Here is a 72,089-nt window from a genome sequence, read left to right as displayed (position 1 = left end):
GCTGCTTATAATATACAGTCTGTTTCATGGACATCAAATAGAGTTTTCATTTTTTCTGATTGAAGTTAGAAAGGGCTTGCTCATCAGAATTCTGTACTAGTTCTCTTTTTTCATCTCTTCATTTATCACCTGCCATTGGAAATTACATGAAGGTTGAATCTAGGTCCATGCAGCAATCTGGCAGCTAGGATGCCTGATTTTGATACATTTTTCCATACAGATTCAAATAAAAATGAATTTTAAAGTAGAGGAAAACTTAAATAAATATGGATTCAGCTTAATTGGAGGAAAACTTATGGCGTCCTTACTACAACAAAGCTGTCTGTAAGTGTAAATAAATGGCAGTCCACTATTGCATGTCTGCTATAAACTTGAAGAAAATGGTAGTCTAGCAGACTGTAGCACATACACTTTCGTGCGTGTACGTGTACATTTTGAATGAAAATATTTAGTCATGGCACTTCTCTTTGCAGTTCATCAATTATTTCTCTAATGCTAATGTCCCTTCTGCTGCTGTGAATTGCTGTGCATGTGTATATTAAATATATTTTGAGGATGCTGTCGTTGCCTTGTGGCTAAGCTGGTAGCAGGTGTGCTGTTGAAGCCAAGTGGGTTGCATTCTCCAGGAATGCCAACCTGACCCTTACTACTGGCTCCATTTTTCCCCCTCTTCAGGCTCCGCATTCTCATGCTTCCTAGAATTACAGGGAGGGAGGTTCCTTCAGTCCCACTGATGCATTTCTAGTGTCAGATTAAATTAGGATCTCTCTCTTCTACACAAACTAGGAAATGGTCACACACCTCAGTTACCAAAACATTGGTGGGAACTTTATGGGCATCTAACACTAGTAGTAATATTTTTAAAACAGCAATGCAGAGATGAGAGACAAGTGCCTTCACTTTCTTTTTATACTTTCTTGCAGTTCTTCACCATAAAATGAGTCAAGAATGCAACCCATGTTTTTCATGCCATGGGAATTTTTGTTGATTTGTGGTTGACAGGGAGATAGGAAAAAAATGTTAACTGTCATTATTGCAGTAATGGAGAAGAACTAAATCCATTAATTCAAACACCACCTCCCCCACACAAATTCCTCTGCCTGCAAAAAGCAGTGGTTGTTTCTGAACCATTATTAAAAAAATTGTATCTCAGTTCTCCATGAGTGTTAAGTCCTGTCTTAAAGTATTATAGAAGAACTATTAATCAGTCAGTAGTTGAACAAATAATTATTTTAGTAGTCTTTGAATGATAAATTAATATTTAAAGTTTAATGAAAAATATATTTAAATAATTTGCTAAAAATTTGTATTTTCAACCTGTTTTCTTCAAAAAGTTAACTGGCGTAGCTCAAACCTTAAATATAAATGAAAGTCCAGTATCAGCTCCATGTAGCAAAGTGAAATCTCAATTTTTATATGTATATAAGTGTTAAATTCAAGTTCAGCAAAAAAACCATTTGTATCTTAACTCACAGAAAATTACTAGCATCCTATTAAAATCAGGTCAAGAGAAAAATGGAATGGAATTATTAGAGAAACCTTTTTTCTTAATCTCTGCAATGTAATTTGGAGACCTGGTAATAAGTATTTGAAGATTAAATGTTGATACAACTTTTTTACTTTATTATAGTTGCCTTACGGCACATTAATCTCTTGTGGTGCCTTGCAGTGAGCTAATACGAGTGAGATCTGAATGTGGAACAATCTAGATAGAAAACACTACTTCAGCAGGGAAAAAAATAATGACTTAGCTTTTGGAAGGCATTACAGCGAAGGATTGAAGCTGATGCATGTTGGTCTGTGCTGCTTATCTGATGTATATTTTCTACTTTGTCTGCAAATTCATAACCTTAAAGAAAGGCTCATGTAAAGTTGTGAAAAGCTGTTTCCACTGTATGTAGTTACTTCCAAGAATCAATTTATTTTATGGTGAAGGGCTATTTTAAAACATATTTTCTCAACTCTCTCAGCAGATAGTTCAGGATAATTGAGTCACTTGGAAATTTAGACTTTCCTTTCTTTTATGCTCAGTGTCCTGATCTTACCTTCAGCTAAGAAAGATTATCTAGGCTTGGAATACTGGCAATCTGCTCCTGTAGAGCAGAAGATAATTATATTTCCTAGATTTCTCTGCTCTTATTTAAACAATAACAGATGCAGATAAGTGGAGGTCATCCACTGCTGGTATGAGCAGTGTAGAACTTATCCATTTTCCGTAGCTAATCTGGACACTTAAACAGAGTTAGCTTTTTCTTTTTCCGTTGTTTTTTTTTTTTTTTCCCCTTTAATACTGCACCACTGTTACAAGGAAACACCTTTCCCAACTGCTAAATTTCTCCACCACAAAATGGATGGTTAATGGACAAGATGATTCTGCCAGGTTTTGAATTGGAGGTGATTCAGGTATTAGAAAACTGAGTAATATTATCCTACTCCATTCCCCCTTGACAAAATTAGTAAGTACAGTAAGTATAAAAACAGTGTAATACTCTATAATATTAAAATTGATAGCACAGATGTTTAAAATATTTTGGAAAAAATATGCCTAGGCATTACTTGTATTAACACCCTATTTGCTTCACATGTAGTCTCGTCAGTCCACATGCATTAGGCAGATAATCGTGAAGTGCAGAGGTCTCTAAACCACCAGAGAAAGTGGGGTGTAAAATATTTTGAGGCAATTGTAATGCAAATTTCCAGTTGCAGACTGTAATGTGCATTCAGGCTATGGTCATATTTAATACATCACAGGCATAAAATTTGTGTTTTGCTAAGTCTTACATGCAAAGAGGTTCTCATCTAGTTTTACTTTATAAATAATGAATGAAGGTGAGATAATGATGTCCTACCATGATTAGGTGTGCTGGTAAGGGTGACTCATCAATCCTAACTCACCTCTGTGGAAAATAGCTTCTTGGATAACTTCACAGTCAAAGGGAAACATTACACTATGTACAGTGTTTCAGCACACTTCCAATTTAATGTTACTTTCAATTCAAATTAGGAAAGGAGAACTTTTTGGCAAATGAACAGTTTTTCCTTATTAATGCTGAGTGGAAAAGAGGAAAAACAGCTATTGACAAGTGAAGATACATATCCCACCATATGGATTCTAACACTTTAATTATATTGTTCTCTTTCTTTTTATGGCAACTTTTAGTGATAATAATTTTTCAACTAATTAAAGACCAGCTGCTACTTAGCAAGCTAGGCAACCAATTAGGAATCCAAAACCTGGTAAACAACCTTTACTGCCAGACAGCTAGTTGAATCACCTCCTGTCATGGGCATGGAAGTCTTTTTGTAGTTTTTATAAATGCACATTTTGGTCATATTGTCTGACGCTGCTGAATGCTCTCTTCCTTGAGACTAGAAAAATAATCTCACATCATGTTTACTTTTTTTTTTCAGGACAGCCTGCAATACCATGTGGTTTTCTGTTATTTTAATTTATTTTTTTATAAGTTTGCTAAAAATTAAAAGCATTTTTTTTTTTTTTTTAGAAAAAGGTTTACTGAGCAGAAAACCAGATACATTTCCTGGATGCAGACAGCAGTTTGCCTGCAGCAGCTTCCAGCTACTTAATGATACTTAGAGAAATTACCTTATTTCAGATTGAAGTCTAGTTTTTCTATGTAGTGTACTGTCCATATGAATGCTACCATATTTTTCCTGCCTAGTGCTGTGGAGTTCAGAAAATAAGCCATGTATTGCCTCATAAATAAATAATAAATAATAAAATAAGCCATATATATATTGCCTTGACTTTGTTTATAAAATATTATCACTCTAAAACTCTTAAGGAACAACAGTCATGGAAGGGAAGTCATTGAAAATTGTCCTGACTCTCTCTTTCCTGTTAACTCTGATATGTATGCTTATTTCTGAATTTAGTGGCAGAGACAATGGGAAAAAGGAAGGAATTCTACAGCTGACAGAACATAGATGTAAGTTCAGGTGCACAGTTTTGGAAAAATATAAGAAGACTCACATGGAAATTGAATGATTCATATGTATTTCAGCAAACCATCTTTGGTGTTATAGTAAGAATAATAAACTTCTATTTTATGTACATCCTTGCTCAAAAAACCCAAAAATATTAGCATATATCAACATAAAATAAAAAAGGTAGTAGCTATAAAATGTAGTTGTGAGCTTTTCCGTGGACCTAGTGCTTATTTAGCTAGTAGTGAGGAAAAAAAGCATCATTAACAGGCCTACCAGAAATTTTAAAAGCATGAGAGAAAAAATTGAGAAGTCTTGGGTTATTAGGTTAAAAAGGAAGTGAAAGAATAAAAATATTATTTTTATAAAATAAAAAAACTTTTGTAAACTTGATACGTGAAGATTTATATTTCATAGTTTTAGTGATGAGAAATAAGTCATGTTCTCACAGCAGACCAACAGCTTCAGGTGAGAGAAAGTTTCCTATACAAATTACAGCCAGTTCCTATGGCAGCTGTTGCTTTATTGCCTTTGCTCTGGCTTTGGAGGTCTGTCAGGCACAGAAGGTAAACTTCACAGAATGAAAAGTAGATCTTTCAACAGAAATACAGTATAGTAAACTTTGAAATTATAAAAGTAAAAAAGAAGTTCTCAAAACAGCACAATAACTCTGTCAAAAGGAATGGTCTCAGATGAAGATATTAGAAGAAATAAATGCCTTCATGAACTATGAAAACCTAATTTTTTTTTTCAAAAGAGAGAATTGAGTTACTTTGGAGAAAAATATAGATACTCTTTTGTGTTTTTACTGGAAGATATAGTTTCTAGTGTCATGATTAAGAAATGTCACAGATTTTCAGTCACAAGTGTGAGATCAGGTAAGTTTCCCAGACTTAGAATTTCAGCTAAATGCCTTTCTTGCCATCATCTTACGCACTCTACATTCTGATTTTTCTCAAAAAGGATCAAGATCATCTGCTGTAATATTTTCTCCCTGTTCCTGCCACTTGTAAATGTTTAATTTTACATGGCTCTGCCCACTTCTTCTGCTAGTCTTGATCAAAGTGACAGAACTGCAAGCAGAATAACTCAATTTGTCCTTCCCAGAATCAACCTGGAACCAAGGACTCTTGCTACATGCAAGAATTAGACTGTCAGCACCCTGCAACAACCAGTTCCCTACTCCTTGCACTAGTTGAGCTGGTATTTTAGCCTATAGCTCTGCTGAAAGCTCAAGGTTTTGTTATGCTGCTGAGCCTTTTTTAAGCCTTGTCCCTTAGAAACAGACTGAAATAAAATAAAAACACACACAAACAAAAGTGGTAGAAAGCATATTGGGATTGTAGTTTTACCTTTGTGGATGAAATTGTTTTCATGGATCTGGGACAGCAGACACAGTGATATTAACAATGAAGTATACCTCAAGCAATGCATGAGCTTCCTGAAGTTGCACTGAAAATTAGCTGGTAATTTCTCTTACTAAATTGAACAAATTTCTCTTATTTAGGGTTAGATTAAAACTGAAATCAAGGTATATCCATCTGAGGTGGGTTAAAGCCTCTCAAGGATGTTTTGAACAGCTTTCTTTTCTGAACTGCTTTTGCAAATTATTTTAACCCAAATAGAAGTATTCAGAGCTTTTGTGAGACATTCATAGTATTAACGTTACTTAGTATTGTGAATGCTAAGCAGCTGTTCTGAAAAGTTAAAGAACTTGACCATTTCCCAGTATTTTTTTGTGAAGAATTGATGAGCTTAGTGTACTTTATGGATTGTCTTCTTGTTATATTTAATTTTGTCCCTTTTCCTTCTCTTAAGCCCAGTGAAAATAAATTTAAAACTGTATCCAAGCAGTATGCTTTTACTTTGTGTGGGTTGTAAAAAGAACTTCTAAGCATTAGATGTTTCAATGTAGTGTAAACTTATTTGATTAGAATTAAGATTTCGTTATCTTCTCCTATCTATTCAAATTGACCATATGTTATAATCTGATTAGTGAGAGCTGTCTCTGTTCAAATTAACGTGCAAATGAAACCATATGCCAAAGTCAATAATATGGATTTTATTTAAAGTTCTTTTGAGTCATCACCTTTATACAATCCAAATTTTAAGTATCCACAGGGTAGTTGCAGATGTTCCTATAATTTGAAGCATGTGTATAAGCAGTTACTTCCTTTTCCATAGTTCACCATAGTGGGGAATTTTGTCCAGATACATTAACCAGAATGTTTTAACCAGACCTTACCTCGGCTAGGCCTGGAATTAGCACCTTCCTCTTGTGCTTATTTCAAGTACTCACTGTGGTGGCTTAATTATGGCAAGTTCCTTCTATGGCTTTGACAGTGTTTTGAGACAGACAACTGCACTCTGTTAGTCCTTTCACCTTATAAAATGGGAACTGTATAGTTACTTGCTTTTTACATTGAGTGTTTATGACTCTATCTATGGGTAGCCTTTATATTTAGAAGTGGACACTGTGTCCAGCCTCCTAAAATTACCCCTGAAAAAAACCCTACAAGACAAACAAAACCCCAAACCCAAAACAGAGTATCCTGACACTCACACTAGAGGTCCCCCACTGGCCTCACTAAGTGGTAAAGAAAAGACTAGTGTTGCTTAAACTATAGTAGCACCACATTGGGAACAGAGAAGAGAAAGAAAATGAAATGGGTTAACAGTGGATCACATGCTGAGCTGACTGTGGGAGGTGTATTGTGTGCCATGTTTGGCTAAGACAGATTTTAAATCCCTTTTCTGAGAGAGAGGAAAAAAAAATCCAGACCAAATTTCTAAATGATCAAGAAATTTCAGCAATGACCTAGAGATCCTAAAACCACCAGCATAACTATGCATTGTGACCTGCCTTTAGATACAGGCAATCTCCAGTGTTTCATACGAAGTTTTTTCTTGAAGGAGAGCAAGAAGAGGAGGGGAATCCTCCTGCAATGCAGTCAGCTAGCTTCTGGCATTACACAGAAAAGAGATTAATCCTCATGCCGCAAAAAACAAATGAGACAGCACAACTTTCCTCGGGTGATTTCAGCCTTCCTCCATTTTTTCAAATATGCATGTACAGGGATTTACGTCTGTGTGCAGATTAGTGTGGAAACAGAGGTTTGCGGTCACACTGCAAGTGCAGCTTGCACAGCTTTGGTTTTGTTTTCATGGGTCTGACAGAAATCATTATACAAATTATGGGAACTGTATTTCATTTGTGGAATAGAAGAAAATGATACATAACAGTATTTATCCAAAGATTTGCATTAATTTCCTGTTCAATATATTTTTTTTTTCTGTAGGTAGCAAGTAAGATTGACCTTTTTTTTTCTTTACCTTTGTAAAAAAATTATTATTTAAATTTTTTTTTTATGACTATAAGAAGATAGACTTCCCAGGAAAGAAGAGGCTACAGTTTCATTTGGGGCCCCAAATGCTAATTATTCATCAACATTGTTAATATTTGCTTTGTTCTTTTAGACAGATCTTGATGAATGCACAAGCACCTTTATTTCTTACTTTTCCAGAAGAGAGCAGAGATTATCAGTCTGCAGCAGATAAGGAAGACAGCCTATGCAAGATTCTGGAACACTGGAAATGTGTTACCAGTGCTTGATTTTTTCTTGAAGGTAGCAGGATGTGAGGTTGACTTTTAACCCTCAGAGGGAATGTTTAAAAATATCAATTATTTTAATGGCCACTTTTTGGACTTACTGAATGCTTCACTTGGAAATGGCTCGTTAGGCACTCCTTATTGAAGGATGTCTTAACCTGAGCTGCAGTTTGTTTATAACAGCTCTGGCTCACAAACTCCCTTTCTTTCCACCAGAATTCTGAAGAGTGCTTGCAAAATGTACAATATTGTTTCTTTGCTCAAGCACAACTAATTTTATTACTACTTTCAGGATTTAAATATCTTCACATATTTTGGGCATCTTAGTTTGGATGATGTAATTTTCATTCTTACTGTATTTCAATAGGAACAAAGGATCAAGTCAGGATTCAGCTTTGTATGGCACATCTCCCAGAATTAGAATAGCCTGCAGGTGATTTAAGGTAAAAGAATGGAATAAAAGAATAATTTATCTATGGAAATTCAAGTATAGTTCTTGGATATAATTTTTATACTGTCACATTATTTTTGTGACTTATGTTATTTTTCCACAGGATGAAAATATATTTAATTTCTTTATGATAACAGTGACAATCTATTAATCTTTATTTTTCTAATAATTAAATGGAAAGTATTCTTTTTATTTTTGAAGAAGTTTTCCCTTTCACTTTTCTTAAAAATGCAATAGAAATGACAAAAAAAACTTTTCAAGACTGTTAAATCATTAGGAAAATGAAAGAAGCATGGTCTACCAAGAAAATTGGTCTCTTGTTAAAAAGTACACCTATTCCAGAAAAATTAAAGGGCATGAAGTTCTAACTTAAGGTTTGGTGGAATCTCAGCATTTGCACTTTATTAGGAATATCTTACCAAGTATTTTTCCATTCTGAGGTCGTACACTCTCTGTGTTTTGATAGAAGGGTAGAATAATGGTATAACAGGAACTATGGGTTCCTGGAATTTAAAAAGGTATAGCAATACATTAGTCATTCTCCTTCTATATATGAGTAGTGCTAGAAGTTCATAACTGGTGTAAAGCAATCAAACCACACAAGGAAATTACTGAACAAAAAAAGAATTATTCTGCTTTGACATGTATTAGGAGAAATTATCTCTTAATAATTGTTGCTCTTTTAGCGTACGCAAGTGACAAGTGTTTAGTACATTTGTTCAGCTGACAAAAGAGCTTTACATTTTAGTACTTCAGACTTGTCTCTACAAGACAGATGAATTAGAAATAATAATTCCTTCTGAAGCTACCATTATAGAATAAGGTAAAAAAAAAATTTCTTTCTTTGAAGTGCGTATCATATATCTGGCAGGTAAACCCAAAGAAACTTCCTTCTGTTATTAACTGAATCCACAGGAGACAGCAGGGTTTGTAAGACCATGTATGACCTTACTATGTTGCTGGAGCACAGGAACTCTGACATGCTGTTGGGTGCAGTACCTTCACTTTTTTCTTTTTTGTCCTGATATGCTATGGCACATTTAGCAGCGCAAGGGTTGATGTAGCAATCAGTGTAAGATTCTTCCAGATTTCAGGTCTTTAGAATTATATAGGAGGCTTTAATTTGTGTTTTTTACAAAGTACAGTAAAGTGTCATAATGATTCACTTATTTTCTTAATCATTGCTTTTCGTGTAACACACATGGACTACTTTATAGTCTGGATTTTATGTAGTACCATACGCAAAACTAATTGGTATACAAGCTCAGTCATAGCCTGAATGTCTGCTGGATCATTTCCTAAGAATTCAGATATCACTAAAAAGATAAACATTACAACCAAAAAGTGAATTACAGAACACAGGATCTGAAGACAAAGGAGGAAAAATGTATTTCAGAAGTATAAAGTCATCTCTGAAACAAAGTTATAGCAAACTGTATAGCTGTCTGTGGAAATAAACCTGGCAGTTTTCAACTGTACTGAAAACTTTGAAATATCTCCTTGAGCTCTCCAACGATGCTCAGATAAGACAGAACAACTAAACAAGAATCAGAAATTTTCATCTGCTGGCCTTACTCACTGTCAAATTACATCTGTAGAAACCCACATACTTATCAGAGATTTAAGACAGTCTAAAAATGGCATACTACCTAAACAAAAAGAAAATCAGAGATTCAAAAAGTGATGCTTTTCATTGTTGTTTAAAAACTCAACCAAACAAAAAAACAAAGCTCACTAAGCTCAATTAGCCTCAGCAATAGAAATACAACAAATCATTATTTTCAGTTCTCTGACATCTGCTTACTTTTATCAAATAGCAGCATTTTTATCAAATACCAGCATTTTTATCTCTTACTGCAATGCAGTTGGTCTTTCAGCAATATGCAATAATTGCACATCTGTCTGTCCAAATTGTCATGCTTGGTAGACTATGCAAGCATCATAACCTTGGTTGTGTGCACGTTGTGGTGCTGCCTGCACAAGCACTGCATGCAGGAAACGCCTCCAGAGGGTTCCTAAGATATTTAGAGAATTTTGACCCCATTACTTTTCCTTAAAAGTTTGTTTGTCACTAACAATGTATTTCTTCTGAGCTTTGTCTTTCCCTTCTTTTGCTTTTTTATTCTCGATTGATTACCACCATTTTTGTTTCTCATTAAATGTTTTCATGCTGATTTGTGTACTTTCCATGAAAATTGCATCCTCTTTTGTTGCTTTCTTTCTGACTCCTTTTGAATAAACATCTAAACTTCAGTCTCTACTGTCATTTTCTTAAAAGCAAAATCTGAGACCTTTTTTCTCCTTTGTGAAGATCAGTGGGGATGTCTTGCTCTATAGCAGAGTTTTAAACTGTGAATTCAAGGTTTCCCTTGAGCCCTAAATCATCAGCATCAAGAAAAGCAGTATTTCACACATACCCCTATCCTTTGTATGTCTTGTTCTTTGCTGGCAGTTTTATTTTTTTTATAATGTCTGGAGAGTTAAATTATGATCCTTATTGGAACTACTATCTTAGGTTTCTAAAATCACAGCTTTCAAGCCCTGTCTTGCTCTTTCCCAGCATTGTCTCTCTCTTGTCAGTGGGCAGTGTGAAGTGTTCCTTCAAATTACAGCTTCAAAGAAATTGATACCTATGCTGGCATGCAAGTGCATTGGTGTTTGTGGGAAGGAGAAAAGGTTGGGAATCAGTGACTTAATGAAAACTAGGAATATTTTTCATTTTCCTGTAAGGTGTAACCTATATATTTGTAGTAACCAATATTGTATCAAGAATATAGGCAGAACACCACACAGAAAATATAGGTGGTGTCTGCATTCCTCTCAAGAAAGAGTTAAATTAAAAGAATTTTTACATTTTTGGTACCTGCTAGTTTTCAGATATGAAAGGCAACTGAAGTCTGAATGTGGTCCTTTGGGATGAAACCCTGGTTTTCCCAAGGTGGCTGAAGTGGCCTAACCAAGGACCTGATTTTGAATTCAAATTTTTATGTGTCCTGGAGGAGTACAGTGAGAGTAAAAAAAATTGTTTCAGTTTAATCTGTGCCACTGGGAAGTGTGCTGTATTTTCTGCAGCTAGAATAAACCACAAGTAGAAAGTGTGAAAGGACTAATCAGTAGTGTGAGAATGAATACAGGATATGTCCTGGTGCAATATGAAGATATAATTTACATGAATTTGTGGTATAAGCAAAGGCCACAAAGAGCCCTTTTTCAGTTGCTCCATCAGCTGTATCAGAAGGAAATACCTAAGAATAAAGAAGGTGTCTTTGTGGAGCTTTGCTGAAGTGTCCTCAATATCCACAGGAAGAGTGTGGCAAAGGAGTTGACCAGTAGTATTGAATGTTGATGATGAGAGCATTGAATTAAACTCAAGGTTTGCTAGCGCAATTATACATTTGCAATATTTACTCTATGTAATATATATGCACATACATACATCGTTATATACGTATGCATACATATGTATGTGCACAATGATAAAAAAAAGGCAATCAACCAACAACAACAACACAAACAAACAAATCAAAACCAAGAAGAAAGCACAAGCCCTTATGGTGCCAAAGCCACCTCTGTAAAGCAAAGCACATGGTTACCTTGGCATGGTAAAACCCCTCATGAAAGAATTTAAAATTAAATTGTTTATTTTGTTATTCTTAAATTCTTGTTAAAGAGGGAAAGTCTTAATCTGAGGGAAATACAGGGTTTTTTAATCTTCAGGTTTTGAAAGCAGGACAATTGTTTTGAGCACATACTCTTGCCTTAACAGATGAAAATGCATATTGCATTGACCAAGAAAGCAAAGGCAAGGAAATTTACTATTATCCTTTTAAGTGATGATGTGAAGAGTAGAAGGAAGGACTGTACATCTCAGTATGGTGTTTCCCCTTTTACAGGACACTACATTGTCACAATGTGACACTGACTTACTTTAAGCTTATGATCCAATGAAATTCCCCCATCCTCTTCTATGGCATGTTTTTTTGGCTAGGCATTTCCTATTTTGGTGAGAAAGTGTTGAAAATACAAGCGCCATTTAATTTCAGGAGAGCAGGTCATTAACTGTCTCAAGATGCCAACATAGCCACTGAAAAGTAACAAAAAAAACTCTGTTATTTTCATTTATGACTGAACAAGCAAAATTGAGCTGAATTGAAGTACCTATTATTCAGTTCAGGTGTCGGGAAATTTAACAGATGCCTGTGAAGCACTGCTTGTTGTCTAAGGAGTTAGTGGAGTCTCGGAGTACATGACTGACGTGGTGTGTCAGGAGTGAAATAGCTGAGAATGATCCTGCATTGGAGAGGCACTAGGTTCTCTTTCCAGCTCCGTTCTGGTGCCACGTATGGAGATAATGTTGCTACAATATGCCATGGTCCAAAGATGAACAGAGGAATTCAGTGGTGCTCAAATCCACGCAGCAAAGAAACAGGTGTCTATTTACTTGGACTTTTGGCTCCTTTCCATGTTATTTTTAACACTCTAAAAGAATGAAGTAAAGAAAGAATTACCAAAGCAAATTATTAGCTTTAAGTACAGAGCACAAGCAAAACCAGAGGCATAATAAATAAATTGATAAAACCAATACGCTTTTTAATTTGATAAAAAGCATTTTATTATTTTTTCCTGTGTTTAAAATTATTTCTTTAATAAATTTTACACATAATTAATGAGATAAAATTTGTGAGCATTTTCCCAGTGTTCCAGTGTTCAAAATTCCAGAGCTTCTGGCTTGCTTTCCTGGGCTAAATAAGTAATTTATTTTATCTAGAATTTGAATCATATTGCTTCACCTTAGGAATCAACATGATTTTCATGCCATCCATGCTTTGATTAATAATATTTTCAACATAAGGTTCATGGCAAAGTTTTTGTCAATGATTTCTTTTTATTTATGTGTAAAATTACCTGTCCTTAACTAATACTGCTGTGAACTTGATTATATAGGCCATGACAACCAATATAAGGAAAATTTGTATTTAATTCAATAAGAATGCATATGAAAACCTTTTTATATGTATTTAGGTGCTTAAAAAAGTACATAATTTCTTTTTTTCACTAGAACTTGCTGCACTTGAAATAGTTGAAATTGACTTCCAGTTAAAGTAACTTCACTGCATTTTTGCTAATTTTTGATCATGATCTTCTCGTGTATTACCTCCAAGCTGCTAGAAAACAGGATAATTTGAAATAAAGCTAATTTGGGATTTCAAAATGGGCTAGCCTGCTTTTGGAAATTTTATTGTTATTAGCAGGGAGAGGTTTATTTTCATGTGTCATATATTCCTGCAGAGCGGCAGAACAGTAAAGGAAATGTCACGGTAAGCAGAGGTTTATGCTGAGAAACTAAAATAAACTTTCCCTGCTACTTGTTCTGCCTCATGCTGTTCCCTTGCTCCCATGTGGGGCTCATCCCACAGGCTGCAGTCTTCCATTGGCTTTGCCAGTGTCCTTCCCACGGGCTGCAGTTCTTCAGACTGCTCAAGCATGGGTCACTTCCATGAGATGCAGTCCATGTGCTGCAGTGGTGGATCCTCCAGGGGCTGGAGGGGGATATCTGCTCCACTGTGGTTCCCCATGGGCTGAGGGGAATCCCTGCTCCAGTGCCTTGAGAGTGCCTTGCTCCTCCTTCCTCATGGACTCCACCTAGGGGCTACAGGGCTATTTCTGATTTCTCTCTCACACCTGCCGTGCAATATTTTTGCCCTTTCTCAAATATATTTTGCCATCTTGCCCTGAGGTGGGTCCTTTGGAACTGGCTGGAGCCAGCAGTGTCCAGCCATCCCACAGCTCCTCCTGCCAGTTCCTGGACACCAGCACCAGGCAACTACAGCTGAACTTGCCCAGGCTGATGGACACCTGTGGTTTAGGCTGAGGTGCCACCACCAGCACAATGTCCTTCCTTGGAAGGAATGAGAGTGTATACCACTGATTTATGTGATAAATTGACAAATCCCTCATTCTTTGATGCCCCTATATTGAACAGGTAAGCATACAGATAAGTTTATTTATATGATTTATTCTTGTGTAACCTCTTGTTTTCATTGGGGCTGCTTGAATATTTAATGTTAAAATATATTTATAATGCTGGAGAGGGAACCTTCATTTTCTCTCCTGTTGCTCAATACCATATGATGCCAGGAGCAGTGGGAGGGCTGCCATGGCCCTCAGCAGCATGGCTCCTCCTGCACTTACAGTTTGTTCCCTGGTCAAACCTTAGCGAGATGCTAAAATACCAGGCTGCAAAACTGGCTGTGTTCAGGTAGCCTCTGAGAAAGGAGAGGTTGTGAAGTCCTTTTCCAACAGCTGAGGTTATTCTGTTCCCACTGATTTGAGATTTTACTCAGTGTTCTATTGTTTCATGATAATTTCTTATTGAATGGTTCACAGGTTCAGCACAGCGTTATCAAGACATGCTGAAAAACGGTGCTTCCAATTCATAATTAGAAAGAAATGGGACCTACAGTCAGAGATTTAAATAAATTATTTGGAAACTGCTGCATTGCAATGTCTGTGAAATTGCTTCCAGGCTTTTAAAAAGGAGCTTTTTCACTTGAGTTTCTGTTTGGATTTCATGCAAAGCATGTTCATTTATCTACAAATGAATCCTAATGAGGAGCCTTTCACATTTCATGATGTGCAAAAGATTTCTGCAGAAACTGAAGCCACTCGCATACAAATTCTTTCTTACCTTGTTTCAGTGGTGGATCCTCTGATACCAGAAATGAATTTTTCACATCTGACTCCTCAAAGCAGTTGGTAGCTTAGTAATAACATTTCAGCACCTGCAAATGCCATATTAGAAACACTTTCATGATTCCCCCGCAGCCCTGCACCAGGACTCACTTGCTGCAAAAATCTTCAGGATTTTCTCTGCAGTCAATTTTACACTTTGTAACCCAATCTATCAAGAATGTTCCCATTTGTATGGCAATATAGCCCTGGACTTCCTGTAAATTTTAAAGTATCTACAGGGATTAAAGTAAAATTATATTTTTGCTGTGACAGAAAATAATATTCCCAAGCGTATTCAACCAACAGAACCATTTCTTTCAATATCAGTGAGCATATTTATTTTGATTGTTGCTGTATTTGGACCTACTGTTGTGTTTTTGAAAAGGTTATGTGTGTTTTATTTAGTGATTCAGTAGCAATACAAAAATTAAGATGAATAGGAAAATAGATGACATATCTATAGATTTAATTGATACTTTAAATCAAGTTTAGTAATTTATTATTGTTTATATCAGATTTTTTTCCATCATACTCCAAGCATTTGCATGATTACTTATATATTTTTCTTACTTTGATTCCACCTTGAGAAATTTGACTCATCTTTCCTTAAATGCAAGACAAGCATTGTCTCCTGGTTTCTGTCAAGTAAAACAACAAAGAAAAATTTATGAAAGATACACAATCCAAACAAAAAAACCCCCATATTCATGAATGTCATTTCCTTTCCCTACAGACACAATCCAACAATCTGAGTGCTAAAATACTGTAATATAAATCCTAGTGTAGGTTCATAATTCCTGCTAAAGAAGTTTCGTGTTGTGAACAGCAGTCTCAAAACATAATATTGTAAAAGTACATGTCCTAAAACAGAATTTTATGAAACTTGAAAAAAAAGACAAAAAGTTTTGTGTGAGGTACAGATCAAAAACATTTTATTCTGCACTGTTTAGGTAGATTTTTTCAGTATCTGCTTGATCAAATACTTTACTGAAGAAATTAGAATTTTAAATAAAATTCTTTCATTCACAAAGCAGAGAAATCAAGGAGCCCTAAAATATCTGCCATATTAATGAAAATATTTAGGGTTTTTTTAGTGCAAGAGAGTAAATAAGTCAGTACTTACGTAATTCAGAACACACAAAGTCCACTTTCCTTACTCAAATGCTTTTCTGTACTGAGTTTTAATTACCTCTGCACTTTTTTTATTTCTGTCAATTTTGTTTACCTTTAGGTAGAATGTTTGACTCTCTTTAGGGTTAAGAGTAGTTTGGATTATCCTCTTTTCAGGCAGAAATGAATGGTAAATAAAATTACTTGTATCACCACTCTTCTAGACCTCAATTGAGATACCTTGTGCTTCTTTCCTGTGGTGCTGGAGCTACACACAGCATTAGGATTGCTGAAGAAGAGCTGTTTCTAACATTTTAAATCTGACCAGTAAAAAGTACTTTTTATCAGTGTATAGGTCACTTCAGATTCCAACTGTGGCATCCAAGGATTTGCAGGATATTGCTGTAGAAAGAATCATTCCCCATTTCCTAAGCCCAGCTGCAGCCAGTCTTATAGCTTCATCATATTTCTTTGTCAAGAGACCTCAGCATGTTTATGCTGCCTGCTTCTCTACTTCTGCTGTGCATCTCAGAATCATCCTAGAATTCTCTTAGAGCTGGACTGCTGGTAGTACCCTGCACTGACTAGTTCTCTGGAATTTATTTTATTTCGGGCATCTGATTCTCTGCCACTTGAATGTATCAAAGATTATGAAAGTTAGGAATGTTAACTGAAATTTTGAGAATAACTACAATCTGTAAAAATGTCCATTTTGTGCATTTATGGCAGGTGTTCCATCTCCCCTCGAGATACAGCTGTCTCTCTCTAGATCCACAATATATTTAACTTCCTTACTGATTCCTGCTGCTGTTATGTTCAGATCCTGCTCCTGTTCTTTGGCCCATCCCGCTGAATCACCGGTCACTTGCTGCTGTTTAGTGTAGTAAAAAAAGGAAAAACAGGAGTTTTCCTTCACCCTTGGGGAAGAGGATGGTGTGCAGCTGTATCCCATGTGGCCCGTGAGTGGCCAGCTGGGCTGTGCTTGGGTATGTAGGTCCTCAAGTTCGGATTGAGACTTTGAGACTTTGAGACCCCCCTGTCAACAGTCAGACCTAGAAAACAAGATCAAAAATGTGTGCAGATGTGAGGGAAAGAAACAATGGGATCACAGGAAGTTACTTTCCTGAAGATACAATGTTAATAAATAGATGGAACATCACCTTTGTACTAGATTTGCTTGATGTTCATAAGATTTATTTTCTAGAAGAGGGTCAAAAAAGAAAAGTAGGGCTGAAAAGTTTCTGTGTGAGAGAATTTTCAATGATTATTCCTTAAACATTTATGAATAGAAACCAAGAGACTCCATGGAAAATTCAAACTGAAATTTTACATCAACAGACTATTTTTGGAAGAATAGTCTCAATTAGTCTCTTTTTGGAATATGATTTCCTTTTCATAATCACTGTCAGGGTCCCACATAATATTTACTTCAGGCTTTTTCTGAAGAATATCACGAGGCACATAAAAAGAATAGCATCATACATAATTAATTACTTGATAAGGTATCCTTTTGGGCAGTGATCCAAAGGGAATTGTGAGATGCTTCAGTAAGTGGACAACTTATTACTAAGTACAGTAAGTGGGAAAGTTAGCTTTTACGATCTTCAGGTACTTTAAACCCCTTCTTTTTTTATTTTTTTTTTTTTTTGAGTGGGGAATAAACAAGACTGAGGTTCAATTTCATATTTTCAAAACTAGATAATGTCCTCTGTATCTCTACAGTAGTAGCTGATTTGCAATTAAAATTTCCTTAGTCTATATGGTAGAAAGTAATTTACCAATATCAACTTGAGGTTTCAACAACAGATATTAAAAACACAGACATAGCACAATAGCATTTTATATTGTATGAAACCATTCCTATCTGATCAATAATGTATTTCTTCTTAATTATTCAATATTATTTAGTGAAAATTTTATGCCTACTGGAATATTAATATGATATAATAACTGTAAATATACCCATTTAAATTAAAATACTGTAGCAAAAGTTTTGATGCATTGTTATTCATGACAAAGTAATCTATTGAAGTGCAAAACAAAGACAAAGAATTAAAAAATTTCTAAAGAATTGCAAGAAAATTATCTTTATAATTGATACACTTGATTTTTTTTTGCTTTCAAACACTGTTGTATATATAGATCATATATCTAAAATATTCATAAGTATTCTGGGTTTCTATTTATTTTTCATGCCCTGTGTAAAACTTTTCTGTTTCTCAAATCTTTTAGGAACAAAAGATGTTCCTATTTAGTGCTATAGGATGTCAATCTCAGATCTCCAGGAATTTAAATTTTCTTTTAACTGAAAAAGTTCATTCCAAATGGAGAATATACCAAATTATATATTCCTATGAGAATCATGAAAGTACTACCATGCTTCTGGTAGTACATTTATGTAAGGGTGATAACATCACTGAGTGGACAACCTCCACAGTAAAAGGCTGTTTAAGATTCATTGTAGGCTTCAGGCTGTGGCTGCAGTCCTGGATTGACTGATCTTGGTAGCAGAAGTCTTCTGACAGGACGTAATTTCACAGTGGTGCAAAGGTCTCATTGTATGTCCCCTCTGCTGAAGGTGTCTGACCACAGTTTTCCATGATACCTGGCCAAACATGGAGCAAGGAAAGGTGGAAACAAATGGCAAAGAAAATCTGCAGAAGGAACAATGACAATGTTCACAGAACCTCTTAAAATTCTGCTTCATGCTAATACCATTATGTAATTATTTGGCAAATTAAAACAAGAAAACAAACAGGAATATATCAGGCTCTCTCTCCCCAAAAAACTGAATAATGTTGCAGTATCGGAAGTTTATGAGATTTATGAGACAGAGAGCTGAGATTTGTGAACATGTGAACTTGTACAGTCCTTGGAGTAATAATCTCAGACAAACTGGAAATGTGTCTGTTCAAGTGATCCTTCCGTTAAGGTTTATAGCCACCTAAACCATATGGAATCTGCAGCTCCAGTACTGAGGCTGCCTCTGTGAGGACCACCTCAGGTAGTGCCACATCTCATCCAGTCATCCCTCACTGATGTTGCTGCTGTGTGGTGCTGTTCTCAGGGTTAATGCACATGCTTCAGTTACTCTCAATGCTCAATGCGACCTACAGCACTGTGAAATTAGGAAAAGAGTAAGAAGGAATTAATTAGAAAGGAGATAACATTCACAGAAGCAAAAGAGGGACAAAAATGGCTTGTATGACCACTCCCCCTTTCAGGAATTCCCCAAGGATATTGCTGTTCCTTTGATAGAAATGACTATTTTCACTACAGTAGCATGTTTTTGTCACAGCTACATGTTTCAAAATGTCTAAATGTAATAGGTCTTAAACTGCTGGTGGATAAGACATGATGCTTAAAACAAAGCCAACAGAACAAAAAATAAAGCCAACAGAAAATGGATATTCCTGTCACAGATGTAATATTAGGAATAAAGCAGAAGCCTGGACAACTTGAAATAACAGAGGTTATGAATAATGTTGTAAACTGCTCAGAGATAGTCTAATTAAAGTAGGCTGAGCTATCTCTACAGTGGAATGCTCTCTGAAAGGCCACATAACTTGCATATGCCCATGCTTAGATAGGAGTTTGTTGCTGATTCAGATGTAGACTTTAATTTGCTGTAAAACTTCATACAGTTTCTTTCTAATTTTTACCTCACATATTTTCTGTTCCTCAGTAAATGCATAAACCCAAAGTACTGGAAAAAGACAATAAGGGGATAGCTGTATAGGACACCACCCTGATAAGGCAGAACAATGACCCCTCTAGCCTGCACCTTTCAGCTTTTTTGACAGCCAAGACTACCCATAGTCATCCCCAAGGGGCATTAATTGCTGTTCTTCTCTATCCTAGACAGAAATTATTAAGTCTTAATCCTTTGTTTTCTATCTTTACATCATCTTTCAACTCATGTTTCCCACCTTCCAAGACTATGTTTGTGGCAGCTTTGTTCCTGTCTAAGCTTTTAGTGTAGAGTCTTCTCAAGCATTTCTGAAAGATCCAAATACTTTGTGTCCACTGAATCCTCTTTATCCACACATATAATTACATGCTCACACAGTGCTAGGAGATTAGTGAAACAGTCTTGTTCTTCACAGAATCCTAACCCTTCTTGGTTATAGATTCTTCTCTTTTAGCAGAGATGGTAGTCAGTCAGTGGTTTCCATAAACCCCATTCAGATCTTGAGACAGGAAAAATTGCTGCAAACAATTATTTTTCAGTTATTAATTTATTTTCAGGAAATATGTAGCAAATATTTAAGGGTTTACATCAGTGCTTCTGTGTGTTGCATGGAAGTCTCTCCAAGAGCCTCAGTATCTGTGCTGAAAAGAGAAAAAGTGGAGGAAGGGAAAAAAAATTCTGTGTTTTACCCTCTGAATGTTCCTCCATTTTTAATCCAATGTTTGAGGAAAACTAAAAGTGACATCTCAAGTACAAAAGCAGTGGAGCTACTGCATTTGTCGTCATTAAGATTTAAATTCGTAAATGCTATAATTACAGTTAGCAGTAAGCAATATGAGCAGTAAGCATATCCGCTTGTTCAAATCCTGCAGTGTTTGCCTATGTGGGAAAACCTGAGAATTCTAATTTAAGACTTTTGAGTCACCTCAGACTAAGATATGGAAGTGGAGTTGTTTGTTATAAAGGGAGGCACAATACTGTAATTACTTTTTATGCCACTGTCAGCATCTTTAATAAGTATCTGTGCTCTCAGCCTGTGTACTAAACCTTGATGCAGTGGGTATAGAAAAAATTGACACTTCTTTGTCCTGCTTTGTCCTTTCTATGAAAGTTCTCCAGCTAAAACTGAGATACTGTTTTCTAACTAATGAGTAGAAAAGATGCTTATTTTTGTTATTTGTGGCATTATTGCACACTTTAAAATGGGAACAGGTTTTGGGGTTTTCAGGGTGCTCATCATGCACAGTAGGGGAAATCTAACCTTTGGCATAGTTTTCTCTTTTTCTCCTACTTGGCAGAATCTTGTACAAATCACAGGTACTGACCTCCTTTTTCCTTTCAAACATAATAAATATGTTAATAAAAATGAATAACATAATAAATTAAACTTAGAATTCCTAACTTCAATCTCAGAATGCATCATATCCTTTTCAACCTGTAGAATCATTTATGTTACCCTACTCTTGTCTCCTTAGTCTTGTTTCCCCTTTTCACTTAACCTTTTCAGAAAAATCTCATCTCCTTTTAAGTCTTGCTTTCTCTTGGGTTTTAAGCTGTGACAATTCCAGTAGCATTACAGTTTCAATAGGTGTGGTAGTTAGCAGATTGCAAAGCCAGTATGTTTGAAGGACTTTCTGAATAAGTGATCAGATACATTCAGTGTGATGATTTAGTTTTGGATTATACGCCATAGGACATCCTCAGCTTTTCACCTGCAATGAAAGAAAATACTGTCTTGATTTTTAAATTGCCAAGAGGAACCTGTGTAACCTACTCTAATTACTTCCCCTCACAGTTAAAAATGTGTACGTGATTAAAAGGCTGTGTTTGTCTAACTTCAGCTGCCAGCCATAGGACCTTGTTACGTTGCCATCTGCTAGGCTGAAAGCTCATTATCAATACCATTATTAATTTAATACATGCTTTGTTGCTGCTTTAAGATTAAACTCTTAACTGGTATTTCTAACTATGCTGTAAAATCATGTGAAACGCTACTCACTGCAGCCAGTCATTTGGGCCATGGCTCTCCCCCATCATTTACTTGTAAAACTGGATGTACAAAAAGAGCAACTGGAATGAGAATGGGTGAGTCAGGTCTGCCAAAGAGCAACTCCTACAGTGCCCCTGCTTCCCACAAATGTAAATGGCTCAGCAAAGTGCTTGTAGTGGATAATCAGATCAACGGAATTTTTTTGTCTAGATGCTGGAAAGCATAAATTTAAATTCTGAACAGCTGTCATATTTCACCACATTCCTGCCCCTTTTTTGTTTACTATTTACAGATATTCATGTGAATGCCTTATTGTTCCAATGTATTTTTTGAGAATAGCTACTCTACTTATAGAGACATGTATTTTCATGCAAATAAGTATTTCTGCAGTAAAAAGATTAATATATTTTTCCATTTAAAAACACTTAACCAACCAATCAAGGACGAGAAACAAACTCTAAGTATTAGATGACCACTGTCACGCCCTGAATAGAGAATAGCAAACAACTGAATCCACAAGATGCTTCAGGACTTATTTGTCTTTCTGTCTAGTAGGTCTAATTAATAAGCATTTTCACATAAATAAATCTATGTTTACTGAACAGAACTCAGTACAGATTTTGTTTACTATGAATGATTTCCTGTTGTTCTGAAAATTATTTTAATCCACTTCTCATACAGAAAGAATGCTATTAACCATCAAAAGCTGGTCTTTAGAACAGTCTTGGCTTTCATAGTTTCAAAATATGCCTGCTTGCTCTTGTTGCTCCTGCAGTGTGAAATGTTACCTCATTAGGTAACCACTTTCATTCACTGAAATGCTGGAAGTGGAGCAGGTGATAGTGCCTGGATAGATAAAACACATTCTCAATATCTCTGTTAAGATATTAGAACTGCTGGTCAGGAGTGCTCAGGCTTGTTCAGGAATTTTAGGTTCACAGTGTTCACAGATGACAGTACAAACTGTTTGGTCTCAGTGCACATGGTGACATCTTGGATGGGTACAATGAAATCTTTCTGCTTTGCTTGTGAGTAGCTGCAGGAATGTATTTACAGCTCAGTGACTGAATTTGCAAATCGGTTTTTCTTTTCACTTACAGCATGAAATGTGGTATAATATTTGTTTCTGTTTTAAGAAGTCAATGGTCTAATAAACATCTCTTTTCTTTCAAGTGGGAATGGAGAGAGCAGAATATGTTCCCTGAATATCTATTTCAGAGAAAATTAAATTACATCTGATTAGCTTTTTATCAAATTAATAGGAAGCCATCATTTGTGAAGTAGACAAGTTTATAGGCATGTAAAATGTGACAAGATATTTCTCTAATTTGCCCTTTAGCTATTCTTTTGTGGAAATCTATTTTTCATTGCCTGGAGATTTTAAATATTTCCCAGATCTATTTTAGAAACTGGAGAGGCTTCATTGTCTTTCTCTTGAATTTTCTGCTCTGAAACTAGCTCTGGTGATGAACAAATGTACTTTGTATGCTCTTGGCACTGGCACTAACAGCTTCAAACTAGAAATTAATTTTTAAACACCAGGCTTCTGTGACCACTGCACTGCTATTAAACTCTCTGGCATGATCTTTAGTTTCACTCAGTCACAGTTGATAACAGCTTGTTCTTCCTTTTTTTAATTTTTTTTTTTCTGGTTTTATTTTTTTTTTTTCTTTTTAAGCACTGTTTTGTGGTGCAGGTTACCTTTTCCTGAAAATTAATATTTAACTCAAAGTATAGTGGGAAACAAAAAAAGGAAGCATAGTACAGGTACATCCTGGTCATCTCACAGTTTTCACTTTATCTGCAAACAGTAGAATTTCAGTTTGGCTCAGCTGTTTGCACCTTAGTGGAAAAACACGATATCGACAGTTTTCTGTTCTTTCAATGGCTGTCATGCTATATTGAAAAAAATATCTGTGGCATCAGCAGGCCCAGCAATTGCAATCTTTTAAAGGAAATACTTGAAAAGGAAAAGTCAGCTGTCTCTTCCAAAGAGTTCTCCTTGCTGTTTGAAGGAAAGAGAGTAAGTTGGAACACCAATTGCCAGCCTGGCTATTTTAGTTGTCTTCTAAAATGGTGCTTGGAGTTGTGGCTCTCTTGATTGACATCAAAATACAGCTGAAGATCTCTGATATGTAGTAGGAGATGGATGAAGCTGAAAAAGCTCAAATGAGAACTGGGAAGCATACACTTCAAATGTCCAACTCTCCACTCCTCTGAGACCAGTGCTGAAAAGGTTTCAGAACACTTGAGAATGAAAATTAAAATCCATTTTGCATCGTAAGTTCATCGTGTCAGAAGAAAAATCTAACACTTCCCTTAAGATTCCAGAGGGCAGAAGTCTAAGGCTTATAGCAAGCAAAGTAATCATGCAAATAATTCTTTTTTTTCTCTTTTTTTAAAAAGTGTGGTATTATTTAAACTTCTGCAAATTATACCACTAGAATGAAGGAACATGATGTAACAAAAGATTTAAAAAATAACTTGGGCTGATTAAACTGCATGTTTATGTGGAAGGCACAGGTGCTATCAGTAATGTTGAACCTCCTCAACTCAATGTTCTCCAAACTTTATGGTAAGAGCCCAACAAGAACTGTGCTGTTACTAAAATATTAATCTCTCTCAGGCTTCTTGATTTTACTTTATGAAGTTTGGATGTTCTCTGTAAGTTATAGCTTGCTTCAAAACTCCAGTGATCACTGAAATTTTGTGTAAATATGCAGACAAAAATTCCTTGCAAATTAAAATACTAAAGGACAGATAAAATTTTGTCCTTGCTGAAATCAACAGCTGTTCTGTTTCCAAGATTATCTAGGTCAGATTTCATCCTTGTCAATGAAAACAGAAGATGCTTTCTTTGCCATCACTAGACTCCAAAAGGAAGAAGGCTATGTCCAAAATTCCTCTCTGCTTTGATTTTGGAGTTCCAGGTCATTTACCTTGTTTAGCATTAGCTTGAATGGGACCATGTCTTTCCCAAAATAAATTAAATTGGAATGAGTAACTGAAAATACAGAGCATACAAAATAACTTTTCTGAAGGTGTTGTTATGGGAGCTCAAATATTTATTTTTTTGTATTCCTTCTGAATATGGGCCTTTGAAGCAAAAACCTGGTACTGGTAAAGCCAGGTACTTCCTATATGATGTTGTTTCTACTGAAGTGTTAGTAAGCAACAATATGACATTGTGTAGCAGCTGTGATGTGCTCTATGTAATTAAGATATATTCTAATTTTTCTAAAAGCACCTTTTTTATATCAGTGTGCTAATTAAAATACTAATTTGGTATGATAGTAAAATTAAGGTTTTACCTTCATATTGCTGATATAGTCTGTCACAGTAATTTTTTTGTTTTGGTAAGGAATTTATATGAAATAAATATATACTTATATATTGTAATAATAGAAAAGTGTCATTTATCTTACTGTACGTGTTGATACTACCTTTAATGCTAAAGCAGGTTCCAGAGTTTCTGAGGGCAGATTTTATGATCCTGAATATTTCATTCCAACACTAACGGTGAGTAAGGTTTAGTTCACACACGTCAATGGTTTTAATGCAGCAACCTATTCAACTGGATCTAAGACATAAAAATTCTTTAGCTTGCTTGAGAGGCTTATTCAACACTGTGAACTTGAGCTCAGCTGAATCACAATGTGGCAATGCAAAGGAGCCTACAGAAGACTAAATTAAAATTATAAATTAAAAATTCAGAGCAGAAGCTATTGTGGAAAGTTTGCTGTATGTAGAAATAAAATGTTGAAATGCTTGAACAAGTTATTGTTCCATGTAGAATATCAAATTTCTCTCTTCCAGTTTATTCTGAAATGTAATGAAAGCTGAAAAATATTGAGCCTACTGGTTTTCTGGGATAAGAGTAAAAGAATGCAATTATGAGCTATCATTGATTTGCCAGGTGGTCACTCACTCTCCTGAGTTGGTTGTTTTGTGATCAGGGCATGAGGACTACTATATCTGAGCAGCAATTCATTACTCTGGTGTGTTGCTTTTTCTATCTCACCTATAATTTAATGATGATTACAACACCTCCCAAGCATTGAGAACACTCTTAAAATCATGCATGTCAAAGCAATATTGAAGTCTTCATTTCCAGCCATAAAGTTCTTTCTTTAAAAAAACAAAACAAAACAAAACAAACCCAAACAGAATAAACTACAGAACATGGATTAGCTTGGTTGGAGGGCTGGAAAAAAATTATGAATGACCAAAAGGCATAGGGTGAGGATTTGCTTGCTCTAAAGTGTACATAGTTATTATTGGAGTTCTGAAGTGTTTTCTGTAGCCACCTTTTTGATGTTTGCTTCCCTTGTTGCAGAAGGAGGGTTTAGTGTACAGCTCTGTGTTTCATGATGATGCAAGAACCAGAATGCTGCGATCACGGCTGACAGGCAATGGGAGAAATGGGCTCAGTGACAGGGACCCACCCATGGATAACAGCAATGTGTCTGCTCCCAGGGATACCACCTGAAAGGCAGAGACATCAAATAATGTTTTATGAAGGACTCAGTCATCTGGCAAAAAATCAACAGGATCTGAGACCTCTTGGTGAGGACTGTAAATTGCCTTTACCATGTGCAAAGGTAGTGCACAAAGAACCTGTGTACTTAAGTTGAAAAGTGAAAGAGGATATGAGGTTTAAGATCCATATGACTTTTCAATTAAAAACTGCATGTTTTTACTTAATGCATGCCATTCTGAAGTTAATTCTGGTATAGAATTTGCTCACCTGTATCAAACAGGAATGATTAAATACTACTTAATAGTAGTGGTAAAATGTATGAATTGTGAGTAATAAGATTAGTCAAGAGGGGGATGGGAAATCCAAGATGCCTTAGTATATGAGAATGCCTCCCTAAAAATTGCATAAACTGATAGCAATTGTAAAATGAGACTGTGAAATGCAATTCCTTGTTCTGGCAGTGAGTATATATATATATATATATATATATACATGTAGGTGGTGTGGAACAGTGTTAATATGTCAGGTCATTAAAAACTTGCCCGTAATAGGCAAAGCACCAATAACATTGTATATGAAAATGCCGATGTCCTTGTTGTAAAGAAACATCCTTTCCAAAGGGAGTAAAACAATTTCTCCTGATCTTCAAACATTCTCTGATGGCCTTCATTTGCTGAAACATTGTAAGCATAATATAAGGTCCAGTCATCCTGAACTATCCTGTTGGGTTGTTTATTATTTTTACATCTTTCTTTCTTCTAAAATAATGAGCCCCATTTATTTTTTGCCATCTATATTTGTATAAATTGTAATTTTTCTAATGTAAATGGTTATAAGCTGAAATGTAAACTTCTCCTTTCTAGTCTGCAGAGGAAATTTGCCTGGAGCAAGTGCTTTGTTTATATCAAATACCACCTAGCTGCTAGATTTTTATTTGCCAGTGGTAACTGGGACAACAGTGTTTCTGGGGTGACCGAATATAGCTGTCAAATATTCTTTTGGAAGAAGTGATCACATTTCTCACCATGGAAAACTCTAATATAAGGTCAAGGAGGTTTTGAAAGGTCATGGATGCTGTTCTGCTAAGCTACAAAGGAGCTGATAAAGCAGAGTGTTGGTCTAGCAGAAATGATTCCCAGAGGGAAGTGTTAATCAGACTATCTTTGGCAGGTAGAAGGGCAGCACAGAGAATGCTCGGAGGAGAATGTCTCCTTGGAATAACACCATAAACCTTTTGTTTCTCAAAGTTTTAAGTATGAAAGCAACTAGCCTTTTTGTAGAAAGTATTTTGCAATATATGTATATAGATAAATAATTTTAGAAGTTTTTTATTAAAAACCATGTAGAATTTAGTTTTATATCCACACCATAGAATTTTGTCCTTCTCATCTGTCAAGCAGTGACAGACTGTGGGCTCTTCCAGGTAATTTTTGATTACCTGAAGAATTTGGAGATTTTGTTAGGCTGCCTAGCTGTATTTGTGTTCCTACTTCTGAAAAGAAGGAATACAAAATACACAGGCAACTCTATTTTTTAGGATTCTCAGCCAGAACACTGGAATCTGATTCATAGAACACAGTGGTATCTCCAAAACTGACTGTTTTGGAGAGAGACAAGAGGTAGACTGCGAGAGGTAGACAGCGTTTTTCTGGTATTTAAAAAAATGTTTTCTTAACTACTTACCAGTTCATTTAGAACAGGGTACTATACTGTTTGCTAAAAAACTGACCAACCAAACAAAAAAAGTCCAAAAAACCCAACTGTGTGGCTGAATTTGAAAATATAACTGGAAGAGAATCTTTGTAGGAAAATGTTAAAAAACCTATTGAAACGCTTTCCTTAACATCAGCTGATTAACAGATATTGTTAGAAGAAAAAAAGTGGGGTTATTTTTTTTTTGTTGTTGTTTTGTTTTGTTTTGGGTTTTTTTTTCAGTTTTCAAATGCACATGTATTTTTAGGAAATCTTATTTATCTGAGATTAGGCCACCTGCTCTGCAGTTTGTGTCTTCCAGGAGCAGTCTTACATGTTTCTTCATGTTAAGTCCTAAGTTTGTGTCCTGGTTTTCAACACTGCAGATTTTCACTTACAATTCTTACTCTTTAGCATCAGTGTAACACTACCTAATTGCATATGAGGGCAGCAATTCAACCAATGCTGTTCAGCAGTCTGAGCAGGATAGTGTTTATCTTATTTGGATAATAAATGATCCAGGGAGAGCAAGACGTTTTTATCTATATAGTTATATAATTTTATATATATATATATATTATATATATATATATGTATGTATGTATGTATGTATGTATGTATGTATGAATGTGTGTATATATATATATGTATATGTATCTCACTAGTTTTGTGATGAAAAAGTGATTAGCCAACCAACTGCTGAAATAAATAGGTTGTGTTGTCACATAGCAAGTAATACTTCTATCCACAACAAGCAGGAAAAAATCCTTGTAATGATTTCCCTGAAAAATGAGTAATTTAGATATTATTTGTTCCCTCACAAACAATAAGGGAAGACCCTTTAGTTAACTGTACCTAAGCACTTTGAAAAAAAGCAAAATATTTAAATATAAATCCTTTTTCTTTTCCTTCTAATTCAGGGAATCCTGCTTGCAAATCTTAAAACACAGGTTGTGTCTGGAAGAATTCGCAGCCTTTTGTGTTGATTCACTGGCACAATCAGGGCTTAAGAAGAAGCAATGTGAGTGCAACTATATAGGTAATTCCTTACAGAAATAACGTGTGTGCTTACTTTTAGATAAATGGAATCTTACTACATTATTAATATTATGATAATAATATATTATTCATTAATGTTAGTATAACATTGTGTTACATGTAAGCACTGCTTAAACTTACAGGCTTTCACAGTATTATGCCAAGATGCCATTTTGTTTTAGGCATTAACTGCCCAATTTTTCTTTCACCTTGACTTCATCATTCTTTTTTCACACTGGCTGCATGTTATTTTTAGTGTAGTAAAAGTTCAGACTTTTGACTTAGTAAAAGTCTGTCTAAAACCTGTATAAAACTGATATTTGAAAACATCGTGCATTGCATGCTGTTCAAGATATTAAAAGAATTTAGTAAAAGAAAAAACAATATTTGGCTTAATCCTATTAAACCAGACTGGCTTAAGAGTTATTCTTTCCATGTAGAAAGCACATTAGGCAGAAGGTCAGGGAAGTGCAGCCTTTGGAACCGCATTGCTGTGGCAAAGCATCAGCCACTGGGTGCCACTCTTGATCCACGCGGCTTTATGCAAAATACTTCCTTTGGCAGAACAAATGTTTCTCCCCCATGAACAGCAGGTGCTCTCTTAACTGTTTGAACATCCCTACAGAGAAGAAGAGGGCCTGATTAAGGAAAAAGACTTTCTTCTTTATATTTTTTTTTTTTTTCCCTTATTTTTCTGACAAAGATTCTTGCTATCCACCACCTCAGTTATTAGTTAGCCTCACTGGAGACATGTACAAGAATGTAAAACTGGAACTAAATTTAAAGCTTGGGTTACTTGGTGCTTTGTGTAAGGGTTGCAGGGATTGTGGTCTGCTGAATTTCAAATCTAGTAAAGTCATAGCTAAAAAGGGAAGAGACTTCTATGATAAGAGTGTTTGCTAAGTGTTGTGTTATTGAAAACACATGCCCCAATTTTAACAGGCTTTTTTTTTTTTTGCTGCTGCTGCTGCTGCTGTTTGGAGTGTGGTTTACAGAAACATCACAGGGAAATGAGAAGGAATTTTCCCATATATGAAATAATATTGCCTCTGTAAAGTCTGTGTAAGTATAGAGAAACATACTCTTCCTTTTTCGCCTGGATTTTTTAACAGAATGAGTAATTACTTATGGTTATTCCCCTGTTTGATTGAAGACTGAAAACAGAAGAAATAGCAAAATGAATGCTGTAAAGTTACTTCAGTGGAAGATGTCAAAATGCTTCCTATTTTGACTTTAGTCAATGAGTTTGACATTTTTTAACATAATCAGACTTCTGGGAAATTTTTATCATTTAGGTACTGTATTTTTCTTCAAGTCAGGGTTTTCTGTTTGTGTCGTCAGAATAACTCAAAATATTAACGATTTTTATATTCCTGTGGACTGGAAGGTTATTTTTCAGGGCTCTGTTATAGAACTCAAATGTCATAAATTCATAAAAGGACATGCAGCAAACAGCTGAATATTCAGTGGCATTCACTCTGTTTGGGGCTTTCCATTTAAAATCCTCATCAAGGCAAAATGCAGTCTTTTCCAGATAAGCCCAGAATTCATAGCAAGTAGAAGAAAGACAAATGTTTAGAAAGTCAATAAACCGATGCTATAACTATACAGCAAATTTGACTTTAAGGAACAATTAAAGTAAATTATATCCTTACCTTTCATGCACCAAGTTATCTGCTTGCTCTAACAGATAAAAAAGACATTATAAGCATATGGAAAGAAAGTACTAACTTTAATGAAATAACTGTTAAATACTTTAAAAATGGTAAAGGGAATATCTCAGAATCCTGTATTCATTGACTCTTTGAAGAAGCAATTTGTTTTTACATTTTCTGTTCCTTTCAGCACTATAAAATGCACTAAACTGGACAAGGCATTTATGAACCCTTATATTTCTTTTACAGCATTCTTAATAAGAAGAAATAATAATACAACTCACATTTTCCCACTCTAACAGAACTCTTTTTCTTTTCCCTGTTCCTATTCCCGATCTACATGCCAGATTATTGCTTTAAAGTGTGTCATTTTTAAAAGACATGGAAGCCTATACAATTCAATTCAGAATGTGATTTTAAACCCCAAAGCATTTCTTTTTTTTGGTCTCTTTCTTTCTTTCTTTCTTTCTTTCTTTCTTTCTTTCTTTCTTTCTTTCTTTCTTTCTTTCTTTCTTTCTTTCTTTCTTTCTTTCTTTCTTTCTTTCTTTCTTTCTTTCTTTCTTTCTTTCTTTCTTCTTTCTTTCTTTCTTTCTTTTCTTTCTCTTCTTTCTTTCTTTCTTTCTTTCTTTCTTTCTTTCTTTCTTTCTTTCTTTCTTCTTTCTTTCTTTCTTTCTTTCTTTCTCTTTCTTTCTTTCTTTCTTTCTTTCTTTCTTTCTTTTCTTTCTTTCTTTCTTTCTTTCTTTCTTTCTTTCTTTCTTTCTTTCTTTCTTTCTTTCTTTCTTTCTTTCTTTCTTTCTTTCTTTTCTTTCTTTCTTTCTTTCTTTCTTTCTTTCTTTCTTTCTTTCTTTTCTTTCTTTCTTTCTTTCTTTCTTTCTTTCTTTCTTTCTTTCTTTCTTTCTTTCTTTCTTTCTTTTCTTTTCTTTCTTTATTACTTTCTTTATTTCTTTCTTTCTTTCTTTCTTTCTTTCTTTCTTTCTTTCTTCTTCTTTTCTTTCTTTCTTTCTTTCTTTCTTTCTTTCTTTCTTTCTTTCTTTCTTTCTTTCTTTCTTTCTTTCTTTCTTTCTTTCTTTCTTTTCCTTCATTATCCTTCTATCTCTTTCTTCAATAATATTTGGAGCACTGTATAATCAAATACAAATCCATTTCAAATGAATAATGATAGATAGACCTTTACAAGGGACTATGAGCTCTTATGCAGCTAAGGCAGACATAGAAGTGGTCTTCCCATTGTGAGCTAATTTTCAGAGAATTAGTCCTACTAAGTGACATACCCATGCAAACGCCACCTTTCCCCTGTGCTTTCACTGAAGGTTTGTCTGTTTAGTAATTTTAGTGTGTAGAGTATCGCCAAGAGGGATTTCCAAGGTACAACAAGGGTAGAGCCAAAATGTTCATTCAGTTCAGAACTTGACTTCAGTGTTTTCTTTCCTTTTCATTGATCTTTTTCTAGTGTCTTTTGAATATCTTGAAAAATGTAGAGGTATTTGTGAAGTGTCAAAAAGACCTGTATGTATTTTTATGTACACAGCATAGCTTCTTCTGTTTGGATGAACAATATATCCTCTCTTTGAAAAAACACTATCATATCAGGGTCAAGAGTAAACAACAGAAGTGGTAAATAAAATAACAAAACAAGCAGCATATTTGTTTAAGTGTTTCAAAAGAAGACTAATTTATTGGTGAGAAAGTTCAAAGAGGTATGAACATTAAAAAGAAAAAGAAGCCTAAAATTAGACTGGGAAGGTGTGAATGAATTTTTGTCACAGAAAAAGCCTGAAATAATACAGTGATTAGAAATCAGTACCAATATGCTAAAAGAAAGGTGAATATGAACCAATAACTTTTACTGAAACTGTCCTTTATATATGTTGCCTGTGAATAAGCAGATTTTTGGGAAATATTAAAAAAAATAATATTGAATCTACAGAATTTTGTTACTGATAAACCAAAGAGACATAATATTTATGATAATGTAGCACTCAAAAAAAGGAGCTCACATTTCCAGGAAATGGATTATGATTTCAGAGTTAGTTGTGGTTTAGCAGAAGTATAGTGCTGCTGGTGAGACCTGAGTCAATATGAGATAGATATTTCTGAAATTACAGGTCTTAGAAAATCATATGGTATTTTAGTTTTGCTCATTACTACTTCAGTTTCTAAATATGTTGTGTAGTTTTCTTTTGAAAGAGAGGAGACCAAACAGACATATGAAAGAATATCTAGAAAGGGAAAAGTTTATTACAGAGTAATTTTATTACCTTGAGAATTCCAAGTCCTGTAGCACAACATTGTGAGAGAACTGGAGCAATTTTCATCTTCGGTATGTTTCAGTGTCTCTGGCTGCAAAATTAGCAAGGTACCTTGGCGATGAGGGCAGTATACACACAGGTGTGTCTTTTCAGATAAGAAGAAACTTTGTGGAGTAATGAATAACACAGAGCAATTAAGATATATTACCTTTTAGCTCTATGTTGTACAATATCAACAAAGCAGAATATATTACACATTAAATTAGTTTCCTGCAAGATATAATAATCCATAATTTGTACTGAGTCATGCAGTATTGTTTGGCTGAAGACAAAGAGTATATTTAAACCAATACAGATTGAGAGAAATTACCGGAGAGAGGTAAACTTAATTTTTTAAAGTCATTAAAAAAAAATGTGAAATTCATTAAATTCTCTCAGTGAACAAATTACTGAGTATTAATGGCTTGCTCTTAACTTGCAGTAATTCATATACATTTATAAGTGTGAGGATAACAGAAACGTTGTCGCTGGCTATAAATTAAAATTAAAAATATAGAAGGTACACGGGATTTAACAGTAAGTGTAAAATAATATTCTTCTATCTTGAAATATATGGTCAGAGAAAATCCTCCTTGAATTATATGATTCTATATTATATTATGTGACATAGTTTTATATTCTTTTCTAAATAACTGGTCTTGGCATCTGCCAGAACAAGATAATAAGGGTGACAATGGCAATTCCTCTGTAGACACAGGACAGGAGGGAAACCAAAGGAGTGTCTTGGTTCATCCAGGTCGTGAACTCCAAACAACAACCTGTCATTGTTTTTATAACAGATGAAGTTGCTGAGCCACTATCCATCATATTTAAAAAGTCGTGACAGACTGGTGAACTTCTCAGTGACTGGAAAAGGAAACCTAACCCCCACTTTTAAAAAGAGAAAAAAGGAACATCCAGGGAAATACAAGCTAGTCAGTCTCACCTCTGTTCCTTGCAAGATCATGGAGAAGAGATCCTCCTGGAAACTATGCTAAAGGCACATGGAAAAGTGACAGCTGATTATCGACAGCCAACATGGCTTCACTAAGGGGAAACGATGCCTGGCAGTCTTGGTGGATTTCTACAGTAGGGTTACAGCCACGGTGGATAATAGAGACGTGCACAGCATTTGACACTGTCCTCTATGACATCCTCGTCTCTAAACTGGAGAGATGTGGATTTGATGGATGAACCACTTGGTGGATAAGGACTTGGCTGAATGGTCACACTCAAAGTGTTGTGGTCAGTGGCTCAATGTCCTGGTGGAGAGCAGTGATAAACACCTCCCTCATGGGTCAGCACTGGGACCACTCCAAATCCACTCCAAATAAAAGTAAACATTCTGGTCTGCTCTGCTATTAGTAACCAGCCAACTCAATAGTTTTTCTGCAAGCCTTCTTAAAACAGTATTAGTAATAGAATTGCTATATAAAAACTGAATTTTTGCAGGAAGCTTTTATTTTCCCTTGTGAATTATATAAAATTGCTATTTAACTGTGTTGCCACCTTAAAATTCTGCAAATTTCACATTTTTAAAATACAATGAACACCTTACATATATATTGATCCAACTTTATAAACTGAGATGGTTAAAAATCTGTGCCACTAAATATCCGTGGTACAGAGATTAATGGTGGTTGAAGATAAGAGCCTATAGGCTTGCAGTGGAAAGTCTCAATGATTTATCTTTTTTTTTTTCTTTTTTCTTTTCCTAAAATCTTTGCTAACATATTGACATGTCAAGAAAAATTTTAAATATATTCAACACTTGAGGATGATGGATGAGCAAAAAGGAAGTTTCCAGAGGAGCGCTGTCTCTCTCTCCCTCTCTCTCTCTCCTACTTATGCAGAAGTAAGTTTATAATTTTCTAAATCAAGGAAAACTACATGAGACTTTGCAGGAGATATATTCATCCACTTTCGACATTTTAGGCTCATTTTATGGTTTTGGTTGAGTACTTGGTTGACTGCTTCTTTCTGTGCTGTTGGTATAAAGTCTGTTTTCTCCTTATGTTTTTGTCCTAAATAAATAATTTAAGCAATATTCATTGTTCCATGTTATGACTTTAAGTCAAGAATGCTTCAGTGAAAGCCAGTGCATTGCATTTCAGTGTAGAAGACCTGCACAATGTCATTTCAAACTAGATTTTCTAGTGAGAGTTGTTAATGCCTGAAGGTTGTCAGAGGGATGGGAAGTCATTCTCAATACTGTCACAAGTAGAAATTTAAAGTATTCTGTAAAATTATAACTGCTCTACAATTACTTTATTTTTCAGGCCAGGAGAAAAAATGTCATTTTTTATGTGAGTTTCACATTAAAGGAACATTCAGTGTTCCATAGGATTTCGGTTTACTAGAGTGAACATTGGTGCAAATTCCAGATTCCTTGTCATTCTTAGAAAAGGATTTTTCTTTAACTTTAACAGTAGGTAAACCAAATGAAGGCCCAAAGCATCAGGGTTTTAAGACCACCAATCAAAGTGAAAGTTAGAATTATTATTCCACAGTATAGGTTGTTGAACTAAAATGTTGTTGAACTAAAATGTTCCCTCCTTCAAAATTTTTGAATTAATAGTTCCTTTTGTCTGAAATCTAATTCTACTTTCAAGAAAAGTGTAGAAAACGTTCCCTTACCTTAAGTAGTAAAACTTTCAGAGCAGCTAATCTGAATATTAGAGTAAAATAGCGTTGAACTGAACTAAAACTCAACAATTGACATATTGTAGTCCATCTTTCTTAATAATTCAAGCAAATGCATTAAGTATCAAATTACCTCAGCTCAATATTAAAGTTTATTTGGAGAAATAAAAATGAACCATTTTTTTACTGATTTCTGGAACAAGCCAATGCTCTCAATCTTAGAAAATCTTCTGTCAAATAAGTATTTATAGTTTAATCATTGGGATTTTATTTTGGTAAATCTCTTGAGACTACTTTTCTGCAATTTTAGGTGCTTAATTTTTCCACAGCTTCTTTTCAGCCTATCAGCCTGAACTGTCAGAGACACCATACACTTCAGCTCTGCCTGCAGTGTCTGTTAGCTTCAGTCAAAAAAGTGTTAGGCCAATGCTTAGTGGCTCTGAAAACCTCTTTTGAAGGGAATTTCATTCCACCTGATACATCCAGCTTTACAATGAAGGACCAGCTTCAAACACTGTATTTAGCCTTTCTCAGTTGTACATATGACCACTGAAACAACAAGAAGGATGAAACATTTATTATACTTCGATGTACAGGAAGCATTTGACTCAACTGAATGGTCCTGCAGTTTTTTTCTTACTTTAAAAGGTTCTATTTTGGATTGAATAAGATTAAATGGATAAAGCTGCTGTGTATTTGAAAGATGGTTTGGATCAGCTGTACTTTTTCATAATGAAACTGGTTACCCAGCTTATCTTCAGCTGCTACAGAATCTTTCAGAACAGAAGATCCAAACAGCCTCAGTTTGCTGCAATCCAGAACCTCTGACCTTTCACAAATGCAAATAATTTGTCAGAAAAATGATATGTTAACTGATGTAACATGCAAAATCTGCAAGATCCACTTAATGCCTTCCTTCCTCCTAAATTAAAGAGGTTTTGTAGGTAGGAGGTATTAATAGCAATATTGTAGGCTGTACTACCTGGTGTTTCTTTGCAAAAACTGTCATTAGAAGGCAAATTCTGCCAACAGCATTTTTTGTAACATTCCTTTAGTTTACAAGGTTTAGTCCTTTACAAGTCTTTGTTTACCTAAAAAGAGAGGCAGAGAAGAGGATTTTGTCTGATTTGGAGGGAGTGGAATAGAATATGGAGGATGAAAAGAAGAGCTAAGGGTGAGGAGAAAAGGGAAAGCACGGAAAGATCAGCCAAAGGAAAAAGAAATAATAATAAAATTTTATACTACTGAATATCACTGTTATATAAGATTGAAACGATACAGAAAGGAAGTGGTTTATGCTAGCAGAGCTACAGTAGCAATTAGGAAAACTCAAGAGTTTTGGAGAAAAAAATCCCTTCTAACCTCTTGGTAAAATCATGAAGACTGAAATGTCTTTGAGTGCTATTGAGAAGTACTTTATATTTCTCAAATTTGTGGGCAAAAGTTTTGGTGACTGCTATTGCAATTTGCTGTTCTAAGACCATGTAATGGCCAGGGTAGAGGGCCATTAATCTTGTTCACTGGGAAAAAAAAATTCCTGGTGGCTATATGAGTCATTATTTTTTTCTTTTTTACAGCATTAATGGTAATATATTTTTCTGAAGGAGTTGGCAGCAACTTTTGCCATATAAGGATAAAACAAAGTTATATAAAAAAAACCCTCTTGAAAGAAACAATCTCCTCATGAGTTAAAACTGCAATTTATTTAAAATTTAATGAAATGTTTTTTTAATGTATTTGTTATATTTTGTCACAGCAGCAAGGGTATACATAATTTATATCTTGTTTATAAGCCTGACAAATGTGTTTTCCAGAGATAAGGGGTCTGTTTCTAATACCAGTTATTCTTTGCATAGTAGAACTTTCCTAAAAGGTTTATGAACATATGATTATTTGTTGATGCTGCTGCTTTTTTTAATTGTAACCCCTGCTTTTCATGCCAGAAATCCTGATGCTTATTCACTTCACATGATGATCAGCAAAGATTATCTTCCCTTCAGATCAGGAGGGAATTGAGCATCCTGACCCTGGCATGCAGATGTTCAACTCTGTTAAGTAAGGAACGCTAATGCTTTATAACCGTTTACAGAAATTAGATATTAAGACCCTGGGCACAAGATAGCTGCCACTGAATTTATCCTGACATTTTTTGCTCCCGATCCCCGTAGTTTAAAATCTGATCTAACATATTGCAAATCCAAATGCCAGAAGGCTTTTATCAATTTGAACTTTGTAGTCCATTTTAGCTATATAGTCTAAAGGGCTGATTTCTCCCTAAGCATTGCAGCAAAGTGCCATATTTTAAGAAAAACCACACTGAGAACGGAGCTCTCGAAAATACACATACTACACATGCTTATTGTCACAATTAAGCAATCATGGATGAAATCTTATAGCCCCACTGAATTCAGCAGCAAGAAGTGGCAAAAGAAGTAGGAATTTCCTTCAGTAGGATGGAAGCATTATTAAAAACTCTGCTTGAAGTTCACTCTCAGGCTCTTATGGGAAGAAACAAGTTGCTGATTATTATAGTGTTATCATCCTTTTTTCTTTGATTCTTCAGTCGGAAGAGAAATAACACTCACTGGTGGCAAAATAGGTTTTAGAATTATCACTCAGGGAGATGAATGCAGGACTTGTGTACTTCACTCCTAGATCTACTTCTGCTGCCAGCTGAACTGTCAGTTCCCACAAGCATGATGGTCTGCATTTCCCTTTGCAGCGTTTTCTTCACCTTGATAGATTATTAAGCACAGATTTTTCTTCCAAATGAGAGGTTGTATTGTGGTACATAGACAGGATCTGATTTACCACACTGCTGGGAGCTAAGTTGAAGTGACCCCAGCTTGCAAGACATCCTCTTGGCAGTCTGCAAAATGAAGTCTCTAAAGAACCAAGTGGCCTTGAGAACAGATATGATGTGTGTGCTCTTTCTTATCTTTCAGGTTTCTGTGTACAGAGCTGGGTTAGCAATCTGCCTCCTAGTCCCAGATGATTGTAAACAAGCCTCTGTGTATGCCTCCAGGTGATTTTTCCTTCCTATCAGAACTGATCTGATACCATTTTAACAAGTTATGCTTTGTGGCTGAGAGTAGGGTATGGGATTTAGACACATAAGAGGATAGAAAAAATTGTTTTTCCTTTTCAGTCACTGAGGACCTTTGTGAACTTGGGCAAATTAATTCACCTCAATAATTTCTCCAACATGTAGAAGGGGAATAATATTTCTTTATATAAATAACTGCTAGTTCTTAGGTTACCTCAAGTAGATCTGTGACAGAACATGTTCTGCCTAAAACACTGAGGTGTATAGGAGAAGTGACAGGTCTTGGAGACAGCAGTAACAGGAGATGTAGAGGTAGAAGTTCTTGTCCTTGTCACTGATTCTGCAAACAACCTTGAAAAAGTAGCACATTCTCTTTGTGAGGTAGTTTCCACGAACATTCCTCTCTCAAACAATGGTTTTCTGAGGTCAAATTAATTAACTTTTGTTAGGCATTCATCTACTTGAAATTGAAAGTAGTTTTCTCTTTCACAAAGCAGAGGTACTTCATGGGAGAATCTGGCCTGTGAAGTAAGGTGCAGTACAAGTGAGAGGCGGGGCAAGGGTTCTCTTGTCATCAGCACTCTTTTACAGATTTATCCAAAGTATTCTAAAGTTCATTCAAAAGTTATAGGTTGAAATGAACTGCCCCAGTAAATATGAAGCTAACCTCTCCTTCTGAGAAATAAAGCTTTGTTTTCAAAGTAATCATGAGTTGCATAAACATCTGATTTACATCAGCGATCTGCATAAATTTAGATAGTTTGAAAGTTGAAATGATGGAAAATATTTATGGAAAAAAAAGGCATATTTCCAATGGAAATCAAGTTAGAAAGGTGGAGAGGGTCTTTTTACAAGGACAAGTAGTGACAGGGCAAGAAGCAATGGTTTCAAACTGGAGGAGCGTTGGTTTAGATTAGATTCTAGGAAAAAAATTTTTACTGTGAATATAGTGAGGCACTGGAAACTGGAACAGGTTTCCCAGATAAGCTGTGGATGTGCCATCCCTGGCAGTGTTCAGGGTCAGGCTGGATGGTGGTCTGAGCAATGTGGTCTAGTGAAAGGTGTCTGTGCCCATGGCATGGTGTTTGAAAGTAGAGAATATTTCAGATCCCTTCCAACCCAACCAAATTATCAATAAATAGAAATACAATGAAAATTCAAGGAAATAATGGAACATGTAAATAATGGATCTCAAAGATTAACTACAGAGCTAATATCAACAAGATGTGATTGTATTTTTGGGTCATTACCAAAATTTGTAGTGTGTTAATTATTTCATATAAGAGAATAAAATCATGTTGCAAACCTGTACATGAACAGTGAAAATGGACATATTTTTGACATTTTGTAGACAGCAAGAATTAAAAAACAGCAGCAGATTTTTTTTTTTTGTTTAAAATTTCAAATGGCTTTAATCTACTCAGGCCAGTCTTTCAAAAGCTTGGTTTATCTATCTCTGACACTCACTGAATGTCAACTGTTTTGTCTTCTGCTGTTTTTCACACTATTGTAAAACTGAATTTAAGTTAATTACCCACCTAGGGTCTCATTATTAACATATATTATTAGAGTGCTAGGAAACCCACCATCCAAGTCTGCACAGGAACTGGTTGTCTGCACTGTGGTATGCTAGTGGATGGTGCAATATAAAAGGATCTGGACCCCACGAGCTGTGTTTTACATGTGTAATACTTGTAGGCTGCTATGATTCAAAGCACAGGGCAGTTCCCAGATAAATCCTACCTCCAGGGAAGGGAGTGGATGGTGCATTGGCATATGTATTTATTTAATGAATTTAGCCTCCATGAGCCAATGATCCTACTCCAGCATGCTCCAGTCCATGAGTGACACACATCTGAATATGTGGTGGTGTATTAGCATTGTTTATGATGGGTAAACCTGGACTTGAAAATGTATCTGGACAGCTGTTTAAATGGAGATTTCAACTAACCTTGTCCTGTCACAAATCCCATTGCCTGGATGCTTGTGCTGCAGCAGAGAAGTTGTTTGTGCAGGGAGGCTGTTTGCCAGCAGAAGGGGACGCGTGCCAGGTTACCTTGTTCTCTGGGAGCTGGTCAGAGCTGCGGTGTCTGCAGCCAGCCCTCCTTGCCCAGGCAGCCTGAGGACATGTGGGTGCTGGGCTGGGCTGTGTGCCCAGTGCCAGCTGTCTCCAATCGGCCCTGGTGACCCTGGCACATCCTCATTTTTGCCAGTTATCACTGCAAGAAGCAGCAAGTAGGTATCTACCTACTCCCTTATTTAACTGAGGAGGACCCTCATATGCAAAAGCTTCTGTAAGTACTGTAGCAACACTGAACAGAAATACTTCAAGGCTGCAATAGTGCCATATAAAAAATTATTTTCTCATTTATTTTCCCTGAAAGTTTATGTCAAAAGTTGTGTGACTGCAACCGTTTCTCAAATGACTCTTGATTTGGGAAGAGTAAATTAATTACTGATGTTTAGCTCAAAGGGTTAAAAAACAATGCAGTATTTTAGATATTCTGTTATTTTTTTCTTAGTATTACAGTCACCAACATAAATCTTCTGTTCAGATTGCCTGTGCTTTTCTGTGGCTGCAGAAAGTTGCTTAGCAACCTGCTTGGTTTAGTCATGTGATAAAAATGTCAAGATACCAAAAAATTCCACATTAAAATTATTTTTAAAAGGTTGATATGCTTTTCAAAATTACTAACTAGGTAAAAAGAAAAAGATTTGTATAACCTGAAAAATTGTTTTTACCCTGTTACTTGAGGTGTAAACATTCACTCAATCCTAAATTCCAAGCAATTAGTTTTGAATTTTTTACAGGCCAATCTACTCCAGATTTCCAGTGCTCAGCAAAACACACCACTGGTTGCACAACAGTGTGGTCTTTCTTGATAACAGAAAAAATATTGTATGTCTCTGCAAAGAGAATTAATGGCATTATGACATTTACTGAACACATAAAGTACTTAAACACATCAGAAAATATGTGACTTTGTAAATTCTTAAATGTCAAACTCTCTTTACAGCAGAGAGATTTTAGAAAGCCTATTTGGATTCCTAGTACAATCACTATCTTTTTTTTTTTTTTAAACAGTATATTTTCTTCAGAGAGTTGGAGCAGCCTCCAGCACAGAAATTTCAGCCAGTGTTATTGCCTGTCAGTTCTAATCCCTCAGAATTTCAGCCAGCAAGGGTATAATAAGGTAAGTTTTGTCTTTTCAAACTCACATCAGATAAAGAATTCTTAAAGTTTATTCTTATACTCAATATGTTAAATATTTGGGTTTTTTTCCCACAGAAAGTTAAATTCACATGTTTATTAAGAACTCAATAAAAATTTCTCATGTTAGTGTAGATACCGATATTTTCATGTAGAAATAGAGAAAAAAAACGACATTAATATAAAATGGCTCTGACTCAAACTTCCTTTGCTGAAAAAACCTAGATTTGAATGCAGATTTTGAGAAAGAAAATATTTGCATTTGAAGAGGATTAAACAATCCTCTTTTAATTACTTTTATTCTTTAATACTTATCTGGTGTCTAAAAATCCTATTTTTAGGCACCAGATAAGCATTAAAGAATTAAAGAGCTATTGTTTTTCTTTTTGTACTACATTTTGGCTAGGTCCAGTTACATTGTGACATCTTCCTGTTTTCCGGAAGATTCCTTTCCCATTTAAATTTGTCAATAAAATAAAAAATTCTCTGATGGCTATATTGATGGGCTATTACACCTATATGAACTTGGAAAACAGAAATTCATGTTGCTAGACAGGTGGCTCCACTACCTTGTACAATTTCATTATTGATTTAGAGAATTCTTGTATTCTCTTCCGTTGCCTAACCCCACTCACTGAGCTGTTGATCCCTGGTTTTGACTTGTGCTGATACCAGTTCTGTTGGAGCAGGGTGCAACCACTTCCTTCTTTTGCATGATGGGGATATAATTCCTTTCCTTACATTCACTGCTCTCTGTAAGTCAGTTGGTTCCCTTTGTCCCTGTTTCTACCACCTCTCTGTTGGAACATGATTACATTTTCCTGGCTGGTGAAAGGATGTTAATTTCTGTCCAAAGCAACGAGTTGCACCTGCCTGCTGAGCCTACTCTGCATTTCCAGATAGAAATACATTATTCTGACACATATATTCTCTTATTTAATGGGATATTGCAGCATCACAATTTCCCTTTGCATATATCTGCAAATGTACATTTATGTTTTTTAAAATGCAACATCAAGTGTTCATTTTGCAAAAAATCTAGTCTCTGAAATCTGTGAGAGGCAACTCTGATAAACAGGAAGATGAAGTGAAACCTGACAACCTAGTTTTAAAAAGGTATGCATTTATTCATTATTTGAGACAAGGAAGACTAGACACAAGCCAGGAATATTCTACCAGCTTATGAGATACTGTTCTCTTACGCTTTGCATGGTTAAGAACAACAGTCCGCTTAGATGAGTAAGAGTCAAAATAATCTCCAGGAAAAAGTAGTTGAAAGACACCTAAATTGCTCTGCAGGGTCAAATATGATGATATCTGAAGAGAGAAAGTCCCCTGGCTTCTCATTCCTTTCTCATACTTTAAATAGGCAAGGTATGGAATGGTTTGTAAGATGATTATCTGTGATTTAGGAAAACTGAGGAAAATATATATTTCCTATAGGTTTTATGCCACCTGAGAGTCACCTTTATCTTTCACATTAACATTCAGGAGAACTGAATGAGACTTTAAAAGGGCAGGACATGTTTGTTATCTCCTAAACCAATGAAGGCAGACCTGTGAGGAAATCATGTTAGAGCTTTTTTGAAAAGACCCAGCTTTTCAATTTATGGAGTTAAATAAAGCTTTGTAAGAGCAGTGTGGAGTTTCATAACACTCCACTGAGTGTATTGTAAGGGGCTGAAGCAGAGGGGAGGAAGAGAATATACATCACTGACATACTTCATCACTTCCCATACAGACATCACATTCAATTAAGTATAGAGCTCTCTGTCAACAAACTTGACACATACATCTAGGGAATGTCACCAACCCCCCAAAATCAATATTCAAGTTATGACAGATTGACAGCTTACCAGCTGAACGAGTCTCCTGATTTTACCTATTACTGCTTCAGAACCCTGCAAAGACCTTGTAATATGAACAAACAAAATTAACTAAGGGATATGACTGAGTAGAAACCAAGAGTCAACAATACATACAGAGTTTAAGAAAATGATTAATGAAATTCAGGTCATCAAGGAACTAAAACACAATGCTGCTAAAGAATCTGAAAATACAACTTCTCAATATTCTAGGAAGCTGAAATTGCATTTTTATGTAATATATCTGGATGAATACAACATTCTCTCCAGAAATAAATCACCATAGACATAAGGAAGAGTTTACCAGTGCTGCAATATTATTACCATTTTTCTTTTTTTGATATATAAGACCATAAAAGCAGACCTAACAGGAAAGACCAATGAGGTAGCTAGTTTGAAAATTGCTTGATAGTGGCCATTACATGAATGAGATGAAGGCTAAACATGCTACCTCTGAAACACTGCTTTTATAATTGTAGCCCAATAGGTGTATAGCATACCAGCATATCTATAAAAGGTGGAGAATATTAGTTCTGTCACAATTTTATGTTTTAGGGAATGACAACCTTATTATGCTCAGGACTCACAATATGTGAATAGTGTAATAGAAGGATATACATAGTGGTCTTATTTATGCTAAATAGAACAAACTGGCCTCTTAAAATTGATTTTTTTTTTTTTAATTTTTTTTGTGAAGATAAGCTCCAGAATGAGTTTGTCCTTATGGATCCTTATTCTGGAAACTTAATCTTCAAAATACACATCAGTAAATAGCAGTTATTTTGATCCATTTAACAAGAGTTTTGGTATTGAAGTACAATTTCAAAGAGTTTATGGGAGGCACACAAAAGAGTAAAAAGGCACCCTTATGCAGTAGTACAGAAAGGTCTGATACACGGATTTGGCATCTTCACACTACAAATCATAGAATCATAGAAAGGATTGGGTTGGAAGGCACCTTAAATATTATCTTGTTGTAACCCACCCTGGCCATTGACAGGGACACTACCTACTAGATCAAGTTGCTCAGAGCCCCATCCAACTTGGTCTTGAACACTTCCAGGGATGGGGCCACCTGTTCCAGTTCCTCACCACCCTCTGTGTATATAACTTCCTCCTAACATTAATCTAATTTATTTTTTTTATTTTAGTTTAAAACCATTCTCTCTTGTCTATCACTATGTCTGTGTAAAAAGGCCCTCCCTCCATTTTATAAGTCCCTTTTAAGTACTGGAAGGCCTCAATATTATCTCCCTGGAACCTTCTCTTTTCCAGGTTGAACCACCTCAGATTTCTCAGCTTGTCTTCATTGGAGAGGTGCTCCGTCACTCTGACCATCTTTGTGACCCTCCTCTGGACTTGCTCCAACAGGTCCATCTTGTGCTGAGGACCCCAAACCTGGATGCAATATTCCAGGTAAGAAATAATCACTGTTTTTATCTCGAATTGTGAACTCGCTTGTTCCTCTCCTTTCTGTTTTCTTTCTCTGTGCTGCTGGGGGTGGAGTTAGGGGAAGTGGATAATGAAGGGTGAGGAGTGTGTTTGGGCACTAGCCAAGACTAATCCACCACAATCATCTGATTCTTCCCCTTTTTAGACCACCTGCAAACTTGTTGAGGGTGTACAGTGTCCTGTCATCCGGGTCATTAATGAAGAAGTTGAACATTATTGGCCCCAGTATCAACCCCTGGGGTACACTGCTACTAGTTTTCTTCCAACTGGATTTTGTGCCTCTGGTTAAAATCCAGTGGGCTTAGCCATTCAGCCCACCTAAATGTCAGTCACTCCAGTGTGCACTCACATAACCTGTGCTTCATCACCTTGTCCAAGAGAATGTTATGTGAGACATGTTAAAGCCCTAGTAAAGTTAATGATATCCACTACTCTCATCTCATTGACAATGCTAGTCACCTCATTGTAGAAGGTCTTGGTCAAACATGATTTGCCTCCACAGTTCTATGAAGACTACTCCCAATCTCTTTGTCCTTCATGCGTTTGGAAATGCTGCTCAGAAGTGTTGTGTCCATCATCTTCTCAGATAGAGAGGTGAGGCTGACCAGTCTGTACTTCTCCAGTTCTTCCTCCTTGCCATTCTTGAAGATAGGAATGGCATTGGGTCTCTTCAAGATCCTCCCCAGTCATAACTGTTCAGAAAGAATCAAGAGTGACTCCACAGTGTAATCAGACAGCTCCCTCAGCACTCAGATCCTATGAACATATTTATGCATTTAAACTTAGTTTTGTCCTAACGTACTTTCTGGAGAAATAAGACTTTCTAAAAATGACAGCATTTCAGGAGAGACTTTAAGACTAAGCTAATAATGTCTCTATGAAAGTGATTGCAACTATTGGATAAGTGAAAGAGGAATTCTTCAAAATATGTTCACAGTCTTCTGCAAATAACACACTACTTAAAGATCTAACTTTTAAAGATCTCTCCCATGTGTTCTATACATGAAGTAAATGCGATGGCAAGTTCTAGAGTTGCTGAACTAAGCTCAGCCATCCAGGCAGAATTTTGAATGGAGGGAGGAAGGTAATCAGAGATTGTAATATTTGCTTTCTGATCAGATATTTACTTTAAACCCATTAGAAATCAAAAAAACCTAGAGAATATACAAAGGTACAAGTGGTACAGGAACAATAATGGGAAATGAAGTAACAATTTCTTGATATACTGGCATTTGGTTATCAAGAGATAACTATTTCGAATATTGTTTATTATTTTATAGTATATTACAAAGTTTTATTATTTTAATTTAATCATTGTAATTCCTTTTATCTGCCATAAACTTGATAATCTTTATTTTTCCCTGTTTTAATGTACTAAGTGGAATTTTGCTGCTGCCTGCTGCTGCATTGTTGAGCTCAGATTTTAACTTTTTTCATTAATGCATCACATAGCCTTTGTTGTTTACCTTGGCTCATGATGAAGATGCAAATGTCTATGTGTATATACAAGATGATGTATAGAAAATATGTGTATTTTTTTCCTAATGCAGAATTTAATGAGAAAACAGCACAAAGAAATATCTATTTCCCATACATATTATTCCACCCCTTAATAAACTGGCATTTGTTAAATTTTCCACCTACAGAGGAATAAAATGTATATTTGATTAACTCCAGGTAAGTCTTTGAAAGAAAATATTTTTCTGTACTCTTCTAGGATTCTGCTAATTTAGCAGCCAGAAGGAGTTTTATGGTCTGAAAAGATGTAAGCATATTTACTAAAGAGACTCCAGGAGCACAAATTTGCAAACATTTTGTAATCACTTAAGCTAAGAAAGAACAAAATGTACTCTAAAAAATATAGCTTTTAAAATGTTCATTGAACACAGCTCCTTCAAATTTTGAGAAGAACTGCTGCTTCCATATAATATTCGAACACAATTAGTCAGATTTTCTGAGTGCTATTTTAAATTGAAAGCAAAGAGAAAATCTTCTTATCATGAAGTTAAAGACAAGTACACAAAACAGCTTTTCAAGGTCAAACAGCAAGTGAATTGCTAACGGGGCACAGAGTCCAGATTTTTTGCTGTGCAGCTTTGTATATCACCTAATAAATCACAGTAAATCTTTTCACAAAGCTGACCTCATTTGTTTGGAATTATTATTGCTGTACCTTTTCCCTAATAAAACATACTTCTCTTTTGGGTCAAGATATGAATGTTGACATTGTGCTGAAAGTTTGTTTCAGGCCACTTGATCAAGATGAAAAATCAAATAAAGCCTTTAAACAACTCAGAAATTGTTTGCTCCTGGGGAATGGGAGGTGGAGGAATGGAGGACTCAGGGGATTCCTGCTCATCCTGATGTCTTATGGAAGGGCAACAGAGCAAGATACAAAGAACCCAGAAGATTTCTGGTGAATGTCAGGTTCTCAACACAGGTACTGCATAGTCTAAGGGGCAATGCACGGATTGATCTGCTATTCACAGATAGGGAAGAAGGGATAAGAGAGAGAATAAATAGTACAAACATTGGCTATAGTAATAGTTGTGGAGTTAAATATCCAGAGGTTAATGAAGAAGCAAGTAGCAGAGAACTGACCCTGAAATTCAGGACACTAACTTTCAGAGTCCTCATGGAACTCACCTTCTAGTTCTCCTTTCCATAGAACTGATTCTGCGCTGTGAGTGGAGATAGCTGGAATGACATTCCATGTGGGTCATAACAGGAATAAGGCTGGAATACTAAGGCCACAGTCCAGAAAACCATGGAATCTCAGGCTGCATAGGATCCCTTCCAGAGAATTTTTTCACTTCTGCTTCTTCTAGTACTATATTTAGCTTAATCTCATTTGAAGTTTTTGTCTGATGAAATGTAAATTGTCTGTATTTATTTATCCTGGAGACTTCTGCAGACACTTCAAGGCACAGTTCATTTGACTAACACAGGCTAGAGACTTTATGCCCTAAATGTGCCTACTCTCATCATTGCCCAAAGGAAGGCTAATAAAATAATCTTAGAATACAGACACCTAGCATTAGATGAGATAAATATTTAGACATAAAATTAGTCTTGGCTTGGAAAATATTTTTTTTAAGTCTCTTAATGTTACTGTTTTTACACTTAAAGATTTGATCCTCCCACATTGTATTAATAAATATTTTATTTAAATGATGATAATAGTTTCTAGAAATCCAAATTCTCATTAGGTCCTGAGGCTGCTCCATTGTAATGGTGCACGGTGTGCCTAGTACTTCTTTCTTTGTTGCAATCCTGTGTCAGTCATACTTCATAAGAAATATTTTCCTTCTCATACCAAGGCATCCTTGTAGGAAGGGGTAACACATCATTTCCTGCCATATATACCATACAGATGGGAAAAAAGAGATAAGAGGAAAATAATATGAGCTCTGTCATGGAGTAAGTAGTTATCAAGTCCAAATTAGTCTTGCTTAAATCTCAAAGTACCTCATAAAAACTTATTTAAACCTCAAATGCCACCATAGTTGTATCACATGTCTTGTATTCTGTTCTGTCTCCAATTATAACTTGCAGAAGATAGCTACAGGCTGTTGCGAACTGCATAGAACACATCTGGAATATGTAATTGTTGTTTTTAACTTTTTATTTTTTTTAATGGAGACTTCTGTTAGACTTTTAAAATCCTAATGTTGAAGCAAAACAACCTTTTTTCTTCCATGTGTACCCATATGAAGATGTGCATAATCAAAACCAGGAGTGGCTTTTCTCTGTCCTGTAGTTGTCAATTTGCATAACAGAAGCGGTTGTATGGATGTCTTGACATACACAAACAAATCCATTTATTAACATTCAGAACATGTCTGCACACTGCTTGACTTATTTTTTTTTTCCCTCTAATGCTGCACCTGTGCATACACTATTTCTTTTTCACTAGTGGCTTTTTGGCATTAGCAAAGTAATGGAAATGTTGCCTTTGTCACAGAAAATGAGTGAACACTGTACATTTTGTCAAAGCCAAAAAATACTGGCCCTGTGGTAGAAGACAAGAAAAACAGAAGTACAGAATGGTAAAACAGTAGGTTCAAAATCATTGGAACTCACTGTTATGTGCTTCAAAGGCTTTCAGAATAGTAAAAGAAATAAACAGAACTGTGTTCAGGAAATTCACAATAAGAAAGGCTAATGTCCTTATCACCTCTTATTGTATCCCCAGAGGCAGTACTATTTAATTTTTTTTTTTGTCAAAATTTGTTTATTTCAAGGTATTTTTTTAATATTTATCTTTTTTTTTTCTCCCAAATATAAATATTTGTAAACAAATATTACTGGTGGATAGTGAATGTGTCCCAAAGCAATGAATTTTCAATGCCTGCTCTTTCATAATATTTTGTTTAACTAGAGAAGCCTAAACTCATTTTCCTGCTGTGAACAAATATTTCTTCTCATATTGCTCACATTTTGGCAGTGATCTTATGAAACACCAGACAGAGGTCAAATGCTGAAATGATGAAAGAAGCTCTTAGGCAGTCTTTAATGGTCTGGCTTAAAAGCAGTAACCTCATATATTCTTTGCCAGTTCCTAAACATGGAAGTTACAACAAATGGCACTCCCTTGAATTTGACTTCAATTTCTTCAAATGCCTCATTTACATGAAGATCGAGCTATGAGGGTTATTGAACATTTACTACATTTTTCACCTCTTCAGTACTGTGACTTTACCATTTAAATTTGATGCCAAAAAAAAAAAATTGCCCTTCCATTTAAATCAAAACAGTAACTTCAGTAAAAAGTGAGAATTTATATATAAAGAGACAGAATGTAAGATCTCAGTACTTTAAAAAAACAGAGAGTAGTTGATGCACTTAAGTCATATATGGTAATAAACTATACATAGGGTGCAGAACAATACAATATGTGAGTAATATATAGAGAGATGGGGAATATATGGGTAGAGGGAAGGTTCAAAGAGACTGACTCATTTGGAAGCCATCAAAAAACTTTTCATGGCAGCAAGACCAAAAGTAAAAAATGATGTAATTTATTTAATAAAACATTACACTAAAATCCCAGGTAGAGAAGAAGGTGGCACTTTCAATGCATTAAGTATATTTTCCCCCCAGGAAATAACAGTGAAGTTCCACTGGAGTCACTAATAACTTAATTTATATTTGTTTTACTGGTCTTGGACAGTAACTTGACAGAACTGACCATAGCCACTGACCTAGATGGTTGGCTACATGCAGTTTTGTTAGCTTATATTTGTCAGTGAAGCTCATTGTCCTGTTGCAGAGATCTTCACTGTCTGCCAAGAATGGCCTCAGTCGGGTTCTGGGTGCCTGCTTGGGTGCTGGGATGTAGTTATGGTAGTGGACTGCAGTGAGGCTGTTGGTATTGTCCTGGTGATGAAACATCACTGGTGAAAGCAGTCCCAGAGTGAGCTTTTCACTACGCAATCAGATGAAACTATGTAATCAAACAGGGATTTTTTTAAGACTTGAGGAATTTGTGACTAAGACTCCTGGAAATTGCAACTCTATTAGAAAATATTAGCTAGAAACTACTGCTGGTATTACTGGTGAAAGTACTACAAGAAATACTGTTTCACTGGGATAAAGATGATTAAAGTATAAAAAATTGTGCAATTTGGCTATTTATGTCCTGTATGAACAGTCAAAATGAAGGATGACTTCACCAGGTTGAAAGAATTTTGATGTTAAATTAAGAAACTTGATTTTATAGCTTGAAAAGAAAAGCATGATATCTGTATGTTTTCTGATTTTCTTTTAAAATTTGCTAGTTTGCTATGGGAAATGAGTACCATCAAAATGATTTCCTTTCTACTTCCAAACAACTAGTGACATGACCAAAAGAAAGTGCTTGTTTTGTATGGCATCTTTACAATGCACTTTTTCTAGCAGTGATCTCGGGAAGTTATTCAGCCTGCATGCAAGCAGGTGCCCAAGTACCTAGGAAGAGAGATTCTCTATGTGGAGATCTAGTCTTACACATCTGTTTTTAACATGAAGGCAGTCAAGGATATGGCAAGGTTATGCAATGGCATTGAATTTCCTTTCTGTGATAAGGAAAGACATTTCCTGAGCCCTCGAAGTGCATGAAGGGTAGAGGGGTAGTTTGACAGACACTTGCAGGCTGCCTGCAAACACCTGCGATAGCTGGATGATACATCTAGAGAGTATTTATTGAGAGACTAAACAACTTACAGTCAGCAGTGGCCATGTCCCCACTGTGAAAACATTGGGCAAGAGTTCTTCGATCCTTGTGTGCATTTTAAGTTTAGATGTTAATTGAAACAGCATAACACCAGAAATAACTTAGGCAGAGTACAGACTTATTAAGTATTGTTTATTTTTAAAATCACTGTTATATTGGATTTGTAAAAGTGTACTGTACTAAGAATATTGCTCTTGCTCTGCAGAGGTATCAACACTCTCTTTGACACTGTAGAAGAATTCTGATAAGTACCTTTTATCTCTTCAGGATATATTAAAAGAGTAAAAAGGGAAGGCAGATGTCATGACTTTTGTCATGCCTCTGTTGACATGATCATGTTGTAAAACTGCTGATTATGAAATTACTAAGTGACCTTTCATTATTATTTTCTCCTTAAGGCAGAGAAGGAATTTGACCACCGTTTGATTTCCTGTTCTGTCAGTTGTGACATATTCAAGGCATTAATACAATACATTTAGTGTTTGGTTGCTGTCTACAGCTGGAGCACAGCAGAGGAATTGCTCCTCGCTACAACTAGGGATGGTCTGAACTGGGTCAGTCTGAATGCTGCAGGGCTACACAGGCTATTGAGCAGAGTGAAACTGCTAAATCTGCTTGGGAAGGACAGAATAAATGGGTTATATGTTTTTTCATTTATAGGCTGCAAGTGTATAAGCCTATATGTGTGTAAATATATAAATATATATATATTTATATACAGAAGCCTAAATGTAATCAATGAAATCACAGTAAAGTAATTTTACACCAACTTTCTATGTAGCCTAGTGATATTGTGTATCCAAATTACCTTTATGTCATTGTTTCAAAATTTGTTTAAAACAGGAAGAGGAAGACAAATGCAAAATTGGTAGAACATATGTATTTATAAAATGATCAAATTGCAGTGATACTAGTTCATATGAAATCTCAAAAATAAAATGCTTTGAGTCTCCTGCATAATGTGTGAATAGAGAGGTAACTGCCTAAGACTGGGATCAAACCAGAGAGTTTTCATGAGGTAGAAGAAAAAAGCTAAGTAGGTTGTCTAATGGTGGCCAATAGAACCTACTGAGATAACAGCTGGGTGTGCCTTCTCCAATGTTCAGACATTTTGCAGAGTCAGGACTGACTCCATGGCTTTTCCTCACCAAGTAAATGAACAAAATTCCAAAACCCAGTCGGGAAACCACTTTTTTGAGTTTATTGTTAATACTTGGCTAACTTTGCAAGAAACAGGACTAGATTTCTAGCATCTATTTGTGTATTTCAATACAAGTCCTTTATAGTTTGGTTGACTTTATCTTCCAAGAAACTGCTCTGGACACTTAGTTATGCTTCATCTCAATCTCATCTCTGTCAATTAATTCAGAATTCTTGTATGTAGTAGAAGAGATGGAAACTATGTTTTCCTTCCTTTCCAGAAGCAGCATATTTCTTTCATGTTAAGTCAGAAGTGGGGTTTGGGGTTTGGGATTTGATCTTCTTTGTGAAAGCAGATAGATCTGTGTCCCCCACAGCACACATGAATCTACAAAACAGGACTGTGGAAGAAGGCCCATAAACCATAATGTCAGGCTGCTTCTGGAGACAGTAACACTTTCTTACCACTTTTCAGGAGTTTCTTTTCAAAGTATGAGGAACTGGCAGGCATACTTTGAGAACCTTTCCTAGATTACTTTCCTCAGGATTCAGCTGGAAGATTGTCTAATTTCAGGATGCCAGTGTTTTTGCTCTACCAATAATGAAATGTTTCTACATATATATGTACCAATACAGTTTCAAGTATCAGATCAGCTTCAAGAAAAATGTTGAGCAGTTCATGCTGTTAAGCTGGAGCTCAGTTAGATATCAGTAAATGAGAAATGGGCCACAATTCTGAAATCTTTTGTCAGGGTCACAATCGCTATTATTTTTATGACTAGCAGAGAAAAATATTACCCACTACCTTTTCATTCTCAATTTTATTTCTTTCAGAATATCTACATTTTGGGGAGTTTGCCCCATTTGACAGCCTTAATGCTAGTTCAGGTAAACACAGCTAAAGTAATTTTTTATTATTTTTTTTCTTTAATACTTATCTAATACTAATGAGATGTTGAATCCAGAAAAATGTTGGCTTTCATGAAGTCTTCCTTGTTGCTATTGACCCTTCTGTAAATATTGCCCAAATGCTGATGTCGGTCCTCTGGATTTGGTGTTTAGAGTTGTGGGCTCCACTTAAAGGATATTGCACACCATAAAGAAAGTATTTCAGATTTTTTTTTTTATTGTTGGGCAGTTTTGGAAGACTCTGATAGGCCTAAAGTTGTATGTCATAAATATCATGGTTGGATAATTAATATAGCTTGATTAATTAACAGTCTTCAGAAGCTATTGCTAAAGCAAAGGGGATCAAAATGCCTCACAGACTCCATAAGAATAAAAAAGTGATGAAGTGTATTATCACAATCAAGCTGTTTCTTGGAGTTACTTCAGGAAATACAAGTTAGATTAGAGTTCTTTTTTGGCTGCAGAGCAGTATTTTTAACACTGTTTCTTAGACAAACCAAAGGTTAAGTAAGAGGGAGGGTACCTCATCGGTAGAAATCACCAGGGGCCAGCTCTGATGCTGAGATCAGAAAGGTATTGGCTAAAAGTGGCTAAAAAATGTGGCATTACTTTCTGAAGCTAAAATATCTCCCTTTTCTATGTCTGTTTAAAGTTCTGAAGATCCTTCATTAACATAAAACTTTAAAAGTAATTTATTCTTCTATGTAGCAACAAGTACTACCATTTCATTTCTCTCTTCCTCTGTAATAGAAACAATCTGAGAAGTGTGCCAAATCCCTTAAAAAAAAAAAAAATGAAGTGGATGGAGGTTTGGGGGTGGGGAGTGGAGATGAACAAACAAACCTACCAGATTTTCCATTTGGAGATATTTTCAGTAAGTTATACATTTCTGCTGTTTCCCATATTAAGCCACTTCATATTTTCCTGCATGTTGATCTGGATCTCTCATACTAGAAGATTAGAAATCTGTAGGGGAATGTGAGCTCCCTCTTTTATAATTGTATCTCTAGAAAAATGTGTTCATCTCCAGCACAGGCTTCTAATCACTACCATACCTTAATTAATCTCTGATACTTGAAATATTGGCAGGTCCAAGACTGCAATAGATTTTCTATGTAAATATGCTGCCTTCTTCACAGAGGTCTGTGAATTAAAAAGCAGTAGATCAGACTCCAAGCAGGAAGCTACCAAGAGTAATCTGCCATCAGGATTGATTAAAATTGTCATTTAGTCTGAAATACCTTATTCCATGTTAATATAGTCTGAATTCTTAAAAGAATGTGAATTTTAACTGAGTGTAATTGTTTACCTTCAGGTGAATTAAGCCAAACTTGAAAATCAAATATTTGTAATGTTTATAGTATTCCTATTACATGGTAGCAGAAAAAAATGCTTGAAGATGTTTTGCACTTTTAAAAAATCCTTTACAATTTTATCAGATATTAAGAGAACATGGATAAATTTTACAACTATTTTGGATCCCATTTTTAAGGCTTTCAACAAGGAATGCAGTAATTAAGGACCCCTCTCATTCTATCTTCAGTATACAACAACTGAACATAAAACCTTGAGAATTTTCCATAACTTTCTCTCATGGAAGGTGTGACATTATGATTAGTAATTATAGGTCTTTAATTATAGTTCTCTGTATCATTGTAAGTTCAGGGTAGTTAGCAACTGTGGTACTGAAAAACAATATTTACAATTTCTTGGCAATGTTCTTTCTGATGATCATATGACATACAGCATCTGAAGCTAAGAAGTTGCTAACTTTTCTGGTAGCTGGGCTCCTCCACATTTCTTCACTGACAGTCCTCAAAAGCATGGGTAGGATACAGCAGATAGTACCTGTGAATTACTTGTAGACATTGTTTCATTGCTTAAGTTTTTCAGATAGAGCCACAGAAAAATCTGAGATTTCTGTTAAATATTTGTGCTTCTTCTGCAACATTATTACAGGAATTTAAAATCAAAATTGCATGCAATTAATGTGTTTAAATGAAAGGATAAAACCTGAAGTCATGTGTACAATATTTCAGACAAATGCTGTGTAAGTTATTCTAGGTTTGTATGTTTCTTTCTGGGTTTTATTCTTTGTTTGCTTGTTTGTTTGTTTGTTTTACTTTGGAACATGACAAATTAAGTCTCTAAGTGGTGTATAGGGCAGAGAATTTATATACTGTATAACAAACTGCATAGACACTCTGAATTTCAATCCACACTAAATCTGATTAATGCTATTTATTATTTGACTCAAGTTCTGCTTAATAGCTTGGTATTTAAAAGTTTAAAATATTTGGTTTAAAGTGAAGTATGTAACTTTCAAGGCTGAACTGTCTTTGAAACCCTTCAAACCACATGATTTTTTAATTTAAAAAAATAAGCCAATGTATTATCATGATTTGCAGAAACTCTGCAGAAATATGTACTCTGCTTGATTTTAGTTGCATGAGCAACAAATAGTAATGATGCACACTGACAATATAGTCTCACAATTACCTTGAATTTATATCAAAATTTATTTCCAAATTGTTTACTTGTACAAGTGGCAAAAGGAAGGAATTAGGCTTTATAAGTTCATATTAGGAATCTTTTACTGTCTCTTTCCATCTATCTTCTACGAGAAAATAACCTCTTCAATTCCAGCATGCTGCCTTCCTTACTTTGAAAAGATGTTTCAGATCAACAGCTGCACTCACCATGGAAGTTAAAACATTCTGCATACTAGCAAATGACTGGACCTGGGAAATGGTAATCTTTTCTTGGAGAGAATTTAAATTTCCCAGAAGAATAGGGAACTTTGTCATCCATGAGAAGAGGCTCCCTGAGGTTCTGGCTGAGATATGAGTTCAAATGCTTTAACAAGGCTTTTATGCCTCTGTTCAAAGGAGGTTACCTTTTCCACTCCTTCTTATTACAAAGCCTGATGGATTTTAGGCCATATATATATTTTATGGCCATATACATATATATTATAATTCAGAGAAGTATTAAAGCAAAACACTAATTCATCTATATGAATAAAAATTATTTTAATGATTCTTCAAAGCTAAACAACAAACAAAGCACAAAAAAAAACCCAAATCCACAACCCCAAACCTAACACCTTTTGGAAAAGCATTTTCCTTCCTGTCTTTACTTGCTTTTCCTCTCAAACTCTCTCTTTTAACCATGACTGCTTTTTCCATTTGCTCTGTCCTTCAACCTCAGGCTGGAAAAGTCCTTTTAATGTTCTCCTTGATGATTTCTTTTTTCTACTAATCCCAGGCTGCTTCTTGACTCACCCAGCAACTCTTCTCACCATACATCTCTGTAACTACAGTTCTTTATCGATTCCAGGATGTTGCTTTCATTATACTCTTTCTAATGTGACTGTTGAAGTAAGATCTATCCTGTGATTCCAGCATCATGCTTTTTGGCACAGCCTTGCTAAGTCTTGACACAGACTGGCTCCAGAGTCTCAATTTAGTGGAAGTTTCGAAGGATGACTCTAGCAAGAACAGTTATTAAATGAAAATTAAAAGCTACTTCTCATTGCTATATAATCCTGAAAAATTGGCTAAGGCATTGATTTACTGGGACAGTAGTAGACTTTAGAAAATCACAACTATTGGCAACATGAAAGAAAGAGTGTCTGGAAGGAGTGATTGGGGGCAGAAAGTGGAATAGATGGGAATGTAATACTGCAAGAGGAGCTTGTTAAAACATGCAATGATCTTTCTGAAAGGACATCTTACTTGTGCCCAGAACAATAAACTGTGGACACAAGAACATCAAAGGAAAAAATAGGGTTGGATTTAGTGCTATTAATTCCACCCAACAGGTGTTTTCTCCCTTTAGTTATATGGATTTACATGGAAAATAAAATTTTCTTCTTCTTTAGGCCTCAATTCAGCAAAATTGAGCATATCCTTAACTCCAAAAGAATTCCAGTTGTACACGAGTCTTTGATATGTTTAAGGACGTAAGTTATAAATTGAGGATATAGTTAAGTGTTTCAGAATAGACATGGCATTGGGTGTGGCAGGAGCACACTACCCTGTCCCCTCTCCTCTTAATGTGGTCTTCAGAGCAGTGGATCTGGGATGGCACCCGCAGTGACTTCCCAAGACTAAGTGCCCCTCTCCCTCCCTGGCTGAGCAACTGTTTACTGTTGGACATCTGTTACTGTTCTGTCAGCCTTTTGCATGGACAGAAACTCTTTGTACCTTTGAATGAGAGGCCTCATTCAGAGTGAGAGTGTGTGCGTGCTTTGGGTCGCTGTCCTTGTCCGTGGAGTGACAATACACCTGGTATGGGTTAACTCTCATTGGAGCATCACTGTACTTACCCCCACTCTTATTTTCAGCCACTGGTTTTCACAGCAAAATACATTTTGTTTGTATTTGTTATCTGAATATCAGTTTGTTTTTGTATATTCCCATGACATTGGGTCTCAGCAGTTCTTTTCAGTTCAGTGCATTCACAGCAATATATTCCTGTTTCTTTTTATGTTACCAGCTCCATTTTAAACAAGTATCAACTTGTTTTCATGCTTTGTTATTTCAGACATCTTAACAGTCCCAAATCAGCCAGGACCATCCACAAAAAAACCAAAACCAAAACCAAAACCAAAACCAACCCAAAACCAAATCCAAAAAAGGAAAAAGACTAACAATTTTCTCAGGAAATGGAAATTTCTGTAAATCTTCTAAGCCTGTATGTCTGCAGAGGGCAGCATCAACTTTTTCTGTATTCTAATTAATTCCTTTAATTTGAGAAACCCACATTTCACATATACTTTATAAACACTTATGATTTTGAATAAGAAAAATACATCTGGACAAAGCAGACAACACCATTCTCAGGAATAACACCAACTTTTAGACTTCTACCCTATCTAGTTAGAAACTGATCCTTCTGGAGACATAAGTTGTATTTGACCACATCAAAACTTCCATTTTCTTGAAAAAAAAACTCATTTCTGTTTTCCTATGAAGTAATATTGGTTCCAGATTCATTACAAAACTCTGTCATTCTTTCTTTTGAGCTGATAGAGTTTTTCTCTGTTTTGTTGTGTTTTTTTTTTTTTTTTTGTTGTTGTTGTTGTTGTTATTGATTCTTCTGGAGTTCTTATTTCTTATGTTAAATTCATAACGTGAATTAAAAATAAACATTGTGCAATTATGCAATAGGCATTCTGGTATTGCTTGTGAGTGACAAATATGTTTTACTTCCTTTGAGAATTTTTGTTTGTTTTTCCCTGAAATACTGTGTTTAGGTTGTCCCCTGAATGTTCCAGAAATGACAGTCTTGGCAGGATATATTTCAGGGATTTAAAAATATCTGTAGTGTTACTCAAACTCCTTCAGAGAAATGATTAAATACTGTGCCTTAAGCTTGTTAAAAGTTGCTGGGAATTTTCCTGGGAATTGTCATTATCAAGGAACAGGCCATGATAAGGACAAGAGTCATGTCAAATTCTTCCATTCTTATGGTCCTAATTCCAATATCTCCCAACTTTTTTGATTTGGAATGGTCAGTTTATTTCTTCTATTAAAATCCAGGGGAGCTAAAGTTAATTCATATTTGGCAGACTCCCACACTCATCATTCATAAAGAAGTTAAATTTTGGTAGGAATTTTTTTTTCTACAGACAGCAGGAAAAAACACTGTATTTTGATGCATATAAATTTTTTTAATTGGTTGTCATTTACTGAAACTCTTATATGCATTGAATAAATCTTACCATATTCCGGTTCATCAAATTTTTTAAAACATCTCCCCTGTGGATAATTAGATTTTAGTACAGTATGTGAAGATTAAACTACTTTTAATGCTCACTTATAAATTATTTAATTACTTTAGGGAGACAAGTTTCAGGCAAAAAGGATAAACCTATTTTCCAGGAAAACTTTTAAAATTAATACTTGAATGGTACACATAGTAACACTTTAAAGCTGCCTTTAAGAATTTAATAAACATGTTCATGTTGTCTAAAAATAATATATAAAATCAATAAATATATTATAAAAAGGCCAAATATTAAATTTTTTGCATTAGACAGTACTACTGAATATCTTGGACACTCGAATATCTGAAGACTTAGCAAACTAATGGTAGGCTTTACTATGTGTGTCCTAGACCAACATGAAAGTCTTGGTCTCTGAAAAACTCTAGTCTTTAATCCAGGATACACTAGGATTCACCTACTAGTTCAGATAATGACACAGATCAATATCTGAAATTACATACAAGGATCACACACACAAAAGTATTTAAAGTGTTTCAAGATATAAGTTGATATCCCTCAAGGAAAAGTTGTAGCCATGTGTTTCCCAACCATATTTTTTTTCAAACCAAATTATAATTTGTTCTTTTGCTAAAATACTCATTGGAAGGTAAAAATTAAACCCAGCTGTTCAACTACCTGAAAGAAATAGATATATTGATGATTTTTTCAATTTGCTTTCATTTTTCTGGCTCAAGCAAAGCATCAACAGAAAGGTTTTTCTTAGAAATCATTAGAAAAATAATTCCCACTGACATTCTGGCACAGCATAAAACCAGTGTGCTTGATCAACAGCAGGAGATTAATGTCTTACTCATAAGTTACACCTTAGTTTGTTGGATTAGAAATTCTTCCATCTTATCTCAAATGAGTAAATAATTATTAACCAGTAATTATCAGAGAAAGTCTCTCACATTAGAAGGCTTATGTTAAGGAATACTTGGAAAACTCAGGCTTTAGCACAAGCTTTTGTTCTTAGCAATGGGACACGGTTAGAAATGCACTGCAGTATCTGTTCTTGTTTTAAAACTGACTTTGCAACTTTTGACGAGTAGGCATGTAATAAAATGTGAATAGGTGTTGGTAAGCGCTGTCTATCTAAATGTCTGCCAGCTGACCAAAGAAGATGTCATTAGCTAACAACCAAGATCTGGTAGAGATCATACAGAGAACACAGTTATTATGAAAACACTCTTTGTGAATGGAAAGAGACACATAATCAACATTTCACCAAAACATCAGCAGTGAGAGTTTTCAATACTTTTAGGCAAATGAGACAACAGACATGGGTGCACACTTAGTCACTTGGTGGACAACAAACAACATTTGTGAAGATACAGGATTAAAGGCAGAACCATCCAAGGACACTATTAGGAGCAGATTTACCTTAAGATAGTCCTGAGAGACCTGAAAGCAGTGTAATGAAGATTCATTTTACAGGTGGTGAAGGCTTTACAGACCAATTTGTGAACAATGAATGACAAATTCGCTGAAAATGTTAGCTGACCATTAGCAGTTCAACAATCCTCCCTCACAAAGTAGAATAACATGATTATTTTACTACTCTCAGAAAACAGATATTTAAAAATTAACAGATACTGTTTCACAAATCAAATTTGACTTATGGAGTAAGTTTTTTAGAAGCACTTGGTAAAAAGAGGCATATGATGGCAGGATGTGGAGCTGTACCTGATGGTACAAGGAATATTGCAAGTGTGCATTTATGGACATTAGTGAGTATTCAAATAGAAACATTTTATATTCATTTTTGTTGTTTTGGGGTGTTTTTAATAATTGCAATAGTTGGGATCTGATTACTTTTATTGCATTTGCAGCCACTATCTGTACTAAATGTTCATTTGTGCTTTTAGTAAGTAGACTAAAAACCACATTTGTTATACCTGATAATTGAAGCCTAAATATCATACTAATTCCAAGATATGATTTCTTCATTGTCTCTTTTTCTGTTGTTCCTTTAATCAGAGTAACCTTTTTTAAGACCTCGACCACAATTAAATAAGAGTTGCTGCCTTGTTTTTTGCCAGGAATAATTTCCCTCTGAAATACTTTATATTTTATGTTCCATGATGTTACAGTAATTAGAGCTGTCTGAAACATGTATACATTTAATGGATTCTGCCCCAAACCATCTGCTGCACGTGTGCTTCCACCTGCCCACCCCAGATCCACTTAAAAAATGTCTAGATATAGACTAAGTGGAGCTCAATAAGCTATAATTGAATTTGATGGGCCTAGGATTGCTAAGAGGATGTTTGCTACGAAATGAAAACTACTTAGGTACAATACTAGCCATTAACTGTAGCAGTTCAGGAAATCCATCCTCAGTTTCTTCATTTATACTTTTGGGTATGACTACAATTTTCAACTCTTTGTATATTCTCCAAATTGGCCATTTATTTTGGCAAGAATGCTAGTTGGTCCTGTCATTCAAGCATCACTATATTGAAGAAAATTCCAGAATAATCTCAATGACAGAGACACTGCAGTATTTGAAATTATATTTTCATAAATAAAATCATCAAAAATATTAAAACTGAATGATGAATAGTTACTTTGTTATCATTGTGTTACTTAAAAACCTCTACTATGCACAATGAATGTTGAATGTACTATTTTCTCAATGGAAAGTAAGATTGAGACCAAAGATTTTTATTTTTTGGGTAATTTTCAGATCATTGTTGTACATTGATGAGTATTTTCACATTACGTAGCAGTGACTGTGTGGAAGATTATCCATATAGACCCAAATTCTGATTCACACATGCATATATATGTGTGTGTGTGTTCCTCTTCATATCCATATTTATTTGTTATATGTAGTTTCTTGGTATCAAGAAACACAATTCATTCATTAGAATGTGCACATACACATATTGTAAAATATAATAAAGTGTATATATTTATATAAAATATTAAGATTTTTTTTGTTAAAGGTTTTCTGGTGAAGTTTTATGATAATGACTTCGAGAGAATCTTCTGCTGACAGTCAAGCATCAAAGCTTTTGATCCAAAACTGCATCAAAGCTACTTTTGAATGTTGCACTGAACATTCTGAAACTTTTAAGTTCAGCCAAGCATTGACGAAGCAAAAAACAGAAGCCATCACTCAAGACTCCTAATCATATGGAATAAATAAACTCTGAGCACTTCTGAAGCTACCAAAAAAGATCATCCATTCCACAATTATACTTTACTGTAGCAACTTTTTGTTCTACAAATTTCTTCTGCACCTAGATATTGAAGGATTTTAGTCTTCTTAAAATAGAGAACGATTATGCTGTCACAGAATTTTGCATCCAGGTGAAGCTACAAATTAATATTACAGTGAAACAGACAAAAAATAAATCAGTGGAAAGCATAAATGTCAGTGGAATCCCTCCACATTTTACAGAGCTTTCTGCTGTGTTGTGGTTTTTTTTTCAGTGTAAGTAGCTTGCATGGTCTTTTAAAATTGTTTACATTAGCTTCTACCACACGTGAAAACAAAGTGATCTTCTATAAATGGCATAATATTTGAAACTCCAAGTCAGTCTTACACGCATGCTCTGAAATATATGTTGAAAATGAAAAATGAAAAATAGGGAGTTTGTTATGGACAGCAGATCTTAATCAGTCTTTCAATAAATAAAGGGAACTTAAAGGAAAGGAAGAATTTTTCCATGGCCTGTAGTGAGAGGACAGGAGGTACTGGTTTTAAATTAAAAGAGGGTAGATTTATGTCAGATATAGGAACATATTTGCTATAATGTGTATGGTGAGACACTGGAATAAATTGCCCAGAGAATTTGTAGATGCCACATTGCTGGAACTGTTCAAGGTCAAAACGGACAGAGCTTTGAGCAGCCTTGTCTTGTGAAAGATTCTGTGCCCATGGCAGGGAGATTGGACATTTAAAAATCTCTTCCAACCCACACAATTCTATGATTCTAATATCCTATCTGGATCTGTAACTTTGCACTGCAAACATTTATATAATTTCAGGAGTTCTTGCTAATTTCCACATATCCTAATCAGTGGAGCAGGGCTCTACATCTCTGTCCATCATTTCTAAAAGGATAGTATTGTTTACTTTACAACAAACACATTTTCAGAAGGTAGCAACTCATTTTTATCAGAGCTCTTTCACGGTGTTGTAATCTTAAATATGCATCAGAGTTATGCTTTGCTCCTTTTCAAATCTGCCCTTCCCTTTGATGTTTTTATCCACACACTGGTTAAGGAGATTGGTGTTCTGTCACTATCTATGTTGTGTTTAAAACACAGCTCTTACAATTAATGTGCAGGAAATTGTATTCTACTGTCAAATGTTATCTTGATGGTTATGCCATATCTGGTGAAAATGGATTTGACAGCACAGATTACCCACAAATCTTACTATTTTATAGAAAAACTAGTTTAAGGAAGTGAAAATTCTACTCTAGGCTTTATCAATTGTTTTTTCCCAGCCAAGAGGAACAATTTTCTGTCTCTGAGGTCTGTTCTCTAAGGTACAATGTTCCCTCTTCCGTGTATGTTTTTTGTGCTTCATTTGGTCTGCATTTCTGACATGTGTGATAAACTGTTGCAGATTTCAAAGTGATACTGCTCCCTTTGGATAAGGATTTAAAATCTCTGGGTTGTTCCTTCTATTTTTATTCCATAAATTAAATATTACTTTTAAAACAAATTTCTGTAAGTCTTTATCACCATCTAATTTATTTAAAGAAAACTTAGTTTGATGACATTTGTATTAAGTTGGAAATACTGTATGGGAATTGTTCTACTAGTGCACTAACAGCCTTGCCTAGTTTTACTTTTCACTATCTTACTAATACTAATACAATACTAAATCTAATTTGCCTTTACCTGAAAATACTTAATATAGGCTAATAATAGCCTATATTTCCTGTCTAGTTAGACTTTTAGAAATAGTAATTTATATTAAATTATATATATATATATATATTATATCTCGTTCTGTTCTGGACAACTTGCTGATTTTTTTTAATGCTTGAGAGTTTGTATCTGTAACAAGAGATAATAGGTACAAACTAAACTGTGGAGGTTCTGTCTGACCATCAGGAAAAAAAAATTAACTATGAGGGTGACCAGGCACTGATGAAGTTGCCCAAGGAATTTTCAGTCTCCATCCTTAGAGGTATTCAAAATCTGTCTGGACATGACCTATGACCCTGGGCAACTAAATCTACATGACCCTGAGCAAGCGAGGGTTGGCCCTGATGACCTCCAGGGATGCCTTCCACCTGCAGTTGTTCTGTGAAGTTTTGCTCATGTCACTGTTTCCCAGTAGAGAAAAATCACTTCTCTGTAGATCTTAGCACTGTCTTTGTCAGTTGTTTGTAAACTGTTTTGAGGGGAAAAATTACAGGGAGTAAAATTTACCACCCCTTCAATTCCATAAGTCTAATGGCAAAAGAAATGTGAGGACCTGCTATATAGCCTTTGGGAAGTTTTGATTTTTTTTTCTCCACAAGATCAACACAAATTTATATTCTTCCATTTTTATTGGAATTACTGAGCACAGCAAAATAAACAGACTGATGCTACAGATGTGCAAACATCTACTCAATTTTTCTAAGAATTTTGATATTTATAAATATATTGAACACAGAAATTTTCACAGAAATTAATCACCTAAAGATGTTCCCTTTTTTTTAACTTAGAAAAAGTTGTTTTTATTGACATGATTTGGGTACTTTCTCTAAAAGTTGAAAATAAGTCTTTTCTATTTTATACCAGCTACTGTAGGCATCCTATTTTTTCATCAACTTTATATAAGTTTATTTAGCTTACACTTTCACCACAGATGTTCTTACCATATTGGTATGAATTACTCCATCACATAGAAAGCATTTTTTGTTTCTTTCCTCAATTATTTTGATTATTTTCTCCTCAAGACACCATTCAGGAATAGAAGACTCTGCATAGCACAATGTAGTATAAATTGCTTTTTTTCCCAAGTTACATCAACAATTTTTTAATAAATACAGTCCTTGTCTGATTATGGATCTCCCTATTTTAAGCAGACAATCATGATGATGAAATTAGGAGCTCACTTGCCCAGGGCTGTTTCTATTTCCATTGCAAAGAAATGGGTGTTCTGAAAGGAAAGTTAAATCTCAGGAGTTTCTAAGTGCCGTCTAAAGACATTTACATCTCCTCAGCAGCCACAGAGAATACTTGGACAGCTTTATATCTAAAGTGCCTCATTAGAGGGTCTAACACTACTTTAGACATATGCAGGCATTCTCTGTCTTTGAACACAGATTCACTGACTGTAGTGAGATCTGTGTTTTAATTGTTTACCTTCCAAACCCTGTCCTTGTATTATTTAGTACTATTCACTAGTAATAGTGCTACAACAGCATTACTCTACTTTGTGCGCAGACATCACTGAAAATTAAGCTGTGTGCCGTTTGCATTTAGGCTAACAGATCTTTTATCATCTTTTGCAATGTTTTTCCATTAAAAATTCCTCTTTGTTGTGATGGAATTGCCACTGACTTTACCCAAGTGCCACATTGTGTTTGCAAAATGCAAATTTTAGAAAGCCATTCATTGTTCTCCTCCAAGCCTCAAATACTATTGACTTCTTTGTGACTCTGGGCTTTGGCTCTCAGAACTCCTTCCTTCTATACAATTTAAACTATCATGATGATAGGACCAGAGAAGTGTCCACCTTCAATCTTTCTCTGTCTAAACTATGTTTACAGAGTCTGAAATTGTGTGGAAAGGGTGGTGGATGCTGTTTCAAGCTGGGAAAGTTGCATCTGGGGTGAGGATCTAACCTCAATTTTCTGTTGATTGTTGAGTGAGGCAGCCCAGGAGCTCCTCCTTGTCTGTTCCCACTCTCACAAGTGCTTGTCTGCTTCCCTCAGTTTCTAGCATCCTGACTAGGATCCAAAGGCCAATTGGTTGCCTATTCATTGATCACAATTGGCCTTCAATGTCATAAACCACAACTGCAATGGCTTCCTGATCTTGGCTAAAGAAAAGTCAAGGTTCACTCAAACCCTGCTTTTACAAAACTAAGACTACGAAAATGAAATATATTTGAGTTTGTTAGGAACACGGTCCTTCATCTTTGTGCCCTCCTGATTAAGGTACTTACCTTCTCAATTTCTGGTGTGTAAAATATTAAAACAATTTTGAAAATATGTTCTAATAACAATTTAATAATCACTTTAAAGTAAAGTAAAAGAGACAGCATGGTTTCAAATTCTGAAATAAATGCATTTCAGGATGATGGAAGACATAAGGTAAAATACCGATTTAACAGAATGCCATCAGTAGAGAAAATAAAAAAAATATCTGTGTGATAATAGTCCAAAGATTATCAGCTGAAGACCTAAATTTTTTTTACTCTTTCTTTGAGAAGAAGAAAACTCTTTAAACTGTGGCAGGAGAGTAAAGCTACAAAAGAACTCTAAAGAAATAAGTTCCTACAAGAAAAAGCAAATGGTTCTTCATGAAATGTGAAACTCAAATCAATGACAATGTAGAGAAAAATGAGAGAGTTCAAAATAAGTTGGGGGACAAATTGCTTTGAGGTATAGAAATCTCACAGGGAAACAGAAGGACCATTTGTTCCAGTAAATTGACAGCAAGCTCTACTCCAGAAAATCTCATAACCATGTTAAAAGTAGATCAAGGACACAGCCGAGTTCAGGGAAGTCTAGAGGCTAAGGATTCTAAAACCTCTTTGGAAAATTATAAAAATTCCATTGAATGCATTTTTTTAAAATATGTTATGCCCTCTGTGAAAATGAATGTCTTGTAAATATCCGCTAATTTTCCAAGAAGTTTTGGTTGGTTGATTGGGTTATTTTTTCACGTTTGTTTTCCTTTTTTTTCATTCTGGTAGGACTAGTTCAGGAATTCTAACAAAGAATCATAAGCCAAGACTGCTGAGTCAGAACTTATTAGGCAGACTGTGACTTATCACACTTCATTTTAGGTGACTAACATTTCAAAACTATCTGACCACAGTGATGTTCTACATTAGTGATGCAGGGATACACTCTGCTTGTGCTTCTGGATAATACATTCCCTGTTTAGTTATTTTCATAGCTAGTCTGAGGCAGTAAAGCAACTAGGGTAGATTAAGATTTACATCTCAAGGAATGCATTAAACTGGAATTGTATTCAGACTCATAATCAAGGCCTGAGACCTCCTACACTCTCATTTGCATTAATTGTTTTGCCATGGCTCTCAAGAACAGAAAAATCAAGTCAATGACAGATATTGCTTATGCTTCATGCAACAACTCCTAGTTTATGTAAATTATGGTGTATGGTTGGCAAAGCAGTGTTATTGCAATTAAGGTGGTTGGTCAAGTATGGATTAAAGCTTAAAGGTCGTGATTGATTATGTGTCATGCAAAATGTAGCTATTGCTGTTTGAACTGATTTGGAATTATTGTAGTTTGAATAATGGTAAATTGTGAGTGGATATATGAGTTTATCATGCCCTCAGTAGATCAGTTAGCCATAATCAGAACCATGACAAAAACCTGAAAAACACTTTATTAAAAGGACCCTCAAATTATTGCCCCCTCCCCTTAATATATTTTTTAAAATATGAGTATATTGGTATAGTTTAAAAGTGTCGATTAAACAGGAACATGGTGCAAAGAGTTTTCAGGATAATTTTGAACTTGGAAAAATTTGAATTTAATGAATGGTCTCCTTGGAATGTAACACAAGGACAGTCCCTTCATAATATTATTTTTTCTGCTTTGTAGAAGAGAGGTGTTATAAAATCTTACGGATTGTACTCATTACCATTATAAACCTGCAGAAAAAATATTATCTCTGTTGTTTCATTTATACTTTTAAAAAGCTTGGGGTTTACTTTGTGTGTATTTGGAGAGCAGATGGTTTCTCTGGTTTTTAAAATGACAGTGGGAGTATTGCTGCTGCCAGTAGAAACTGGAAAAAAAATAAAAGAAACTGAGCTTTTGTATTTAATTGAAATGTCAGTCTCAGATTTTACTTTTGGTTCTTTTTCTTTGCTATTTTTAAAGAGGACGAAAAACAAAACAACATCTCCCAAAAGGTGCTGTAAGCAACAAGTAAACAAATGTTTATTCACTGTAAATATTTAACTTTATTATATAAGTGTCTATGACTTGGCAGGAAAGAGAATAAGGCACCTTTCAACTACAGCAAGCTGAGCTGAACCAGCCTGTGGAGTGTACCCTCATCAAGTTTGCAGATGAGACCACAGTGGAAGGAGCACTTGATAGCAGCTGTTCAGAAGGGTCTAGGAGGCTGGGAAAGGAATGGGCCAGCAGGAACCTCCTGAAATTCAGCAAGGATAAATACCAAATCTTGCATTTGTGAAGGAAGGGACTCCTACAATGTTACAGGCTGGGAGCTTTTGAGCAGCACTGCTGAGAAGAACTTGGGGAGATGCTGGTGGATGGAAAGTTTGGCATCAGCCTGCAGTGCCCTGACAGCAAAGACCAAGAAAATCCAGGTCAGTACCAGGAGATCCGGGAAAGAGTTATCCACTGCACTCTACCTGTCAGATCACTTCTGGAGGACTGTAACAAATTTTGTGTGCAACAAAGATGTCGATCAGCTGGTTTCCAGACATGGACTGGCATAGATATTTGATAAAAATATTCCTGTCTGTTTCAGTAACATTTGTTGTGCCACTAGCTAAGGAAACAGTGAATTTTGGCATAAACATGAAACTTCTATGTTTGGTTTTGATGCTGATCGTGTGCCAGTGCCAGCAGTATTCATTTTGTTAAACCAATAACTAAATCAAGAATGATTGGTGTCTTATTTATTTTTGTTTATTTCTTAGCTACCCAGGTGCTTCAGTCAACCTTCTGAACTGCAGCCACTGTTCCTTTCTTCTTTCTGTAGTTTGGAAACCATCTTGGTCAAAAAGCACCTGATTTCATTCTAGCAAAAATTCAGAAAATCCATTTTTTCCTAAAAATTTCAAAGTTGTCTTTCAACATCTCTGCTATAATAGCCCGCAATATATAAACTTTTACTATATTGAATTTTAGTTCCCTGCTCTCCCAGAATGAACTCAAGCCTGTAGCTCTGAACTTGTGAGTGAATAGGGAGGACAGAAAAATGTTCTCAGCATTAAACTGTGATTTAGTGAGGACTGGTTTGGGGGATAATATTCAGTGTCATCTATTGCAACTTTTCCCCTTATGCAATATAATTCCAGAAACACTGGCAAGGAAAAAGAGCTAATGTGATTAGTTAAAAAATTTATCAAGGAAAAATGCTATTTTAGCCACAAAAGTTTAAGCAGGATTGTTTCCAAATAAGAAGACAAACAACAGAAGAAAGAAGACTACACATCCAGAAACCCAGAGCGTCTCTGTTTAAGTGTCCTTGGTATTTCTTTTTTCAAAATTGAGCATTTATTGTTTGAGTGGTAGGATTTACTGCACGAAACTAACTCTTAGTACTAATACAGCATTGACAAATTGAACTTTTTATTTAGTTTAATTGCAATGTTTAAAAATTGGCTTATCAAGTAGTCTGTGGTAGATTTGCAACATTAATTTGTCTGTTGACTGAGATGTCGTACCATGTGAATAAATAGCACAAGTTTAATAGGAAGCTATCAGAAATAAATGTTCTAAACCTATAAATAACCCTTCAGAAGGCATTTGTGATTTAAGAGTAAGTAAGGATAGGAGAAGGTGCTTGAACATAGGAGGTTAAAGAACCACCCAGAATAATAGTATCAAAAATGAAAGGAGTGTATTGCTGAAGAGAAACAGAATGAGGTGCCTGCTGTTTCAACACCAGTATCAGCAGAGATTAAGCCTTAAGGTAAGATAGAGATATATAGATTGCTTTATAGTTTTAAAACCTGTAGCAACTATGCTGTTCTCGCTGTTAAAATCACTTTAAGAGGATTGTTTCATCTGGTCACAGACTGACCAAATATCTCCAAAGGCAGTTGGTTTTACTGGATCACCATAATGAATGGTTAGAGAATTGTACCCTTAGGCCTGGCTTGTGCAATTTGTTTGGGGGCTTAAGAAGGTCTAACGTTTGTAAATGAACAGTAAACTATGTAACAGTGGCAAAGCTGAAGCATATTTTGATAGGATTACAAATTGGATCTGTGAATCCTTTAAAATCCACCTCACTGTATCCATTTCAATGAATGAAGAAAGAAAATGTTCTAGTTAATTGCTAATGTCTAATCTATTGTGAAGTCAAAATATTAAAACAAATCAGAAAGAAGAAATTTTAAGTAGTTTCATATATTAGTGGCTTCTAATTGAATAATTATTTTCCAAAAGTTTTAAGAGGTCATATTAAATAATCTCTTAATTGATTTACTTAATTTAGCAGCCAGAATTTCTCACAGGAGTTACTTTTAAAGTACACAACGAAAAATATTAATGAAAAAAAGTGATTGTGCTGAATCCCTGCTGTAGCACTTTATATTAAGTGACATTGATTGCTTAATAATTGCAATATAAGTTGCAATAGGTGTATAAAGACACAGCATCTGTTTACAATTTCTGCGTTTCTGACTGATACACCATATGTGCCCATGTTATTGTGTGTATCCAGTTGATTCATCTCTAGTAACGTCAAATAACATAATTTTAATTTAAAATAATAATATAACAGGAAATAAGTATAAGTAATATAACAGGTCCAACCAGCTCTGCTAGCCTTAAGTATGCCAGGATGTTCACATTAAAAACCTCTTTTATAGAAACTCATAACCAGTCTGAAATACTGCTTCAGCTTGAAACCTGGCATATGTTGGGGAGAAATGTTTTTCACAGAGTTTCAGTCAACATAATTTGTTATGGAATGTTATTTCATGCAAAAATCCTGTAACTCAAGAGTTTGTATTTACCATTGCTGTAGATGGTGTAGAATCCTAAATGCAGTGTGCCGTAACTAATTTTTGTCCCTATGTCTTCACAGTTTGTTAGTGACTGAGCATACCTAGTTCTGTGTATAAGACAAAGTTTAAAACAGGGGAATTTAGTACATTGTCTTTAAAAATCCTTTACAAGGATGAGGCTTGTAAATGAGATAAAGTCATTACTAAATAGAAAGAAGCCCTTTGGAACTGAGAATTATGAAGAACTGTTTTGTTTAGAAATTTCACTATTGGACAATTTAAGATCAGGTAATAAAATTTTAGACCAAAAATCTTTGCAGAGGCTCAGTGTTTCTGCTGCCTCCACAATCTATTTATTCTTCTACACATGCAATAATAAACATTTGGTTCAAAAGATCAGTTCTAAAATGAAAAAGATAAAAAACATAAAAAAATCACAGGTCTTTGCATGGGTGCTATTGCATACAACCTTCTGATCATCCTAGAGTGGTCTAGCCTTGGATCTGAAGGGTCCAAACAGTGAAGAAATGACCTTTGTTTAGTGTCATAATTCAACATAATTGAAAATATGTACAGGCCCCCTCTGTGGACAGTTTGAGAAGATCAAGTAATAAATTCTTAATTTAAGTGACACATGGGTCTCACTGTTTTCCTGTAGAGGAAAAATATGACTTAAAACCATACCCTGGTAGCTGTGGTATTTTGAGGTACAAATTTTGATTCTATGTCACCATTGTAATAAGAGGAATTTGAAATCACCTCAGAAATTTCTACTCTTATGCATATAAGTAAAAAACGTGCCACTACAGTCACTGAACCTGAGAGAAAGCAAATAAATGGGATATTATAATTCAAAGATAAGGCTATATGCAATTCCTTTTATTACAATCCCAGTTATTGTGTGTAGGTGCTGTCTTTCTTATACTCTTCTTTTTCCAAATTCTCCTTATCTCTGAGTCTGTATTCGTTGTACATCTTCACTGCTGGAAGACTGTGCTAATTATTCCTTCAGAATTTCAGAAGATGCGTTTTTCTGCCTTGGTGAACCTGCACTGCTTTTGTGCTGCTCTAAGTGTAACACAGGTCTCCTTCACAGCTGTCTGGGAGCATTCCTAATCTGTCCTCCAACCAATATAAAAGCTAACCTCTAAAATTATCATAGGTACCTTTAGTATTTTTTCCATTTTCTAATTTATTTTTCAATCTTATGAATCATTACTTTTCTTGATAATCAAACCTAAGCTCTATTTTCTTCTCTTTTTCCTGTGTTGTCTTTCGT

This window comes from Pseudopodoces humilis, chromosome 6 (assembly GCF_049639895.1).
Source record: "Pseudopodoces humilis isolate 2021_Gansu_Grassland_sample_001 chromosome 6, ASM4963989v1, whole genome shotgun sequence".
In the NCBI taxonomy this organism is placed as follows: Eukaryota; Metazoa; Chordata; class Aves; order Passeriformes; family Paridae; genus Pseudopodoces; species Pseudopodoces humilis.
This window is presented reverse-complemented; position numbering follows the sequence as displayed.